General features: G+C 29.2%; 5 protein-coding genes across 8 annotated transcripts; 4 read left to right on the top strand and 1 right to left on the bottom strand.

Annotated features, from left to right (window-relative positions):
• The first annotated feature begins 383 nt into the window (after window positions 1-383).
• Window positions 384-14102, top strand: LOC114126738 (dnaJ homolog subfamily B member 6-like). Of its 2 annotated transcripts, XM_027990745.2 has the most exons (7): window positions 384-587; window positions 11785-11885; window positions 11970-12079; window positions 12392-12496; window positions 12732-12953; window positions 13028-13244; window positions 13329-14102. In XM_027990745.2, the coding sequence occupies exons 2-7, from the start codon at window positions 11818-11820 to the stop codon at window positions 13429-13431; spliced, it is 825 nt and encodes a 274-aa protein (XP_027846546.1). In that variant the 5' UTR covers window positions 384-587; window positions 11785-11817; the 3' UTR covers window positions 13432-14102. The 2 variants fall into 2 exon arrangements, with proteins under 2 accessions (XP_027846546.1, XP_027846547.1); XM_027990746.2 differs by lacking the exon at window positions 12392-12496 and having other exon boundaries at window positions 390-587.
• Window positions 14103-14666: 564 nt separating this feature from the next.
• LOC114126740 (uncharacterized) lies at window positions 14667-40292 on the top strand. The gene is made up of 21 exons (XM_027990748.2): window positions 14667-15348; window positions 25570-25853; window positions 28263-28418; window positions 29093-29481; window positions 30343-30444; window positions 30544-30693; window positions 30808-30921; window positions 31420-31553; window positions 31928-32165; window positions 32237-32329; window positions 33214-33348; window positions 33481-33714; window positions 34068-34161; window positions 34622-34815; window positions 35360-35509; window positions 35797-36155; window positions 36244-36386; window positions 36978-37155; window positions 37233-37395; window positions 37977-38298; window positions 38776-40292. Exons 1-21 carry the CDS (start codon window positions 15296-15298, stop codon window positions 39066-39068), a joined length of 3978 nt encoding a protein of 1325 aa, XP_027846549.2. The 5' UTR covers window positions 14667-15295; the 3' UTR covers window positions 39069-40292.
• On the bottom strand, window positions 40226-47714 carry LOC114126742 (ubiquitin carboxyl-terminal hydrolase 20-like). Of its 3 annotated transcripts, none has more exons than XM_050204585.1 (17): window positions 47511-47714; window positions 47184-47344; window positions 46980-47108; window positions 46671-46905; window positions 46320-46558; window positions 46127-46259; window positions 45680-46047; window positions 44572-44706; window positions 43893-44014; window positions 43655-43833; window positions 43381-43576; window positions 43006-43266; window positions 42806-42950; window positions 42059-42194; window positions 41896-41995; window positions 41736-41833; window positions 40226-40410 (listed from the first exon to the last, which is right to left on the bottom strand). In XM_050204585.1, the coding sequence occupies exons 2-17, from the start codon at window positions 47253-47255 to the stop codon at window positions 40295-40297; spliced, it is 2664 nt and encodes an 887-aa protein (XP_050060542.1). In that variant the 5' UTR covers window positions 47256-47344; window positions 47511-47714; the 3' UTR covers window positions 40226-40294. The 3 variants fall into 3 exon arrangements, with proteins under 3 accessions (XP_050060542.1, XP_027846552.2, XP_027846553.2); XM_027990751.2 differs by having other exon boundaries at window positions 47184-47314; XM_027990752.2 differs by having other exon boundaries at window positions 41896-41992; window positions 47184-47314.
• A 4598-nt stretch (window positions 47715-52312) lies between these two features.
• Window positions 52313-53838, top strand: LOC114126752 (death-associated protein 1). Its single transcript, XM_027990759.2, has 3 exons — window positions 52313-52712; window positions 52806-52911; window positions 53270-53838. The coding sequence occupies exons 1-3, from the start codon at window positions 52670-52672 to the stop codon at window positions 53415-53417; spliced, it is 297 nt and encodes a 98-aa protein (XP_027846560.1). The 5' UTR covers window positions 52313-52669; the 3' UTR covers window positions 53418-53838.
• A 2318-nt stretch (window positions 53839-56156) lies between these two features.
• On the top strand, window positions 56157-58166 carry LOC114126753 (derlin-1). The gene is made up of 7 exons (XM_027990760.2): window positions 56157-56354; window positions 56494-56646; window positions 56756-56867; window positions 56958-57049; window positions 57115-57263; window positions 57378-57488; window positions 57926-58166. Exons 2-7 carry the CDS (start codon window positions 56494-56496, stop codon window positions 58092-58094), a joined length of 786 nt encoding a protein of 261 aa, XP_027846561.2. The 5' UTR covers window positions 56157-56354; the 3' UTR covers window positions 58095-58166.
• The last annotated feature ends 846 nt before the right edge of the window (window positions 58167-59012 follow it).

Genomic DNA, 59012 nt, shown 5'->3' with positions numbered 1-59012 from the left:
TAAAAATTTAACTGTGAAATTTGAATACATTAATATATAATATACCTATTGATTATTGAATAATTGTATATTAAATGAACTATTTGTGATTTTATAGATATATTTGTATTTTATTCACAACGACTTTTTAGGATATTTATTACCTAGTCCTCGCTGTAATAATATTATTATTTAATATTTGCTTAGATCATATATGATCTAAGATTATTTGTCATGTTATTTTTAAACGATGGATAAGAGCGAGGGAAAATATTTAGAACGTCTTTGAAATAAAATCACTTGATATAAACCGTAACGTACTTCAATTATACTATTGTTCAGTATTCAGTTGTGTAGCTTGGCGCTGTATGGTGTGAGTAAAGAGTGGTAATGAACATGAACATATGTTTTATTGTGCTTGCTATCTGAGAGGTGTTCATTATCTCGGTACTCGGGGCAACAAGAAGTGAATCAAACAGTCGAGTTTAACATTAATTACAAAATTATTTTTTTAATAAATAGTTTTTGTTAAGTAATTGTTTTTTACCGTAAAATAAATTCGATTTATTCGCTTGTATTTAATTCGTGAAATTTTGGGCTTCAAATAGGTGAGTTTTATTTAATTTGTTTCTTTTGTTTAAGCGTGGATTAATGCTTTTTATATATATAATACAAACACACACAAGACAATTAGCATACGGTTTGAATTGTTAGTTTGCGCTCGTTTGGTCAATATATTTGAGGGTTGCTCAGTGCATTGTGGGTCTTCTTTGACACCGTCCTACGAACAGTTAGTGTAATGGTTGCTATAGTTTAGTGTTAGTGACACTATATTGATGTTTTGCTGTTGACCCACAAGGGCATCTAAAATTGGATTTCAGTTAGGTACTTAAATTAAATTAATTTATTTTGTCATGATTTTGTACAATTTATCAATTTACAAAATTGCTTGTGAGTAATATTGTACAAATATATAATTTATATCATTAACACATATTAAATTGACATTTTATTTTTACTAATTGTTTGATTTGTTATATTTTAATACCTATTATTAAATTTAAGAAAACATGTATATATTTGTTCAACTAGTTCATTTTTATATAAATATTTAGTGTAGGTAACATTGTTTCTCAATTAACTCATTTGTAATATAGATATCATAAAATTTAAACATTTGTTAACCAAGATCCAATAAAAACTATTTCTATATTAATGTTTCTAATTCATATTTTTTAATTTTTACTATGAATTGCATACTAATTTTCATTAAATATGACAGATAAAGGTATCATATAATACTTTTTAAGTTTAAAATAAATTAATAACTCATGGTTAAAATTAAAAAATATATATCCATACAAATAATATTTAATTGGGTCTTGTTTAATAAATGTCTATATTTCACATTAAAATAAAATGTATACATTTGAACACTTAGAAAGTATTATTTATTGTTTGGTGATCAAGATAGGTATGGCAATATTTATTAATATATATTATAAAGGTAATGGAATATAAATTATTTTGATTAGTTATGTTCAAAAATAATTTTTCAATTCATCATTATATACCTAATGATATCATCAAAAACAAGTATTTTATTTTTTTTATGATTGAATTATTTAGTACAAAACAAAGTATTTTTTCTATTATATTTATAAAATTCAAATACAAATTGTACTTAGGTAGTTTAAAAAAATACATTGCTTAAATATTGTATCTATATTATTGTAGCCTACACATGATAGACAAATGTTTAATAACATAAAATGAAATATTAATAAATTATGGCTAACAAAGTAATAAATGACTCCAGTTGTTACTAAAATATTCATATTGTTAATAAAAATAGTGTAGTGTTATTATTTTAATTTTTCAAATATATAAATGGTTAAGTTAACAAAAAAAAAATGTATATTTAACTCATCTATGTGCATGAACCTATGTGTTGTGTAGACGTGCAGTTCTTTTTATTGGCATATGTCCCATTTATAGTAATAATTTTATTAGGTTCTGAATTAAATAATTAATATTTATAGATAAAACACAAAAAAAATATAATTAGTAGAACACTTCTTCAAAAAAAAGATACTCTCATTTGATTTTTTTTTTAAATTTTCTCTATTAAATACTAACTAGTTTTATCAAAATAATTATGTAAATTTCAATGTAGATTAATTATTCAATATAAAAAAACAATTTCCCATATTTTTATAGATTTTATTTAATTTGACTTTTATGTAAAATGAGTATTATTATTGATTTTTCTCTTAGTAATTTTATAAAATTATAATACCACACAATGAAATAATGTATGCAATTAAAAATTGATAATAACTTTTTTCTTTTAATTTTTTTATCTTTATCTTTTTATAATTAATTATGTAATATTTAAATATCTCATAATTTTTTGTGTTAATAATGAACTTAATTTTATACTTGTTTTATGTTAATGAACTTGTTATATGGTTAATATAAATAAAACAAAAATAATAATACAATTAGTGATATGTTTGAAATTTTATTATTTTTTCTATTAAAACAAAATATAAGTTAATTTATCTTTAAATGATTGTAATATAAGTTTGAAAATCACTTTATATATTATGTTAATTTTATTGTTTCTATTTTTATTTAACAATATAGCTCTGCCAAATCATGTCTACTACCTACAAGGAAATAATAAATAAATTGTCATGTAGTTTTTTTTTAACAATTGAAAACATTATTTAAATACCTTACACATGTTGCCCATAAGTAGCAAGTTGAAGGCTAAATTTCCATTTTTGTATGTGCAGGAAAGATGTTTTTAAGTAAATATATTATTAATCTACTGTCAAAATTACTTTATATATTGTATCATACATGTATTTTGGACTTTGGTAGGTCATACTATAACTTTACTTAATAGGCAAGAGTAGAAAAAAAAATTAATTCACTTATTGACCTTAGTTAATGAAATAGTAATCATCCTTTCACTATTATTCTATAAGTTTTAATCCATGAGAAACAATATTATGTCATATTGTAAGGAAGTCACTATTAAAGTATTGCCTATATTGTTTAAATATTTTAATTGATAATATTTTATTATTTTGAATACAATACATTGAATATGATATCATAAAAAAATATTAAATAAAGAATATATTAGCTTAAAAAAGTTTTTAGTTACGTCCTTGATATGATCATAATTTTTATTGAAATATTGTATGTATTGAATATATTCTATATTCTTTGTGTGTTTACCAACAGTGATATTTATATAATTACACATTTATTAGTCATCTCATTTTTTGTTTGTTATTATTAAGTAGGACTGGATCGACAATTACACTATAATTTTTAAATTTCCATGTCTTGAGTTTTAGTAGTTTATATAATGTGTATATCATAGAATCTATTATTTATAAAATAAATATTGAGTATTTTGTTATGAATTGTTTTTTAAAAATTAAAAGGAGACTTGAATTTTTTTAGTAAAATATTAATATTCTATTTCACTATTCATAATATCAATAAAAAAAAAATCGTATTCATTAATTTTCAGCTAACCAGAGGCAATATTTACATTTTATAAACTTATAACGTTGGTAATGCTTATCGCTTTTGTTTTGCACTTTAGATAGAATAAACGTGTTGCTTTACTATATTATTCTATTACCATTATATATATTATTATTATTTTATTACTACGTACATGGAATAATGGCAATAACGTATGTATTTAATATCGATTATCGGATATCTAAACAGTCATAAAACTGATAGTTTACTCGTGGGTATTTGAGAATACTGTACCAAAAACTAACAATATATTTATATATACGTAACTATGTACGTAGTACGTACTACCTACTACTTCGTATAATATATTATTGGTTTGCTGATGGATATTTTGGCAAATAAAACTAGAGAGTAGACTGGACCATTCAACTGAAAATCTATTTTAAATGCCGAAGACGTGCGTGACGTTCTAGTAATGGTGTATTATATTTATTTATATATATATTTATTTACGTTAGACCCCATGTACAGTTTTCTCAGATTTTGATGATTTTTTTAGTTTTCGCCATATTTTTACCATCCCGAAGCATATATAAATATATTTATGTATATTATGTTGTATAATATTGCGCATGCAACGTCTAGACATAATTATTATTTATGTAATTTAATTGAAATGCTCGAAATATTAAAAAGAAGTTGTAATTTACAAAGAAAAGTATGTATTGTCTTATTATAATATCACGTGTATTATTTAACAATATGAGAAAAGTTTGGTGTGGTACCTACGCGGGCTTGACCTATTGTGTGTAATGTGTATATTATAATTCTTCTTTCTATTCCAACCTGTACGTCTGCAGTATCAGTCGATTAAGTATCTCATGAATCATGGTTTTCATGTGTTATCAGTTATCAGCTATAAGTCAATAATAACCAATCATAATAAAATGCAGTAGGTACTCCATAATAGTAAAACTACCATGTGTCGAGTATAATGTCGTTCGAAGTCAGGGACAAGAAACAAAACATAATAATAATACAACAAGAATATAAAACGCGTTTGTGATATTCAATAATTACGGCATTGAGGCTCGTTTAAGGTGTCGTCGTGTGCCAAAGACCACCGGTGTACGGCATTCGCGTGTGTGCGCGGTCGAGTGGATTTTTATAATATTGTACACCCGTGTAGGTGGTTGTCCTTATAGTCGGTGGCAAGTGTCTCTTGCAGTCTGGCGGTGTATTGTTCGTCACGGGGCCGTTTCGCCGGTCGAGCGCACGCAAAACGGTTCAGCTCGAGTTAACCGATTGCTTCTTTTACCCATCGAAAAAATCGAGCTACAACTACAATAACCCACTGTGAACAATCTACAAGTTTTTTTTTTTTTGGTCCAATAGTATATCCAAAAAAAAAAAAAAAAAAATTGTAACTCAAGGAGAGTTGTATTAAGATCAAATTCAGATAATTCTCCTTATAGTTTAAATTATTCTAAATTATTATCTATAAATACCGCGGGTTCCAGGTGCCTAGTTTAAATAGAGGAAGTAAGTGCAAATGGGATTTAGGTTCTTAGCTTTTATTCTCTGAGAAATATGGTGTTTAGAATTCAATTTTATATTTGTAAAAAAGAGATAGTTGGTTAATATACTGTAATCAATTTTGATCATTTAGAAGAGTTCATTATTCTGAAAAGTGTTTTTTTTGTTTTATTAAAATTCAGTTGGTTGTATATAGTTAATGTATGTGGTAGTAATTTTAGTTGGAAACTTATTTTCTTGTAATTGTGTTGGTAATAATTGGAAGGAGACAGAAAAAAAAATGCGCAACAGATCGATTGTTTAGGAACTGCAAGTTCTTCTGAGGTTTCACGACGAACGACAAGAATTTCATTTGCCAGTGATTATTTATTTTCACATGCGCCTCGGGGGGACGCGAAAACTATGTATTTATAATATTGAGACCGTATACGGCCGGCGATTGATGTGGTGAAAGCGAACGTCCGTTTTATATCGTTTTATATACAGACACACTAACGTGTAAAATATAAGATACCTATAAGTATGCAGTAAATTCGTGTGTGATGTGCGTACGACAGACATGATTACGATTTTCTTTGACGCTATGAAGATCACGGCTACGGGTAGCGGGGTAGATAATAATGAACTACTCGTATAATAACGATGTCTACCGGTTTCTCATGCAATCGTCTAGAATTTCGTATTTTCGAATTTCTTTTCAACCCGAATACGTTCAACAACGTCTATCGCTGTCAATCTCTCTTCCGACAAAACCAAACGGGTCACGCGCAATTCAGGAATTTATCCCATTCAATGAAATATCTTTTCAAACAAATGTGCATAAAAAGTATGAAATATACAAAATTACTTAAGAAGCATTTTAAAGGTCGAATAATGATTAGATTTTGGTGGACGTATAAAAATAGTATGATGGTCAATATATTGATTTAATATTATGTGCACATCACAGAATGAGATTACTTTAGATAATAATACTTATTATAACCCATGTATAGGTTAGGTTTATGTATATAAATATATAATATAGATATAAGTAATATAATAGTAGGATAAACTGTAAACCTAAGCTTTACACGCGATAAACATCAGATTGATAGAAACCTAATGGATTTCCGCCCGCGTTGTAATTTTATTTTCGGACCTTGTATGTTGACTATATTTTTTAAAATTTTTTTTACCAAACAATAATATTTGTACATCGTTAATAAAGGTATATAAGGAATAATAACGGTATACGATATTGTGTTGTAAGAAAGTCAAAACATATATTTTAACTATCTAAAAAAATAGCAATAATAATAATCTCGCGAATCGAATGACATCGACATGACACGTGTGTATTTTCGGACTTTTTGTGTTTGGCTTCTAATGTGCTCGGATTCTCGTCCTCGGTTTTCAAATAATTGCTGGTCTTTTTGATGACCGATCATCGTCCGCAGTGCGGGGCGGTGGGCCGCTCGCCTTACGTCCGCGCGGACACCGGCGGCCGACACCTGCACCCGCGGTAGGGGGCTGCTCTCGGGGTCGACGCACCGCCGCCTTCGTATATTATGTATATCGATTTGCGGTTTTTTGTTGTTTTCTCGTCTCGCGCGACGGTCTTACGAAACGTCGACGACAAACGATTGCACCGCAAACACGACAATAATATTATATATTATCATCGTCATCGTCATCGGTTGAATCACAACGATGATGTGCACAATAATATGGATTACGTTTACAACAATCGTATATAATATACGGATCTGTACGAATCTCGGGTGACGGCCGGGTTACCCGGTGTCGCGTACAGGTGGGTTAATGTGCCGTTCGCGGCCGGTGCAAGGCAACGTACCTACACCGCATGATTCATCGGCTGTGATGAGCGAGCGGGCGCGCGTGGCGTGTGCGTTACACACGGGAAAGCGATCGCCGCTGCAAGGTCATTGTCCAACGCCGTCGACACCTACCTACCTACCGTTTGGTGTATTTGTGCATGTACGCGCGTTTACGTTGTTTTTTTTTTCCCCGTGCGTGTGCGTTTGGCGACTGGAAAAACTCGCGTGTTCGCTGTTTATATTCCTACACGACGACCGCGCTCGCAGAATTTAATAATAATATCGTAGCCCGCGTGTAGGTACTTGTACGATGTGTATCATACGTATCATATTATTATTATTACGATTATTATATCGTGATGATATGTCATATAACGTCGTTGCGTGTTTGGCGAGCGACGACACGCGACACGACAACATCGTTTTCGTTGTCGTTGTCAATATTCTCGATATGCCGACGACGACGAGGATACCGCTCGGAAGCGGTACCTCCGATTTTATTTTTCCGCCACCGATTTCCGCGAATACGCTCGCGTACCCCACGGGTCGAGCTTTCGCGGTAGAAACGATGAACCCGCACGTTTCACCGAGAAAAACTGAGAAGAACAATATTAATAATGACCGTGTATTAAATATTATGTATGACTCAGAGAGCGTAATAATTACTCATAAAATGAGTTCGGATCACGAACGAGGGCTAGACAATAATTTATACATAATCATAAACGAATATTGTATGTCCATAAAAAAAGTGCTGCCCGAGGCGATCGCCGCCCCCCTAAATACGTCTACACGTTTGTGTCTTCGTCGTGTTACCGAAGCAAATTAGCCGGCATCTGGTGCGCGCGGCCTGTCTGCCTACACCGTCAAGAATCGCACAATGAGAACGAAGGTGACAAATGTTACTTGACCTAAAAACCATTTGTTAGATTTTTCGAAAACGTTCAGCTTGCCGTGCTTATATTTTAATATATTATGTATAATATTATGTACATATTATTATAATATGTATAGGAGCTGCAGCGGTAATACGTATCCTGCAACTTGTCCCAAGCGTGTATCGCACTTAATATTAAAATTAAGTACTTACTTATTGTCTATCAACCATCATAGGGCAATTTTTATATGCGTTAATTTCCCAAATGTTATGCTTAAAATAATATTATTTATTTTATTAACGCGTGCGTGGGTTCGACGAGTAGTATTTGATAGTATTATAATTTGTTGAATATTCCGAATCGCCCGAAACTATTCAAATATATTTTCTCGTATGGTTTGGAATCCATTTATATAATTTCTGTATTTAATCTGTATTCATATTTAACTATATTATCATGACTCACGAGTGTTCTATTGAGAGGATCGTTATATTCCACATTAAACACTTAATTTTTATTTGTTAATGATATTTCTGTCGTCGCGTTTTATTATATATAATAATATTTGTACTATGTAGTTTTTATGCGTGTATTAACGTAATAATCGAGTTAATCAATAAAGCGTAAAACTTATTAAGGTGTTAAATTTTATGTAATACCCAAACGGCGCCCGCCAGAGCAATGTTGCAGTATAAAAAATTATGTTCCTAACTGGGATGTTATTTTAATGAATTTTTGACCCTATTACCAAGGTTACCTAGGTTAATTTTTGTTTAATTTCAAAATACTTTTAAGGTTTTTTCATTACATATGTTGCTGTAAATATTCATAATTCACGACATAATCGTAAATTCCTTACATACACATGTTTACCAAGAATAACATTAATTTTTGAAATCTAAATGATTTTATAATCATCAATAAGCTTTAGTTTTTACATTTTCAATTATAAATCAATATTTGTAACATAAAAGAAAAGCTGTCGTACACTATTATAATATAATGTGCTATCTTGCTATTATCTAAGTAGTATATTGTTTATGTTTACTATAATGTTATTATGTACTGCGTTTTAAAATTTTAATTGAGTGTAAATTTATTCTTGTACCATATTATTAAACAACATTCAGATATAGTAAACTATTAATGGCATCTCGCATGCGTATTATGAATTTACTATTGAAAGTAAATAATATGATGTGTTAATCACGTCTTAATATTCATATTATTGTAGTTCATAGAAATTATCATTTTTTATAATACTTACACATATGTTAAATTTATGATTTATCTTCACTCTTCAGAAAAAAATTCATCTTACACACGTAGATATTGTAAATGTCTCTAACCTAAGGTATCATGACCTGTTATAATCATTGTGAATAATATTTTCTGTAAATTTTCGAAGCATTTTTAATTTTTAAGAATGATATAGATATTTAGTTTTTTAATTTTATTTAATAATATTTTACTTTATAATATTATTAGTATAAGTAATTATAATAACTTTATAATATCTTAATTTCAACAATGTAATCAGTATCTATAATGTCTGAATCACAATATCACGTTAATATTCAAGTAGCATCAACAAATATTTTAAAGAAGTTTAAACGAAGAACAAAATTATAGTGAAGAAATTTAAAGTTGTGATTTCGTGTCTAACATAGAAATTAAGACGTGTTATATTTCTAACGAACCGATTGATTTAGTGAAGACATACGAATTCTGAAAACAGAATTGTCGTAATAAGTCTTTTTATTGAGGTAAACTTTTCTATGTTTATTTATTTTATTTCTAATCCAAAGAAGTAAAAATTTATATTATATTTATCATTTGATACGAAATACATTATGGTATTTAATTTTTTTTGGCAAAAATAAAAAAATGTGAAAATATTGTACAACACTTTTAATGACAAACAATACTTTATATGGTATAAATATTATTTAAAGTAATTTTAAAATTAAAGAATAATTTGTAAGTGAGTTATTATGAAGTAATGTGTACTTATATACACCAATGTGTCTATTTAAACAGGGGCAAGGACAGTTTTTCCATTGTCGGGGCCCACAACTAAGTATTGGCCCCGGACCCCTTGAGGTCTTAATCTGTATTTGCGTAATCTTGTTTGTGTTGTAATAGTTAATCAATTTCCCAGATACGATTATTAGTCGCTAGCAGATGGTTACTACGTCTTACCTTACTTCGTACTTATACGTTTAATAAGTGTCACATCGTGAACATTAGCATCAGAATGTCAGACATTTGGACTCTAATTCATAGAATTTATTAACTTTTTGAATTTTTCTATAATTTAGTTTATGTTTAAATAACTTAAATGATTAAATGATTTACAGTAATTTTTATGAACATATGTTCAATAATTCTATTGCAGAAGCAGAATGTCTCAATGCCAGTACTTAGCGTAGGTGTAATTTATTTTTTCTAGTCATGTAGCGTATTTTTGCGTGAAGATAGTTTTGTATAATAATATTATAATGTTATATCATTATAGTTTTAGAAATCGATACCCCGATGTGTATAATAAATTACCGTGAAACACGAAATAGTTTTGAATTTTGAATATTGTGATCCATTTTAGTTGAATTTTCTTAAAATAAGAGAGACTATTCAGTATTCATGTATGAATAATGCATAGAAGCAAAACATTGTATAACAAATTCAAACTGATAATAATGTGGTATAATGTTAAATGATAACTATATTCATATAAATTTGATATAATCATATTAGGGTTGGTATTGTTAAAAATATTTTGTTTAAAAATGATTTCTTCTGCTAATTACAATAATATTTTAATATTTTGATTTCTTGTATTGCCGTTTTTAAACGTTAAAAATGTGTGCTATACTGATAATTATACCATATGTAGGTAAATATTTTTGAAGTTTGTTTTTCGTGTTTGTAATAATAATATTTGATTGGTACAGTATGTACAGTTACTATAAGTCTATAAACATATTTAATCAATATACTACTGTTAAAAATTCATGACATACTTTTTATTTCCTGTAAATGTAAGTCTTGAGATTTTAAGTTGTTTAAATCTATACAAAATTAATTAATTCGTTTTTTTCTAAATTAGGCAAATAAGTACATTATGAAGACTGAATATACTCCAAAATCCACTTTTATATTTTAATATTAAACTATTTACAAAGTAAATTATAAATGGCACAATTAATAGTTGAATTATAAACAAAAAATTCTCATTATTACATACATTTATTAGAACCATGTTTAAAAGAGATCACGTACGACGTACGTTGTATAATATTACTTGTATTATATTTTAATATTTGTAATTATTCTAAGATTATGTTTAGATTTGTAAGTTGGAGTAATAAAAAAAAATCCGTCAACATTCCACCAGGAAGTATTAATTAAAAAAAAAAAAATCTATTTTGTATTTACTAAGCTCGTTATATGAACTTACTAGAATCTAGATATATTTGTTTTAAATTTATATCGGTCTCATATAATAATGCCGTTTCATCAGTTGGCAAATTTTTTCATCCAAATGGTTCTCGTTAATCATAATTAACTATCCCAGTTGTACGTCTTTGTATACTATTAATACATCGTGATGACCAGGAAAAGGAAAAGATCTCTATAAATAATCTAATGTGGCTTTGAAAATTTTCACTTCTAATATTTTCAAGGTTAATTTTGTTGTGCTATATTGTGCTTACTAATCCTCTGTAGTAATTATTTAGTTAATTCAAAATGTATCCCTATTCCCTACTAATGTAATAAAACCGTTATAGTTCAGTAGTTGTATATTATAATAAATAATTTACAAACCGTTATCGTGGATACAATTTATTTATTAACGAGTATGATTACTTTTATTGTGTATCGGACCGTATCGCTATAAAATCACTTCACAACAATAAAATGGTCAATTGTGTGTGTGTGCGTGTGGTACTACTTATCGCTAATCTATATTGTCACATCAGTAGTGCACTACTGTACTTACTAATAATTTATGTATTTTAGATAAAATAAACTAAATAATATTTTTATTTTTTTTTTAGGACACATAAGTTCCAGAAAATACATTTCACAGTATGTCTGGAGATTATTATTCTATATTGGAAGTCACTCCGAACGCTTCGATAAACGATATAAAAAAATCGTATGCACAATATAGTTCATTTCTATGTCTAAAGCATTAATTATATATAGTATGAAATTAAATTTTTCCATTTTTGTTTTTCAGTTACAGAAAGTTAGCATTAAAATGGCATCCCGACAAAAATCCAGAAAATCAAGAACAAGCAAACCGAATGTTTAAACAAATTTCAGAAGCCTATGAAGTCTTATCTGATGGTATATAACAAGAAATATATTGTTGTGATATATTTATTTAATTTAATATGTATATTTATTCTGTAATATATATGATGAGGTCATTAGCTTTTAAAGAAACATTAAAAAAATTGAACATATCTTTAACTTATGAAATTTTTTTCAACCACTAATAATTAAAAGCTAATTGTTTCACAAAGAAGAACCATAATGATAAATAAAATTAAATATTGTAAATCACAAAAGATTTAAAAAAATGATGTATATATAATATTCGTTAAAGTAAATAGGTTTTGCCTTTAAATATAAATATATTGTGTATATGTCTAACAGAGGCAAAGCGAAAGTTGTACGATGAACAGCGTAAAAGAAAAGTGTCCGCATCGTCCAGACCATTCTTCTACAACTTCTTTGAAAGCCCGTTCCATCGTTATTTCGGTAGAATCCCTAAATTATAATTTAGTTGTGTTGATCTAATATGTCATTCAAAATATAACCCGTACCAGTTTTAAACCTTACTAAACCTCAAAAAATATTGGAGCTGGAGCATGTAATCCATAAGAAGTGGCGCTTTTTTAACGCGAATAATAATTTTTTACATAATATTTTGTCATTACCACTAATATTTTCATGATTTTTATGGTTATTACATTTTACTAATTTGTTTTGTTAGATAAAAAACGCAAGGCTTACAATCAGTATGGCAAAGATGGTTTGATAAACGGTGGTTCTGGAAATGGTGCACGTCGCAGAAGTAATCAACGACATCCAGGACACTTTGATCCATTTAACCAAGATTTTGGACCTGGTTTCTTTAGCTTTTCCTTCAGAGACCCCGAAGATGTGTTTAAAGAATTTTTCAATACGTCAGATGTTACAGATCTTCTATTCCCTGGTAAACTCATAATGTTTGATTATGATATAAAGTTTCTAAAAATGTGATATTAATAATAATGATTGTTTGTTCAGGTCAAAGATTTAATAATGGACATCAAGAAATATCTTCAATGATGAATCCATTTGGATTTGGAGGTTTTGGAGGTGGTTTCGGTTCTGGATTTGATGATATGTTTTCAATGGCAAGCCATGGATATCCTGGTCAACCAACTGCCAATGGCGGTGGTAATATGAAAAGAACGTCAATATCTACCCGGTTTTCAAATGGGAAAAAAATTACCACCAAAAGGTATGTACAAGGATTAATATATAAGCTCTATGTTGAATTCATCTAAATAGTTAAGAATAATTTTTTTAAAAATGTTTGTTGTAGGATTTTTGAACATGATACAGAAATAGTGGAAACGTACGAAAACGATATGCTCAAATCGAAGACTATCAACGGTGTGGCGCAAGCGATCACATACGGCCATTAGCTTGATCTCCTCTCCTCCCACCTCATTATCTACCACAAAACCATAAATAAGCGAATGCATAAAATTATGTGTTAATTTATAAATATGAAGGGAAAATAAATATAAAATAAATTTTTTTTATAATAAAATGTGTTAGAAATTAGAAATTAAATTTTATATTCTGAAGTAATACTAGTTGGTATTTTAATTTGATTATTTTGTTTTTTTTTTTTTAATAGTCCGAAATATATTGTATTGAGAAAATACAAATTATTAATTTGTTTAAAGCACGTAATATTTACAGACTCCACTGATTAATAAGACTTACACTATTTTTATGCGCTTTGGTAATTTTATTATTATTATTATTATTATTACTATTATTATTATTATTATTATTATTATTATTTAACTTAGTTGTCGGTTGGTGTCAAATATTTAAAACTAAATCACCCGATGACTATTATTATATAAAATAATTGTGAAATGTAATTTTTAAAGATAAAAATAATTTTCTTTTTATTCTAGAGTAATATTAGAGTGTTTCACCATCCTATATTATTGTGTTTTCTGAATGAATTAAATAGGAGAACATACATTGTTTTATGGTGTATCACCAATATTGTACTTATATTATTAATATTAATATAATTAAATAAATGAATAATAAAAAGTGTTTATTATTAATATGATTTATTGACATTTATTTCGAGTTTGTCGCCAAAGGGCGATGGTGGTACAAACGGCGCCGCGACGAATTCTGGGGAAAACCGCCGGTCGCGTGTATAATATTATTATATACAAGCTCTTTGGGCGGGTGGCGCTCGGGGTCGTGCGGCGAAACACACTTGGCAACGTCGTCGCCGTTCGTGGTAAAATAATCGATGGCTTCCCGCCGGGGGGGCGCGACACTTTACGGGACGCGGGCCGTCCCTGACGGGGAAAACCGCGGGATGACAATTTTTCGAACTCGATCGTTGGCGTTATCGCAACGAAATTTCGTCGTCGTTCATCGGGCGGCCCGCACCCGACTTTATGCGTTTTTACCGCCGCCACGCGCACAGTCTGTAGTCTCGAAGACGCCTGTCCGTCGACGAAACTTTCCCATGGCTCCCGGAAGCGTTTTGGCAACGTAAACAGTCCGAGCGAGCGGTCTATTTCGAGCGCGGTCGCGCACACCGTTTTTATCTTTTTTTTTTTTATTTTTTCCCCGTCCGTGTGGGGTCGCGCGCGCATTCCAACGGCGGCGGCGGCGGCGGCGATAGTATGAGGACAGCTGAGAGCGCGCGCGCCGCGTCGTCGACTGACGGAGTACGGTCTAAAGCGCGCGCGCCCGCGTCGTCGGCCGTACGAGTACGGCGTAAAGCGCGCGCGCGCCCAATCCCGTGGAAAAACCCGTGCGCGCGTATTCGGTTGCATTATTGTTTTGTACACAACAACAACGTACAGTAATAATAACACCACGGTACCCGCACTGTACGCCGCCGCGCGCCACGGTATACCGCGGTAGTCGTACGGCGACCACGGCAATAATAGTATTATTGTTGTCGCGGTGCGTTTGTAAAACAAATAAAAATTTTATTTCAATACACAGTCGTGTCGATACTGCTGTGTAGTATGTTGTAAAACGTCGGCGTGCGACCATCGTAGACGTTTTGCGAACAATATCTGATTTGGCGACGACCGCCGCCACCGTCTCGGGGCACAGCCGCGCGTTTATCTAGTGACGGCGGCGCCGATGACGGTGACGATTTCGTCGCGGTGCCGGTCGCGTCGTTGTTGTCGTCGTTAACACCAGTGTTAACAGTCGGCGGTCCGGGCTCGACGAGCGCGGCGTTTTCGGCGGTCGGAAACCGACGGCGGCGGCGACAAAGACGACGACGACATGGGAAACTATTGTTCGTCGAAACAAAAGGACGGCGGAGGCGGTTCCGACGAGTGAGTTATTACGTTATGTATTATGTTAATAATAATGTAGGAAAAATGAAATAATAAATCGCTCTTCTTGTCGTAAAGAAACGACATAAAAACAGTATGAGTGGTGTACGACGTGGTATGCTCCGCTTGTTGTGGTCAAGTCGAGTATACAACGGTTAGGTTAGGTAAGTGTTCTCGAACAGACAAAAGTGTAGCCGTTTTCACCGTCGTCGTACATATTATATTGTATTTTTGTAGTCGCGATTTTGGAGGAGCTTCTCAGCGAGCGACAATCCGCGGTCGTTTTGACACCCTCGAATATAATAATTTATGTCGTTCTGAGATGGTCAATTAGTTTGTATTATTTTATACCGCGATAAATCAATATCGGACGGTATATACTACATTGCAAAGCTGTTATTAAATATTATAAGTATGTTACTATATATTCAATAATGAAGGGGTGTGTGTTTGGGGGTGAAGTCTCTCATCGCGTGTAATCCGTGACTACAAAACTCTATAACAGAACAATAAATTATGAACTTTAGCAGTTCTATATATTATTTTATCGTTGAAATTGTGCCCCTGAATGTTATGTTATTCTTAACTAGGTAGTACCTTCTATATTGAAATAATATTGTACTATGTATTGGTATGCTGTGTATGCTGCCATCGTCGTACCTACTTATAAACAATAATAGTAATGAATAACGAGAGGTAACTAGTTTTAATAATAATTATTATTATTATGGTACGAGAGCCGAACCTCCCTCCCTCCGGGGCGAGGGCACTGCAGAGAGGAAGAGTATTGTTTGGACAGCTGCTGCTGCTGCTGGTGCTGTTAACTATAAAAATATGATATATATTGTACGCTTTAACGCTAGTGTCAAATTTGTTTTTTTTTTATCAAAATATTACACTCAAATGTTATAGGTAACTTTAAGTATCGTTTTAACTTGTGAAGTTTGTGACGCTCGTCGTCATTCGTCGATGGTAAGGAGAAAATTAGAAAAATCGATCACCATAGATCCCTCCTCCCAATTTGAAAAATAATAATGTTCTCATGAATCACGATTTTTTATTTCATATAAATTCTAGTCTCAATAAAAATGCATGTATCAATCTCTTCTTCGACTCTTCAATACAATATAATATGATCAAAAACCTTTCGTGCAAAATATAGGACTAATTTTACCGACACTATTAGTTATCTTGATAAATTTGTAATCAATAGCACTTGAAAACTAATGGCCTATTATATATAGGTACCATCGATCTGTGATGGTATGTCGGTATATTTTTATTATATAGAAACTACGCTCCGCTTATATCGACGATGTTTTCAATTTTTATCAGTGTGATAGACAGGGGGAAAAGTTTAGTGGACCATGAAATATTTTATGTATTTTATGCATTTATAAATTGTAGGTGTAATACTTAAAAAAATGACTTTAAAAATTAGTAATTCTATAGCTCATTATGTCTAAATAATATTACTGTCGAATTTTTCGACCTTTAATAAAATCAATTAATTAATAGCATAACAAAAACATTCTTATAACGTTGTACCTATGTAATTTATGTAGCTACCTATGCTAGGAAATAACTAAATATAAAAAAAGTTAAATGATTAAATTATCTCAAGTCCCGTTGAAACTTTAAACTATGACATCGTAAAAGAAAAAGTAATTAATTATATAGTCTCATGATGATCTTCAGTTATGGATAAGTGCTAAGAAAACTAATTTAAAAATGTTTTTTGAAATAATTCCTTCTTAATTAACTAAATATTCTACTCCATTTGTTGTTTAAAATCAGATGCTTTATAAAGACTTCAGAATAATGGCAGTGCATGAATAGAAGTTAAATGCTTTTATATGAGATTCCACGATATACTACTTAACTATTCTAATCTACTTATTAAAAATTTATCGTCCTTAACCATTCTAGGTAATCCACCAAGACTCGCTAATGGTGTTGCAATCTTTTAAATGAATAAAAACATTTTTTTTTTCAACAACAATGGTAATAATTAAGACTTGGATTTTAATTTATTTGCATTTTTTTTTTTTGCAATGGCTTAACACGATGCTTTTCAAATTACTAATTTATTTTAAGTGCATATCATTATTTTAGATAATTTTTTTCAGAATACTAAATTTCAAGTTTTATAGGTAATTATATATACCTATATAATTGATAATTAATTAAAGATCAGATAGTGCCTTCAATGAGTAGATTTCTTCAACAAAATTATTATAACACATTAACACTTATTTTCTTATTATCGATTTTTACATTTTCTGATTGTGCTTTTTTTCCCGTATAAATGATAAATATTGTATAGAAAAATAAATATACTAAACTCAAATTCATACTATATTATAATTTATCGTTAACTAAAGTTGTAAAGTTAGACTGATTAATTTTGATAATGGTACTGGAAGCCCGAAAAAAAAGTATCTTTCGCATTGAACTAGTTTTTAATCTATATAAAATATAATAGAGTATATTATGCTCTGTTTTGTATCGTTTTTCGAAAACAGTGATTAATATCTGCATTATTTATAATAACTTTCAATTATAAATTATACTAAATATATTATTTATTATCCCTGATAATAAAAGAAATTAAGCCCATCATAAATATATTTAATATTTAGTTAAAAAAAAATCCATTTTAGGGTCAAATACACAACTTAAAAGTTTCAACTATTTGACATTTTGACTGTTTTTTTAAATTCGATTTGTTCTTACTACGCAATATTGCTATAATTTTTATTTTTAAATTTAACTATTTTAAAGTTTCAAACAAAATTAGGTACCTAATAATAAAAAATATAATGAAATTGGAATTGTTTTATAAACATTTATTTATGAAAAATTTAATTACGAGTACATAATACCTAGTTGTTAGTTTTTAAGTTGAACAATTTATTTTCTGTATTTGAGCTTTAAATTTTTGTTTTCGAGTTTCATTACTTTAAAAATTAAATTAGGTAAAGATAAAAATAATATTGAAGGTTTCAAAAATGTTGAACTTTAATTAAAACCAATTTGATGCTTTTAAAGGTTTAACTATTGTGATGACGAACAACTGAATATTTGTGAATGTTTTTTTCATATTTGTTTGTTACTATTTTATACCTGCATGATCATCGTAAAAATGTATATAATTGGACGGGAGGTGATTATTTGTCATTATAGTGTAGTGTACATTAGAAAGTGAAAGTAGCACTTGATTGTAGTTGGTGAACAAATAGTCATACAAAATAGTCGTACACATAAAATATGTAATTTTGTCAATTTAAATCGCAGCAATCACTGTATGCTCATATTATACTGTATATCGTATTCATATGTATCCAGTATACATTTATTGCATCTATATCATAACTAGATAGACGAGACGTCGTCTTGTCGCCAATATCGAAGTCGAGAACATGGCTTTCGTTATCAACGTGATTCGTTGATCGTTCATCTGACAAGCGACGATATATCCCACACGGACTAAGATTAATATAGAAGAACGAAAATGAATTGTCTGACGGCGTGACACGGGACCGGTCACGAACTGTCAGTGAAATCCCATAAAACAATAAATACATATATAATATAATATATGTAGGTAATCCCATATATTTTGTTGAATTCTGATTTAAACGGCGTAGGTATTGTAAAGACGAACATCGACGCAATATATATGTTACTGACCTTAGACAGATATTGGGATTTACACTAATATATTATATGTAATATAATATAATGTATTTTAATATAAAATGATCTTATTTCCTACAATATTTTTTGATCATTATTATTTTTCTAACAGTTAAAATAAATGTAAATTGTTGTTCATGCGTTAATTAATTAAAAACACGTCATTGAAAATATAGATATAAACTTAAAACATCCCACGTTATCATTTAACGTCGCGCCTTATATTCAAAAAATATATGTGGCTTCCCACTTACTTGACTTGCTGTTTATAGAATTTTCCACTAACCACGCTCGTATCAATTTTTTGCTTTGAATAATATAATACTCGTATTAATTAGAATTTTGAGTTTTTAAATATTAAGTTTGCTTAAAAGGTATATTATTAATTATACCTATTGATCTTGTGGCGATAAAAACTCCTTTTTTCATTCTTTTTTACTAAACATTTTCAAGCGGATGATTTTTTTTTAAAAAAAACCTACTCTCTGTATTATAAATCAAAATTCAAACTAGTAGTTTCTGAAAAATGAACATAGTAATCCAGAGCGGTATAAAAATTGATAAATTTAATCGTTCACTGAAATGTAATTAACAATCATGCGTCAATATAAGCACTAAATCACACTTAAGTGACAATTAACTCACTATGGATTCATTAAATGTTTATTAATTGCTTATGATTAAGAATAACGTGCAAAATAGTCATGATAATAGATTTAATATGATAATTTTAAATTATAATAATAAATATTAATACAGTCACCATTAGATATTTCGTAAAGAGGATAGAAAAATATCAGAAATTGAATAAATCCATTACTAAAGGAGAAAATGGGATTGAGCACACTTGATGAATCTCCCTGTATAATCACTAATCAGACATACAGACAATAATAATTATTACATAAGGTTACGTTCACTTTGTTTTCATAAAGAAAAAATATTCTTGTCAGATTTTCATTATACCTAAATAGATCAAATTTAATATAATTAATACTAATAAAACATTTACAATTTTTACTTTTGTCCTATGAAGTTATTTTATACATAATTTTTATAAAACATGTTTAATGTTTATATCGCAATAGTAAATATATTATTATCTGTTTAATTTAAAGTATAATTATAACAATAATAATGGTAAGATCTTACAAATGTTTACTGATTATAGTTAAATTATAATGTTATTCATCGCAGAAGTTTAAAAATTATAATGATGGGTAACTCCATTTATTTATTTATTTAGTTACAAATGAAATTCAAATACAAGATGCTAATTCAATAAATAGAAATTAAAAAATAACTAAAATAATATCGAATCGAACAAAAGAAAAAGAAATATAATAATAATAATTAGACTGAAAACAATGTGCATCAAAGAAAAAAATCAAAGTCGATTCTGAAATACTTATCATTATTTAATTGAATATTAGTCGGAGAGAATATATATTTGAGGGGAGCATGAAGAGTATAAAATAAAAAAAGATTTATAATATAATGACGATTTATTTTGAAGTTAATATATCTTAATAGATTTGATTGGTGAATCATCTATTCTATTATTTAATATATTAAAAAACAAAGGAACATAAGATTATAAGAATACCTTTATTGATGATCTGATTCGGATTTAAGATTTTAAAAGTTACTAAGTTGTAAAATTTTAAATTAGTAAATTTTTTAGGACAGGATAAAAAAAGGAAGAGAGACAAAAAGGATTTTGATGCACTTTACATTGTTTTATAAAGCTAGTTACATAATGCTCATCTCATACAATTTATGTTTCATGTATTTATGAATTAGAATATTTAGGTATTTATCAAGTTTGTTGACAATTTTTAATTTTAAGGTAATTTTTCAAAAATGTTTAGAGTATTTTATAGTGTTATCAGGCATTCAATATTAAAATCTGGACTTTTAAAATTTGTATTCTACAAATAACTTATATTAGTGTGCAAACAAGGTTTTCACTTAATCAAATGTTATCACTTATAACGGATTCTTATGACTTATAATCAAAATTAGGATTCAATAAAAATAGTTTACTTTTCAAATTAAAAATCCATGTAGAAAATTTAGAATTATTCTGTAGTTCTGTAAAACTTATTTAAATTAAGTAAAAAATATTTTTTTGGCTAAAAATTTGTTCAAGATTAATAAAAGAGAAAAATAACTGCATTTTATAGGAGCATTATTTTGAATTTTTAAGTCATTAAATCATACTTTTAGTGTATTAAATACATCTTCAACTCTACTTATGTATATTTATTGTATATAATTTATATTTCAAAATTTGAAAAAAACCTGAACACATAATTTCTAAATCCAGACTTGATAGATATCATGGTACGGCTGTTATAGTCTGTACTTTACACTGACATTATTTATACACATGCATTTTCCTCAAGAACATCCGACAAATGAAATATAATATTGTTATGTATTGTCTTTTACTACAACAATAATAGACGACTAATTTCGGTTATGCGACTTGAAAACAATAACATAGTCCGTCACTTAATTGCCCGTTGACGGTAAAATGTATATACATAATGTAAATAGGACGCTCGGTATGATTTGATACACCAGCTGTCTTTCAGGATTGTTATTTTGGGTTTAGTTGAATATATTTGGTAATTTTTAGTAGATGTAAGTACAATGCCTGTTTTAACAAACAATTATTTACATACGTACATGTACAGACTTTCATCTATGTATATAGTCATAGGGTATTTATTAAATATACCTAACCTGCTCACAAAGATAAAACATGTAATAACTTAATATTTAGGGTCGAGGATATTGTCCCAAAATTTACAATTTTAAAATAATAACTAATTTTATTTGTACCTACTTTCTTCGGTATTGTCATTTATTAGGTATATAATAAAGTAAACTTACTTTCAAATAATAATTAAAACTGATCTTTTTATTTTTATATAGCAGTGAAATCGATTAATTTGATTAATCAATAATACTTAGATGCCTATAATATATAATATATATTTATAAGATAGATATAGACATTAAAAACGGCTGTATGCCAGTACAAAATAGTATATACATGATATACATAAAATAGGATTTCTGACTGTTGGTCCTTTATGCATTCCTAAACAGCTGGACCGATTGCGACGAAATTTGGTACAGAGATATATTATTAAACCGTTGTATAATCAATGATTATGGGCAGAAGATTAAGGGCTAGGTTAAAAAGTGATAGATCGAATCCTGGGAGGTGCTCAAACAGACATTTTGAGATTTGCGATAGAAATTTTTGTTTATAGATGGTTGTTATTATTTTTTATTATTTGTTTTTATGGCACGTGCGTCTGTGATATTAAAATTTAAAAAAAATAAACAAATACTGTTGTAAAATTATTACTTAGTATATTTTAACCGTTATCTTTCTATATGTATAAAAATATACTGCTAGCAATATTAGCATAATCACAGGTAACGAATTTAACACACAGTTTGAGACATAGGTATAAGAGGTAGTATTCTTAATAGGCTACGAAGTGCACGGATTCAGCTAGTATATGATATAATTCAGCAAGCATACTTTCAACCATGTTTTCTTTTATTAATGAATTTATTCAAATTTTGATTTTTAAATTTTTAAGTATATGATAAAAACTTATTTTTTTCAAATAAGGACCGATTTTCCTCCGATTTCCTAGACCGATTTTACTGAATTTGTTAAAAAGGCGATTTTAAAAAGTTTTAATGTATTAAAAACAAAATTTGAACAAATAGTTTCTGAAATATTAAAATGTTTGTACTAAAGATAATAGTCCTTAAAAATAATGGCTTTAAAAAAATATAAAAAATGAAATATTTAATCTAGTTTTAATGATAATCAAAAATGTTTTACAAATGATATGTTAATAGATTATAGCCTATAGGTGACATAATTCCCATAATTTTTAAATCATCACAGACCACAGTCCCCGTATAATCTAAATCTATTACCATAGACCATATTATCTTTAATCCTGGATGTAAAATGACTCATTCAAATTTTGATTTCGATACATTTAAACTTAAAAAAAAAAAAAAATCATATAAGTAAGTACTTAAAAAGGAAAAAATATTAATTCTCATTTGAAAAAAAAGTTCGTATTGCTTCATCATAAATTATTAAAGGAAGATATAAGATCATAATTGTCAATAAGTAAACCCTGTATACATGACAATGACAAAACCTTTTTTACTCACAATACTCAGCTAATATGCTCGGTTTAAATTGTGTTTTATATAAGTACCTATATCGACTATATCATACCTAAATACCTAATAAACGTATAGGAAAGTTCAGAAAACAAGATCATTAATTATTAAATATCATATTTGCGGTACGAATGTGTGTTACGATTATAATATGAGAGTGTGTGCTTGTAATGAATAGTAACAACAACTCTAATATGATGAAACATGAATTTTAGATTTATACGAGTATTAGCTATTTGAAATAATACCATAATATTGTAGTTATCTATGCTGCTATAGAAAATATTACAGTCCCGTGGGTATATTCTCGCGATTTAAATGATTATAATAATTTATTGATTAATAATGATAATTACTATTAGGGTAATCGACGTTCGAACATTATATTATGTTTAATTCTGTCTTGTCATTTTCTATTTCTCTCTCTCTCTCTCCTTTTCTCTGTTTATATATATATATATATATGTATGTAGGTATGCATCTAATCTACATAAGTACATATCTACTTATATTTAAATTATATAATGATCAATATTCAACGTAGAAGCTAATGTGATGTACCTACAATCTCAGTAGGAAAATTCAATCATGATCATAATTCACAAATGGATTCGGGTTTAAATGCCTTAGAAGCTATTCAAAAATGCTTTAAAAAATTAACCAACCCAATTAATATCTTGATCAATATTTTTTTCATATACACGCAACTAAGTAAAAAGTATAAAAACGATAATTTAACTTTCAATATTTTTAACACGTGTTTATTAAAGATAGACTAAATACAAAACAAAATACTTAGGCACGCAAAATAAATTAACAGTATAATGGAAATAAATGTGATCGCGATGTATCTCCAACTGACTATTTTTATTTATTTACCCATAATAATTTTATTTATTATTATTTATTGTATTATAATTTTTTTTATAGTTAAAATTTAAGTGAAAATTAATTAATTAATTTAATAATAGTTTTAATAATCATTGAAACGATATAAACGCTAAACAATTATAAAATCAGTAAATAGGTATGCAGTTAAAACTTTTTTAAATTTATTTTAACTAATTTATAATTTAATTATTAATTATTAATAGTAATAAGGCATCTATAAATTTTTAGTTTTTAAATAAATAACTGCATATTTTATATTTAATACAGTTTTATAGCATTAAAGTTCAAGCTTAAACTACTCATAACTCATTACATTAGACTGTAATAGTGTAATGGAATAAACATACCATGTACCTAATTTATATAAGTATTTTAGTATTTATATATTTATTAATATATAATATATATATATAAATTATATAGTATTTATGTATTTTGAAAATAGTTTCACACATTTATCTACATGGTGCTAATAACACGCGGAAAATGCTTTGAAATTTTAAAAATATTACAAGGAAAATTTTTTTTGTTCATCATTTTTTTTCGTAGTATTTGATGCGACAAGCCGCACGGTCGTGTGTGTATTTATATTATCATGTTTATATTTATAAGTCATAGCAGTAAAGAGTAAAGCAGAGGCGCGCCCGCGATCTCAAAAGTGTAGAGTAAAAAAGTAACAAAAATAAGACGCATACTTACGATATAATTAGGTGTAATATTGTGGCATGCGTATGAATAACGTAAATAAAATTATGATTTTCCATCCCACCCCCCCAAAAAATCCACACATACAACGGCTATTCGTATACGCTTTCTTCTCAGTGCCAAATTCGACACAAAACCTAATGTCGCGGTGCGATGATGGCGTGATACGTTATATTTGGAACTTGCGCGTGTTTGGCGCGCTCTCTTATATTAAAATATATAATAATATTATCGTGTCGTCACGTGCGTGGGACGCGTTCCAAAAATGCATACATATACGTGAACTATCACTAGTGTATTCTAGAGTTCATCTAAACAATAATTAATTAGTAAAAAACAATAAAAAAAAAAACTTTACTTACAAAACAATAGATTCTAGGTTCACAATTTCGAATTTATCCTTTGTTCATAGATCGTATATTATTGTTTTCATATCAAAAATCTAATTTTTGTGGAATTTATCATTAATATTTTATCCATGAAATGCCCAATAAAATACAATTATTAACGTAAATAAAACGGTAAATAATAAATTAATATAGCTCTCGAAAGGAGGGATCTTATAAAATATAGAAATGTTGTCTGTGGCTCTATGGCCGTTATGTTCTCACGTGGGTTTATGTTTTTAGTTTACCAATAGAAATAAGTAGTTATAATGAAAAACGAAATTGATTTTTACTTATATTTTTATAGATACTTGCAAAAAACTCGTTATAAAAAAAATCAAAAGAAAGCCGACAAAGCAACTAACGTGATATCCGTACCCAAAAAAGGCAAAAGCCCTGTCGCGGCATCTGCGGTGTCAACGACAACGGTGACCAACAGCAGCAAAACAGCACAAGCGTCTAATTGCAACGTCGGTGGAGTACCTTTTATAATTCCTAAAATTGAACAACCCGACGAAGATCTGTCATTGAATACATTGTCAACCCCATCAACAGTCGAACACAAAAAAACAAAAATACCTCCTTCCATAGGTAATGTATGTGTATAGTGTTAACTATACGCCGTATAGTATATAGTATACCCTATATAAGTATAATGTATTTTTACACGAGTCGTAAGTAAATACAATTAGTACAAACTATACTATAAGCTATCATATGACTATAAATATTATTAAATTCTGCTTACTAGGTATATACAGTTAGACCCTAGGTTTTTGGATTTTGGCGCTGTTTTTAAGCTATTTATAATAATTGTATCATTAGAATTAGAACTTATTATAGGTAATTAAAATAAAAAAATAAATATTACTGTTAATAAAAATAAATTATCTAATTTATTAATAGTAAGTTTATGTGTGTATAGATGGGAGGGAGAGTTATCGAGAAATAGCTCCTCGTATCAAATATCATTAAAAAAAAAAATTAATCTTACCGATCGAGCTTTAAATATATCACTATAGTTGAATCCTGCAATATTCAAATGAATCGAAATGAATGCTATACCTACATTAAAAATGTAGCCATGTGTAGTTATAACTTATAACTAGCCACACTTTTATTTATATTTTAATTTTAAAATAAAATATTATATTACACAATATATCAACATTAATACAAGACCTATTTTTTTTTTTTTTATACCTATTTGTTTTAATCGTGAATTATATAAATCATATGTATAGGTCGACATTATTCTATAATTTTTTGTCTATACATTTTTTTTAAATAAATATATTATAGTATGTAATAAAATAATTATAAAAAATATTCTAATTATTTTTTAATTGTAGTTATTCGTGCAATGTAGGCTTAATACAAAAGCGATTTTATAAATTTTATAAGAATGTCTCATTTTATTTGTAATTTTTTCTTCAATACCTACTAATTACCTAGTATAGTTTTCTTTAAAATTTAAGTACAATTTAATTGTTTTTCACTAGACTTTTCGTATGAATGCATTTACTTACATATTATCTATTATAGTTTCGAACTATTCTGTAAATTATATACTTTATAGTTTATACGGTATAAAACAGATTTATGTAATTGAGAATGAAATGACTGACAAGTACGAATGTATATGAGGTATTTTAGTGTCTTTTCGTGGTTGATGTCTTAAATTTTGTGGAACAAATATTTTTTTCGTATTAATATGGTTAAAGATATATAAATATAATTTATATATGAAACGTTCTACTCAAGATAGATAATGACCATGAAAATATGGAATAATTATTATGGTTCTACATGTGCAATAATGTGTATATTAATGATTCAAATATAGAATATATTAAATAAAATATTACTGACCTAAATTTAGGGTTGACATTTCTCGTAAAATACGAGATCGGTTTATATCCATATATGCCAGTAGCGCAACCAGGGAAGGGGTTAAGTGGTTGTAACCCCCCCCCCCTCCCCCTCCGAAATTTTTTTCTAGTTGCGCCACTTGAAATATCTAAACAATTTTAATTTTAATCTCGGAAGTCAATCCGAAGGCGACTTGGGTGTACGTAAACTGCACCCAAATGACCTATTTTTTTGTAAAATGCGCCAGAAATTTCATCTATGTTAAAAAGATATAGTGTAAACTGCGCCTGATTTATCAACTTATTAAAGTCTCTATGTTTAACAATTGTGTACTTTTTCAAATATATTACAGAAATTGTATTTTCGTCAAGAAATACCAACACGTTATCCAAATATTTTTATGTTCATAGAAAAGTTAAAAGAAATTCAAATAGAAGTATACATCAAACTAAATAATATTAATGAACCCTTTAAATACCAAATTGCTAAAACAAAAAAAAAAAACGCGAAAAGTTACAAAATGTAATTAATAAATATATAATAGTAGTCAAACTCCAATTGATGAACATATGATATATTTACATATATGTTGATGTCTCCACAATATTTTATTATTTGTAATATTTGTAATTATTTTACATTTTAAAATTATATTTTTTTTAATCCCTAATTATATTTTAATTTTAATTATTCATATTATATGGCTGTAACGAATTAAGTATACACTAAAAATAATTTTGCAATAATTGATTTTTTAAATTTTACCCGGGCTCAGTTTACGTTTCACCCTTTTACACTTGATAAAAACTCAGTTGTAGTTTATATGTGTGATTTTGTGTTTACCTGTATTTTGGGCGCAGTTTATAATTGCCGGGCGACTTAAATAGATATAATATTTCAATCTTATTCGATGGTTTTAGATATTTCTAGTCGCTATATTGTTGTATAAATTGTCAATGCTTTAAACTTCAGTAGCAAGTGAGTAACTTATTGAATAAAATGTATAATATTATCACAGATTTTGGCGTCTTGAATTACGTAATTATACTATATTACACAGTGAAATACAAAAAAAGTTTTTATTTAACAGTTTGTTAATATCAAAAATGTTTTATATTTTCCCGGTAGCAAGAAAATGTTTTGAGTTTTTACTGCCGGACGAATTGAAAAGTGTATCGTTTGAGACGAAGAAATTGCTGATTGGTTATTTTGATCCAATTCAACAAGACATAACTGAACAAATCAACAAAATTGTCGTCTACATCAGTTTACCGGACAATAAAGGTAAGTGACCGAAAAAATGTTTATCGTTTCATTTCAGGTTGCAGGCTTAATTTTATATTAGTACTATTATGATTAACTGCCAGTTTAAATAGGTATATAATACAAATAAATATTGATTACAAAAATATTATAATCAATGACATTATGACAATTGTCAACATATATACAACTTCTAACCAGTAATATATACTTACTATATACGATATGGACAGGGCCGGATAAGGTTTTTGCGCCCATCATAGACTGAAATCCTCACATCATAAAAAATTTACTATTTCGTTTCAACCGTTAAAATTTGCAGCCCTTTAATATTGCCGCCTTAGGCTTTAGCCTAAACAATCAAATCGATAGTACGGCTCTAGATAATATGCAAGTATATGCTTTATATACATACATATATATATATAAATATGTATATTTTTTTTAACTTTTAAGTTCAGTGTGGCTATTTACTTATCATCAGTCTATAGTTTACTTATGGGGTATAAAAACTAAAAATTATTAAAGTAAAACGTTTTTCGTGTTTACTTCGCAAATTAATGAAAATGTAAATCGATTTTTATATTTTAACAAAGTAATGCGTATATTTAAGCACCCACTGCATAAAAAAATGTATTTTAAAATACGTAATGCGTGCTTATTAGACAATTTTTGAAACGTAATATAACTTATAGGATTTCTGGACGAAAGACAAAGTCTGTACAAAAGTGTGTTACCGGCAATTCGGTCGAAATGCGCGGAAATTGGTTACGAACTGCATGTGGTAGACCTATATTGCGACCACCAGCAACAACAAGAATTCGGACAAATAGACAACACTGTCCGGCTGGCAGAATTGCTCCGGCAGAATCGTATCGGTCACGTCGTGCCTATTGTCTTTGTGGATGACTCACTAGGTCCAGCAGTTCTGCCCCTCGAGTTGACCAGGAAACACTTCGATTATGCCAGGCTCCGTACGCCGGACGCCAGCAGTTTGATCGAAAAATGGTACACTCTAGATGCGCAGAAAAATAACTACGAGCTCCGTAACGAGATGATGTTTGAAACGACTTTCGAGACTCAAGTAATACATGTAATCATTTATAGGTAATAGATATATAGGGATAAAGTACACCTAAAGTCATTGTCTTCATTTTTTTTCCTGTAGTAGAGCGATCTAAAATTCAACTGGCAAGTATATTTTCTTGAAACTCAAATCAAATTATTAAAGCTACATTTCTATAACCTGTATTAAAATATATAATATACATAAATAGTTAGGTTAATTGAATATATTTCACAATCCATATTTTAAATCAAGTGTATAAGGTTATAAATCAAGGTACATGGTTTAATTTTCAAAATATTTTTACTCTTTTTGAGCTATTTATAAACATTTGAAATGTATATTTTATAGACACAATAATGTTATTTTAAAATAAAATGTTTTGGGAAAAAATTAATTCCACCTATTAATAAATCATAATAAAATTAATTACTAATAGATACTACATAAATATTATGTCATAAAATATATTCAGCAACATACTCTGACAAAGCAGTCTACCTTTGCTCAAAATCATTTTTCGCATGCAATGATTTATTATAATTGAATTCAAATATAACATACGTGTGTTACTCCATAATAATGTACACACATTTATACGCTACACACGATGTACAATAAATCGGTTGCTTATCTTTTCATTTTAATTCTTATTTTCTTATTTTTTTAAAATATTTCTCTACATTCTTAAATTTTTATTTCGTTTAATATTTTTTGTATCTATGTAATGTATTTTAATCATATCATTACAATATATTATACAATGCACATCATGTAAATGGATGTTCTGCTAGTTAGGTATTTAAATAAATATATTTATGTATTGTGTATCGGTATTTTTATCAAAATTGAATTACAATATTTATAATTTATTTTCAGGAAGCCGACGAAAAATTGTGGCATGATGAGAAAGTACAGTTGCAATTCGCACTCTTGCATATATTTCGTACGAAGGGCGAATATGAACAAATTTTTCAACAGGTAAACTAGCGATAAAATATTGGTGAAATATTATTGATTCATGTAGATCGAATAATAAACACAATAATTTGAAAACTGAACGTTTCGTTATGTACTCAGGAAGTTTATAATGAGATCATGTCGAATGCCGAGTTGGCTAAAAATTCTGTGTGGTTTATCAAAAATTACGATGCGGTTTCCGGTCACAAGTGCAAAACTACTGCAGTGGAATCCAAAAAGAGACTAGAACAACTTAGCTATCTGTTGACGGTATGACATTTAGTTATTTCTAACTAAATAAAATATTATTTTTTATAGTTTTCTCAGTTTTTGTCAAGTTTTCTATATTTTCTATTCATTAATTTTTATATGTGTTTGTTACAGAACAATTTGCCTGAAAACAATATAATATGTTATGAAGTTGCAAACGCGGCGGAATCTATAAAGAAAATAGGAACTGTATTAATGTCTATTATCGAATCTGTAGACAAAGAAAGGGTGAGTATAGCATATTTTTTATATACGTGTCTAGTAGATATAGGTACACAATATAAGTATAAAAATTGTAATAAATACAGTAATATAATATAATACCTAACTATTTGAATTTGAAAAAAAATATATTAAAGGGATACAAAAATTTAATGTAATATATGGACCTGATACTTTAAATTTTTTATTGGTTGTGATATAGTTTAAAGAGTTACGCTAATTTTTTTAAAAAAAAGTATGAGGTGTCCATCCCCTCGCGCTCTCCAGAATTCAATAGTTAACTATATACCGATATACTGTATATCGAATTATCTGTTTACAATAAATACTATTAAATTTTTTTTTATAATAAGCGTTTGTATTTCAAATTTTGACAAAATTTGCTAAAATCGTAAACATTTTCAAACAATTTTATAAAAATATATAATAAAATACATAACAATTTTAATTGTTATACTTGGGACATTTAATGCTGTTGTTGTTCATATCGATATGTATGTATAGGAAAAACAAGAAGCTATGTATACAGGCATAAGCGAGGTACTGTTGAAAGAGCTGAAGATACAATCGTGGTTTGGACAAAACATGATGAAATTGCAGGATGTTGGCCCGGATGATGTTATGGAACGTGCCATAAAGTATGTATTATTATAATATTATAATGTATAATTTAATAGATATACATTAGTTAGTATAGAACATAAGAACTATAGACTATCTAGATCAATACAGAGACTAATAATCAGTCGTGTGTACCGAAAAATTCATCAGTTATAAATATATAACCTTATAGAAAACATTATTTTAGTTATATTCAAGTAATATATTTATTTACTGTCGAGATTATTTTACAAAATCTAAGAGAAAAAAATCAAGATCCAATTGTAAAAACTTTGGGCCGTTGGTTGGCTTAACTAGCTGTTTTTCCAACCATTCTGCGGGTGCAGGCATTAATTTATATGATTAGTGATTACCTGTGGATACAATAATTCACCTGTAACGATGCACGCAGGTATTTTCAGGATGCGGATGCAACATACCCATTGATCCTGTACGGTCCTCCAGGGTCGGGCAAGACCACGACGATGGCGACCATATCGAAATTATGCTTCCCAAGATATAACGAAACAGCGGTAGTAGTGAGATTCGCCAACGTATCCGCTAATAGCTCGTCACTGGAGCAAATTCTCAACTCGATAGTCGTTCAATTGAATCTTTTGGACAGTGGGAAATGTACTTGGTACAAGCACGTGAGTTTTGTTTCTAAAAATACACTTTATTTCCGTTTTATTTCTTTTTTTCATGCCACCGTTGTTTTTAGGACGTACAACTGTACTCTGAACAAATTACACGTCTGTTGGGTTCGATTGGATCGAAACGGCCAGTGACGTTGATCGTTGACGGTTTAGATCAAGTAATTATTGCATTCTAGATAACATTATTTATAACTATATACTGGACTGTATTTTAAGTAAATGAATTTTCATTTAGGGAATTATCGTAAAACATAATTTTATTGTTACAAAGTTCCAAAATTAATTTTAAAATGTTTCATTGCGTATAATATCACATTGAAACGCTTATTTTAATTATTTTTACAATTCCTAAATTTTAAGGTAATTTTATTTTGATTGTATCTAATACTTTCGAGTTTTTTATACTTTCTACACTCCATGTGATACAGAATTCTATTAGTTTAGGTAGAGATTCATTTGTATTTATTATTTACATACACAAATTGTTTAAATTTAAAATGTAAAATACATTTTTTTTCATGCATTTGTTGAGATTTTAAATGTAATTTATTGGGTTTTATAATGTATCATATTCACAGTCATATAAAATTATATCTATACCTACAGGAGCGTATTTAGCTCTTACTCTAGGGGGGGGGGGGTGAAATTTGAACTCAAATCATAGATACTTATAAAAGTATAGAATGTTTTCTTCAATTTTAACAGTTTCTTAACATCGATGTCACAATCACATATAGTCTGTCACAGAGCCTATTTTAGTCCGTTATCGATGTTTTATTAATTGATAACAGGTTTTCGATTACTTTTATCAATTTCCATTTTCCGCCCAAGAAAAAGTATGGATTGTATTTTTCATTTTTGATTTATTATTTAAGATATAATTATTAATTAGAATAAAATAAGAAAGCACCTATACATGAATCACATTCAACAATGTCTAGGGGGGCCCCTATCGCCCCTCCTAAAATATGCCCTTGTATACCTATATAAAGTTATTGCCGTTTATTTTATTTTCATTACGTCATGTTCGTTGTTTGTATAGTTCGAGAATGATTTAGTGGATTGGATACCGCAGTCGCTGCCCAAAAACGTCAAGATCGTAGTGTCAGCCTCGGAGCCTTCAGCATACCTAAATCGATTGCGTCAGACCATAAAAACCATGGATTCTTATATACGGGTTGGTTATAAGTTATAACTTATTAACCTATAAGGATTATTATGATTTATATTATTGATTTCCGCGTACATTTAACATCAATCCCCATGGTCATATTTTAGTAAATTATACTAGATTTTATTATATTTATAGATAGGGGACATAACGGACAAAGAAATCGACTCCTTATTATCGGCAGCGATCATCCGGCCGATCGGTGGCGAAACGATAAAAACCGAACACAAAACGGTGGCTGCCAAAACATGGTTGGAATTTCAAGTCAGCTTGCTGTGTTCTAAGATACGAAACTCAAAACAACCATCTTCGTCGGAAAATTGGGTGGAAGCTATTTTCGACAACATTGAATCTCATCTCGGCAAAAACAAGGTACAATACAACTAAAGTTTATTTTATACCTACATAAAAAATATGTACAATTATTTAACAGAATTTGCGGCTGCGATGTATAAAATATAAATAATAAACAAGATACAAGTATCAGTTGATATTGTTTATTTATATTTTAAATCATTCGACTACTTTTAAACAGTTTCGAAGCAATTAAAACAGCTTGTAATCTTTTACATTTATAACGGCGGTCGGCGACATACGAATAAATAAATAGATTTGTTAACGCTTCAGAATCGAAAGTTTATAAACGGCTTATATGCTTCATAATATAAATGTCGTAAATATATTATTATCAACAAATAATTTTTACTTGTATTATGTTCTTTAAGGTTTCCTCAGTGATTGGCCTCATGTGTGCTACCCGATACGGTTTACTCGATTCGGAGTTGGTTGAATTACTGTCTTCAGACCTTTCCGTTACTGGTATGTTATTAATAATGTAATATTCGTATAATATGTAAGGCTATAATGTGAAACGTTATATTTTATAAAAAAGAAATGTGTCGGTCGAGACTGTTGCGAGGATTGATAAATTGTACATAAGGCCTCATCGTAACTAAACCCATACCATGAATGTTTGTAATAAATAAAAAATAAAAAAATCACACAAATTTTCTCCCGAAAAATAATAATACAGAACAAAATCGCTCTCTTTTTGATAAAACTTAAGAAAAAAATATTATAATATTGCTCTTTTTAAAAATAATTTTAAAAAACAAGATTTATATATCAATATTTATTTAAATATTTTTTAATTGTCATTACTTATTACTTATTAGTTATTACTCATTTATATTTTCCCTATTTTTTAATTTTTCTCGTAATTAGATAATCCAACCATTAAACGAATTACATGTTAATGTATTAATGTATCATATTTTAGCGATTTCGACTTCAGCCGGTCTCTTATGGGCGACGTTTAACGAGCTTATGTCGTCGTTTTTGTACTGGTTCAAAACGGATCTGTACGCGACGACCAGGTGGAAAAACGCCATAGTGGCCGAAGTAGCTAATCGGCGTTATAGTACATCTATACAGCGCATGAAGGAGAAAATACTTTTGTACTACGAAAACCAGGTATACACCGTGCAGTCATGCAGATGCGTGACTTTAGTAAGGGTCCCAAAATTATTTTAAGTTCACTCAAAATAAAGTACTCAACCCGTAACAAAATTTTTATTATTTTTCTTAGAATTTGTTTATTGTTTTATGTAAGTATACTCAACTATAATACACAAATATATATGTATTAAAATTAAATAATTTATATGTTACGATGAGATATATAATATGCTTATATGTAAATAATAAAATTGATTTATTTTTGTTTTTATTTTTACTTATTATTATTTCATAAGTGAAATATTTATCAATGTTTAAAAAATGGTGTATAAAAAATGTGTATTTATGTTGGGAAATTGAGAAATATATTCAATTATTAAATAAATAATAATGCGGTTTAATTCTTCTCGAGAATTGTTCCAATTGTATTAGTATAATTTTGATTATAAAATAAACACATTTAAGTATAATCATTCTGTCTTTTAAAACTACGAATCTAAATAGTTTACCTAATTATTTTGAGTTTTGACGGTATATTATATTCACTGTTCGATGACAGGTGGATGACGAATATGGTAAGAAGAGTTTGCAGAAACGCAGGAAACTGGACGAATGCACTCGCCTGATGGACCGAGCCGAAGCGATCAACAAATTTTTCAACAACCTTGACTGGGTTTTAGAAAAACTAAATCATGGGACGGTGCTCCAAGTAAGTCAAGTATTCGGTTAGGTTTCACTACTATTATCGAAGATAACCGTTTAATATATTATAGAGTAGGTATTGAATTTGCCAATCTATTTAAAGGTTTCAATATATTTAACAGTTTTTAGTGCATTACATTCGCAGTAATATTCAGATTATAAAAGTATAAACTTGACAACAATTGGAACGGGGTTGTTCCGTTTTTAGCATCATGTTTTCTTGTCCCTTAACAAACTATAACATTATATATCAGGGTGTACTTAATACTATCATTCTTATATTCTTCTATACAGTTAATGGATGAACTTTCTGCTCACGCCCAAGAGCCGGAAGTACGTTTTCTCAAAGACTTCCTGTCGTCTGCCCTGCCAGCCGTGATGGACAACGGGAATCAGCTGTTCTCGCAGATGTCACTGTACCAACCGGTGGCCGACCGGTACCGGGCCCTAATAAACGCGCCTCCTTTCCCGACACTGATGCCTCTAGTTCCTGTGGACGCTGAAACGCAGTCGTCCAAATCCATTGCGTTGCTTTCGGAGAGCCCCGGTGCCACGGGGAGGTTCGACTTAGTCAAACGATTCAACGACGACGCGAATTATGTGATCACCGTCAGCACCGAGCAGAAAGAAATAAGCGTGTGGAACATACACACGTGAGTTCCCCCGAATATATTATAAGACCGTCGGGGAAGTCGACTTGACAGGTTTTCTTTTTTTGGGTCCACGTATTTGGGTGTACAGGTGTTCGAGAGTACGGACGCTCAAGGGAATCCTCCATCCGACCGCGCTGAAACTGATCGACAATCAGCGTTGTATAGTGCTGTGCGAACGAAAGCTGATCGTTATCAACTTGGCGACTGGAAAAGTGATCAGTAAACTGAAAGGTATGTTTATAGCATTAAAACAATTAAGACTTATTTGTCATTATAGTTTCCATGCATTGGATTGGAACCTGATGGCTTACCGGAACCCTTATTAATTTTCTTAAAAAGTACCGCGAAATGTTGTGTATTGTGTACTTCTTTAGTTTTTAAGAATTTTATTTTATTAGGTTTTTGAATTAATCAAATATATAATACAATATTCTATATAATTATTTAAAGTACCTAACAACTTTTTTTGTCATTATGGTACATATTACAGCAGCGGTGAATCTTGTAAGAGCTAAACATATTTTTTCATCAATCCTTATTCCTTATTTGCTAATCTAATTTAAACTTTGAAAACCTAATTCGCATCTGCAGTGCAGAATATCGGCATCTCGGGATTTGATATAAAGCAGAACCAAAATCAGAATCGGTATAATCAAATTTGAAAGCCTGGAATCGGAACAAAAATAATTATTCGTATATTAATATATTAATATTGAAAAATTATAATTCTATTATATTGTGCTATCGCGGCTAATGTAATCCCTAATGAAAAAAAACTGCAATTATTATTATTAAATGCGCAGCTTTTCATTTTTTCCACAGGAGTGATGAATCAAAACATGCCTTATTTTGGCTTGCACAGTTCTACAAAACTCGTGGCGTTGGCCAGAAGTCGGATGCACGTGAATCTGATCGACATCGAAACGGGTACGATCGAGGCGTACTTCAAAGCCGGCGAAGATAGATTTTTGAACTCGTTGCTTGTGTCCGGAAACGGAAGGTAAAGTGAAGAATGACAATGATCGTACAACGATTCATTGGTGCTTTATTTTTAATCAATCGTTATTTTTGTTGCAGAGTCATGGTGTGTGGCGACGAAACGCAAAAACCTTTCCCACTGCTCGTGTGGAACTTGACCTCCAGACAGTTGATGTACGACTTGCGCATACCGTACCACGAATTTGTCACGCGACTAGCGGCCATCACTTACGAGGGTCACTACGTGTGCTGTGTCGCTCAAGTAATATTTCTTTCATTTTCTTATTTTGGGTCCCGTCAATAATATTTAAAAATTATTGTTATCATATAATACTAAATACTTTTTATATTTTGTATAACTGTCAATTAACAAACGACTTAGTACCTAACTAATTCTATCCAAATACATCTAAGATAATAATATGTACATTATATACATACAACATACTAGCTAACATAAGTAACTTGCATCAACAATATGTCTCATAATCAATTCAATATTCAGATAATTAATAAAATATTAAGTTAAACACGAGTTATAGTCTATATTAGGTTTATACATTTTTGATTACCTACTTATAGCACTCTTGTAAAGTTGTGAAATGCTGTGATAGTATAACACGAATATAACTTAAATATCAACAAATTAAAACCATTGACATAAATTTATTACCTGAAATTTATTTTTCAAATGTTACTTATTAGTTATGGTCTTGAAAATCGCCGCGAACAACCGTAATAGAATGACACTGACGATCACTTAGTGCACCGAAGTTCATTGCACTGCACCCGTACCTAATTCGTTATGATATTAATAGTTCATCCTTTATTTTCCTCGCATAGGAAATCGACGAGTCCGAGCCCGAGCCCGGGATTAACTTCATAGTGGTGTACGACCTGCAGTCGGGTACGCTGTTCAAAAAGTGGAAACCCGGCATGAACTGCGTGGCGCTAGACATATCGTCCAAGGACGGGTGTGTCCTAAGCGGCCATGATAACGGCCACATATGCATCTGGGACCTGACTACTGGTAACTGCCGGTGGACGCTCAGCGGCCACGTAGCACCAGTCACTAGCCTCCGACTGGATCCAACCGGCGGTTCTTTCGTGTCGCTGGACACGCATGGCCGAGACCGTACGATCAAACTCTGGAACGTCACAACCGGTTAGTATAGTGTTACGATCGTTGTGCTTTATAACTGCTATCGAGTCTCGATACCAAATCTAGATGTTATCATTGTTGTAATACACAAAATGCATCCTCCCGATCCGAGATAAACCCGAATATAACTTAAAATATGAGTTATAATTGATATAAAATGTGTAGAAAGAAAGAGAGAAAGGAAAACTGAATAAAAGACGGTCAGACGCCAGACGGATAGATAAAAATAATAGAGAGTGACACAAAAATAGCTGATGCGAAAAAAATCATAGGTGAAGCACAAAGAGCCCAATGGAGGTAAAAGATAAGGATGGTCGATGCCATATAGTTGAGAGCGAAATGTGAATAATAATAAGAAGATTAAAAATGAAACAATTAACGTAGGTGCCTATTTAAATAGTAAACACGATATTGTTTATTATAATATACTCATAAGTCGTAGGAACTTACGTTTTTATTTTGTTTAAACTGTCTCTACAGGTCAACTCGTCTCGGAGTTCACTCCGACCAACCCAATAACGGCGTTCGAAATACTGCCTGGCGGCGAATTCGTTGTCGTCGCGTCTTCGGGCTCCGCGCACCCGACGGTCCTACAGCTCCGCGGACCACAACTACAGTCCGCTGACAAGCAAACTACGACGATGACGACTACTTACGGCGATGAAACGACGCTCGAAGTGGACTTGTCGTCAGACTTCCTAGACGACGTGGCGGCGGCGGCGGCGGTGGCTGCGGCCTCGGCCACGACTTCCGCGGCCGTTGTTTCTAGATGACAGCCGCCACCGACGGACCACGACGACGATACGACTGCCAGACCGGAACTAGGACGAGGAAACGCATCTGTCACTGTAGGTCCCCGCGAGGGCCGATTTCATAATTTCCGTACCATCCCGCTGAAGATGGCGACGGAAAATATTGTTATTTCATATTAATGTCGTCGATGATAGACATAATCCTGCTCCTCTTACTTCTCCTGTCATACTTGCTTTACTCGTACTATACTTCACACACACACACACATACATATACACGTACACTCACACTGTGTAGTAACCCTTGTTGAATATTGACTGCTGATAATGTGTACATTACATGATCTCTCGGTCGACGAGATATGAACATAATATATAGTTTTCAAAAATAAAAATTCTTTCATCATCATTACTGTTAACCTACTACTACTCCACTGACTACTATTTACTACAACAACAACTACTACTACTACTACTACTATTACTACTACTACTACTACTACTACTACTCATCGCGCTGTATATGCCTCACACATCCAAACTTACTTCTATTTTTTTATCTCCTAAGACTGATCCTAATTGTAAGATAACGCACAACAATGTAGACAAAAAAAAAAAAAAACTATTTTCATTCGAATACATCTACAATACTTAATGATACATACTATTATGTTCTGTTCATCTTTTTAATCGTACCTATATTTCAATCGGTATTACTCTTCTCAAACATCGTCATTTTTAACCAACACAATGTTTTAAGTTTTAACATTTTAATATTATTATGAATGTCTTTTAATCGTTAAGGGTTTTAAATGAAATAAAATAAAAAGTTTAAAGTAACAAAATGTTTTTTTTTTTTTTAATGGGGAAAAAAATACATAACACACACAGTTTTTGAATATAAAACAAATAAACCACAAACGGTATGATAAAATGCCACCAGATGTTTTATAATAATAAAAATAATAATAACAAACAAAATAAAATCACCATAAGAAGAGAAAATGGTAGAAAAACACAAAATAATAACATTATTTTAGGTAACAATTTTTTGTTGTCTAAATGCAAATAAATAGTAATAAATAAACTAATAACATACATTTTTTTAGATTAACCTTATAACTTTACCAGCCTATTAATATAACTATACAAATACCCAAAACTATACAAAACGCACATTTTTATTTATATATTAATTAAGTTATTATTGTATGTGAAATTATTAATAAAAACAATGTCATTATATTTTAATTTATTTTCTTCACCACTGAACACTCTGGTTGTTGTTCATCTGTAATAAGAGTCATTGGTTCATCATCTGGATCTTGACCGGATATTTCTAATTTTTCAGTCTCGAAAGTTACTAAAAATAAAAAAAAACAGCATTTAAAACCAATTAGTTAAAATATTTATTTATGTAAAATTCAACAAAATTATTAAACAATCTAATATTTAATTTTATTAAAAAGGATTTCATTGAAAAAAGATTGGAAGTTAATTGTTTACAATTGTATTAAACATTGTACATCAAAAACCTAATTCATATGTTTCTATCGATATTAAATGTATACACCTTCAATCCATACAAGTGATACATACTAACAGATATTAATAAATTATACTCTGTTTAAGTTAGGAAATGTAGTCAGTAGCTGATTGTGTAGGGGTATGGTCCTCATTATACACAGTAACTTACATATGGTTGACTCAGTAAGGATAAACAAACAAGTATTGCCTGACAAAAACTGGTTGCAGTCGACTACGTTTCATAACTTAAACAGATTATAGATCCATTAAAATCAGTGCATTAAACTATACCAATTATGAGCTTGTACAAAATTTACATTCTCTAAAATAAAATAAAAAAACAGGATAAATGGTTCAGATTTGATACAAAAATTTTGTTCATTTTAGCAAAGAGACTAATCTCATATTGTATAAATGCTCTATTCTAAATTTAAACATGAATATAGATGATGCTCTGATAATTGAATTTACAATTCTGAAAGAAAAACTCGGTTTATTATTAATACTGTTTATACTTGGGGTATAGACATGTGATCAATGGAAGAACTGTATATGGCTCGCAATAAATAAATATATTGTTTAAAATAAGTTTTTTTTTAGTAAAAGAGGTTTATGTTCTCATCAATATTCAATTGAATTTTTAAATTTGCCTTAATTTTAATTGGATTTGAATTTATGGCCTTCAAAAATGTCTTGTATTCCTAAAGAGGCCCTCAAAAAATATTAATTGGTGATACTTGGTTTACACAACAATACACATATTTTAAATAATTTTTTAAAAAACTAAAACTATTATCAATGGTGTTTTAAAACTTGATGGTTATAATATTGAATACGATCACATTACACGATTAAATCTATTACATTTTATAATCCAAAGAAAATAATTCATGCCAAAGTTCAGTATGTAATTTAAAGGTTAATTGATAAAATGTTTGGATCATTTTTTTTTAATTAAATGGTTTTCAATTAAAAAATTTTATCCTAGGTACTCTAGACTAATCATAAATACAATCAAAGCAGATTATATTTAAAAAGAAGTTATTTATAGACCAAATATTCAAATAAAAGTTTCTAACATGATGATTAAAAACTATATCAAATAAACACTGAATTAAAAAAATATATTAAAAAATTAAATTAATGACTAAAAATAATTACTTTTATCTGGTTCTTCTTGTATAGGTTCATCAACTTCACACAGTTTTTCTAGAGAAGTGTTAGTTTGGTTTAAATTAGCATCAGCAATATTTTCAACCCTAATTAGAAATAAACAATTATATACCACATTTTAATTATTAAAAAAATATGTTCAACTTACGGCACTTGGAGTTCTTTAATTTCAACAACAGGACCACCACTGTATATCTTCCACAAGTATTCCCATTGGATTTCAGATACAGTTACATAGTCAGCTTCTTCTCAATAACAATAAACAAATAAAATAAGATAAACATGACTAATATGTTAACTATGTAAAATACCTAAAGTTTGGCCATCTGATTTATCAATCAACTTTGAGTTATCTATTGGCCCGGGTGGTTCACTTATAATACCATTCAAGAATGAATCCCAGCATTTGAACCAACTCATTGATATAGCATACTCGGTTAATCCATCCTAAACATAAAAATTAAGATAAGTTTACATGAATACTGCAGCACATTTAAAAATCATAACAAGTACTAAAATTTAAAAATTTACTTATACAAATCATCAGTTGTAATATATTGTTAGTTAGTCTGATTACAAATTATTGAAATTAATAATTTTTTTGTCATCATTGTTACCAAACAAATAACTTTAAGATGATTTTCCACCTTCGTGTGTTATTATATCTTAAAAACATGCAACTTAGTAAATTTACATTTAGCAGAATCTAATTGTGTATTGCTAGTAAATAACTTTATTTATGTAAATTATTAATAATGAGTTGATTCATATTTAAGTTATAATATTATTTATTTATCTATTATTTTGCATTGCTTAAACAAATGATGAGTATGTAAAGTAAAGTAAATTAAAAATTCTCATAATTTGCTTAAAAATTAAAATATCAAAATCAAAGATCATGAAATTATAATTATATTATAACTAACAACACTAAAATGATTTTTCTGAACATAAATTTTCTAAAATGAATGTTTTTAAGACAAAAAAGTTTTACATTTATTATAAAAAAATATACAGTAATAACTATAAAAAACTGATTTTAAAATATTATACATTACATGTGAACTTGACTCCTCTCTGAGTTTAGCAAAGTTTTTTGTTTCCGTCTCAGCTCTATTCCTGAGCATCATCTCAATATACTCAGCATAACATACTTCACATCTTTGTAGCTGATTATTGGTGCATTTTGGTCCACCATCAAATCTAATTATAAAGTTATTAGTTAATCATTTCAATTTTTTAATGAAATTGTACTTACTTGCTATGTAAATAATCCCAAATTTGTCCAGAAACCATTGTAGCATAATGATTGATTTGTGATTCATGAGTCGGCTTTACTCTATTGTGGTGGCACATGAAATCATAATTATCTATAGGGCCTGGTTCAGCAAATGTATTAAACTTGGATAACCATCTAGTCGAAATAAAACATGCTTCCTGAGAACAATTGGGCAGACTCTTGTTCACTTGAACTTGTCGCATTTGAGTTCTAATTCTATTAGTTATTGGACTATTTTTTCTAAAAATATATAAATGAACATTGTAATCAATTATAATTATGAAAAATATGTAACAACATTTTTTCACTATTGTTAGCAAAATTAATAAAATACATTTACAATTATGTACATACTTGTAGAAAAGAACATATGCTTCTGAACCCCGAACAGTTTCAGCTGATACTAAAGTGACACACTGATCGTCAAATTCATACCATTGTTCGTTTATTGGATTTAATGAATAGCATGTGTAATGACCACCACTACCAATTGTACCATGATGACAAATAGCTGATACTAGTTTGTATGTTGTCACTTGAGATGTACAATCTATATATACCAAGAGAATTGTATTTATTATAAGTTAAACAGAATTTTAACAATAATATAATATTGATCTAAACATACCTTTATGAACATATGGTCGCAAGTCTACACCATCGATAGGAAATGTTACATATGAAGTTATTTTTGATGAAAACATCAATTCATGCCTGAATCTCTTTAGATGTATGCACAAGACTTCAGGTAATTCGAGAAGTTTAGAAAACTTTATACCGTTACGCAGCTTTTTGCATTTTTCGCAGCTAAAAGATAAGATTATATTAAAATAAAAGAATTTATAGTTTAATTTACTTTTTCGTACCTATACATGTTATCACCTTTAAGTTCGTCAGCACTAAAGAATGCTGCTAAACAATCATGTAAACCAACTGTTGGGCCCCAAATCCATTTAGACATCATATCCCAAAACCAAAAGATCCAATTCTGAAAGAACAAAAATAAATTAATAACAACACAAATACATCATTATAAAATATTGAAATAACAAAATGTTGTGATATGTTTTTCAATTGATTTTGAAAATAATATTAATCAAAATTTAAAAATAAAACATTTTTGAGCAATACTCCTATTACTAAAGACTACTAGAAATGCAGATATTCAAAAAAAATATATTTAAAAAATTCAACATTGAATATATTCTACGCCAGAAATGAGCAAAATGTTATAACAAACCAAAAAGTTAAAATAAAAATGTTGAATGGTCAAAATATAGCATAACGTTTACATTTATTCTACAACATAAGATTATGAGTTATAAGTGTGGTTACAGATTAATTATGAATTACAGATCATGACTGTAATTTGCATATTCTTTTTTATACACTACATTGATTATACTAGAAAAACTATTAGGGAAAAATTAAAATCACATTGTTAAACCAATATATTGTTTGATCTGCTCAGAATCTATAACCAATACAGTATATTATTATCAATATATTATAATGTCTCTAATTAGTAAAATAAATCTTAATTACTTGTTGATTTGTGTATATGTCTGACAATTTGTGTACTGAACACAAATTGGTTGAACTTTGGTGTAAAACAGTAACATGGTCACGAGTAGGTATAGGAAGAGATAAATCTTGGAAGGCTTCAACCCTTGAAGATACCTATAATGCAAGAGATAATTATTAGTTTATTAACTAAAAAATGTAAATTAAATATAAATACAACAAAAAACAAAATTATTACATAAGGAATCAAAGGATCATAAAGCTAAATTGCACATTTTTTTATGTTATAAAAAAATAAATATATGATGTATAAAATTGTTATAAAATTTAATTTGTTAAATCTAAAAAAAAAACTGTTAAATATTATAAATATTTATTCAATAATAATAATACATAATCAGTAATTATTCAAATTTTTAGAATCATATTAATTATCAAATATTATAATTAATTATTCCAAAATTATACAATGAGAAATTACAATTCTCTATAAAATATTAAGAATCAAGCTCATCAAAAAGAAAAATCAAATTTTAGTATTTTTAGTTTAATTTTTGGAAAAATACATAAATTAAGAAAAACAATGCACATTTATATACTACATAATATGCAATTATTACATAATATTTAGTCAAATGTAACTAAGTAATCATGGTCAAGGTGCACATCTCATTTGGTTTTTTGTATGCGTAGTTTTTAATTTCATATTTTTAAAACAATTCATAACACTCAATCAAAAGTAATGCCTAACAAACAAATATACTTGAAAATATACAATTTAACTTTTTCTAAATTTGTTTATGTTATATAGAGTATTAATACATCATTAGCATTAATGAGTAGTAATTACAGACCAAGGATAATTTTATTTTAGTTATATTAATGGAATAAAGAATTTAAAATATTTTAAGTATTAAGCACCATTAACAACCATTAATCTTAAACGCAGTGACAAGATAAAATACATTAAGAACATGGAGGTCATTTGATGAGTTTGGTTAAATTTATTTAATGTATTAAGTAGGCATTTTGTAATTTATATAAATAAATTGCTTTGCTTTTAATAGGAATACAATTCATATTAATATTTGATAATATTAGAAGGTAAAATTACTTATAAAGAACTTACCCGGTTGCACGTTAAACATTGAACTGAACTTAAAAGCTTTCCATCAAATATTTCCGAAATTATACTGTTGTATTTAACATGATACTTTTTATTTTTTTGACACATTGTTATTTTATTTCCATGATTCATTTTAGCAAACAGATGACGTTCTAGTTTTTTGGTCAAATTCATTCGTTCTGATGTCTCTTCAGATAAAGAACTGCGTTCACTTACACCAGAATCACAAGTTTCATATTCGTCCACACCTTCGGAGCTACTATCAGCATTTGTCAAAGACTTGAGTTCATCGTCATTGTCTGAGCATTCATCATTATCTTCTTCTGGAATAGCCAAATGATTTTGTTCTAAACTTTGTTTCCTTGAAGTGCCTAAAAAAAATTTAATAAAAATTATATAATATATCTATGAAATGTTAAAATTTGATTGCTGAATAGTGATCAAAAATACCTTTATATGAATGTCTTCTAGATGGGACAATTTCAAGTTCTGGTTCTTTTAGTTCTTCATGTAACTGATCCATAAAACATCTTAAAAACTCTTGTGTGTCGTGTTGATGAAATCCTCTGAACATTGGGTATGCCTGTAATAGATAATAGATTTTAATTATAAAAAATTACAAATAATATAAAGTATAACTTACACTACGCATTGTATATAGAATTGACGTGGGAGTGACATAGCCAGGACGTTTGGTATGCCATATTTCTTGAATGAGGCGATGATAAGCTCTGGATAGATTTAAAGGTTTTTCTGATTGGTGGCATGGATATTCGGGAAAACATGTTAGAAAGTAATCAGTTAATGGTGGCGTATTTGATAACGCTTGGAGTGCAGCATTCATATAACACGTGTTGCCAATATTTTGTAGACCAGTAAGACCTATAATAGTTGCATCAACATAAATTCCAATGAAATAAAATTACCTTTACAATATTTAGTAAATAAATTAAGTTGCTAATTTAATACATAAACAATAGTTTTAATTAACTACCGGTGGGCTTATGATCTTTGGTCAGTCTATACTCATCATCACTGTCTTCATCAGCAGATTCACCACTGTTATTTGCTACTGCAGTATTACGACAAAATTCTATTGAACAATTAGAACCACGGCGTACTCCATTCAATGATCTTGTATTGTTTTCAATGTTACACTCTTTAACACATAAATAACAGCACAAGCGCATAGAAGGAAGACTGAGATGCAAACAGTGAGTTTTGTTTTCCTACAAATCATAAAAATTCCCATGTTGTATAATTCTTTAACTTTGAGATAATTAACTAAAAAAATGATTGATACTTTGAAATGAAGATAGCTGTGATCGCACCCTCCGTCGTAACAGAACGCCTGCAAACAATCTGGACTTATGCAAAACCATACTTCAGGCTTTTTTGACTTACATACACAGCAAGTCAGAGTACCGGTGTGCTAAAATAAAATGTACATCGGTATAAGCAAAAATGCTAATTTTGAAAATTCTAAGGTAGATAAAAGAATACATACATGTTGTAAGAATTCAGCACATTTTTCAATAGACGATAAATGATGTACAGTGAAATGCGAACAATCCTCCATTGTTGATCACTTAGCAGGCACTATTGAATAATTAAAATCATGTACAATCCCTTCACAATCTGCAGACATAAGAAGCACTGTGTTTTTAACTATGGACATAAGTAATTAAGACTTAGAACTGATGATGTAAAGGGGCGGTGAACACACACATCGGCTTGGGACTTAAGCCGTTTAGTGTACCCGAAAGTGTAGTACCGACAAAAACCGTGTCAATACAACGAAAAACATCAAAAATACGAATACAAAATCACAAACCGGGAAATTTTGTCCAAGCGGTTGACCGTGACACCGAGAGTAGCTATCAGCATCAGCTCAACACTAATATCGTAGCGAATTATCATTGGCTCGACGCTTTATCCGTAAAAATACTAAATTGTTAACAAACTTCATTAGGCAGTACGCCTGCGCCCTGCCGGAGTCGGCAGAACTCGGGATATCGTAGTAAAAAAAATAAGAACAAACCGATCGATAAGAACCAGGGATTCTCGATTGGTAAGTTTTTGAAAAATGTTACGGTAAAAACGCAAGACGAGAGTATAATATCCGTGATAAGTGGTCGCGGCTATACGAGCAATTTCATTAAAATTGTGTTGAGCAATATGCGCTTGCAAAATTGTAAATACTTTTATTTTTTAATGATATTAATTAATTAGTATAATAGGTAGATGTTATTACGATAATACTGTGTGATTAAATGCGAAGTCTTTTTAGTTATTCCCAGTTTCCACCAGAGTACCAGACACCAGTTCACCTTCACAGTACTGCCGTGTGCACAGCGAAAAATTATGTTCTCAATCACGAATCACGATATTGAGTTAGGAAATTTTGTTCGATGTTTGGAAGATACCTTATTAGACCTCAGATACCAGTGATACCACAGTTATAGATAAATCATTAAAATATAATAATATATAAGTAAGTCAATATATAAAATATAATATTCACCTTAGGCCTTAGATTATAATATTAGACTAGGGATGGAACCATAGCCTATTTCGGCTATGCCAACGATTTGAAGACATAAAATTAGAGCATTTAGAAACGAGTCTTTATTTGAGATGCATTTTTTGCACATGCGTGAATTATATACTAGTAGCATAATTATTTTATAAATAAAAATGATTCGAATACAAAATTCCCAGGAAGAATGCAGTTATTGGAATAAACATGCGACTAGGATACACACGCGTGCACGTGCTGAATAAATAGTCCAAGAGACTTATGTGTGCTTCAAATTCACGGTTTAAGATATATTTAAAACACCGATTACACCGATGCCAAATAGTTGTGTTTCATACTTTACTCTTTTAATTCAATTTTCTCATACTATAATACTTACCACTTATTACGGAAAGTCTGAATTGTTTATGCAGTAATTACGGTTCCTACCTATAGCCGAGGCAATAATAATAAATATAAATTACAGTTGTTGATAACAGATAAGAAGAGTAACCCTAATCTTTAACCCTTTAATCTCTTTTTGATGAGCAACCCCCTTCAAGACGCAGATTAAATTATTAAAACAAATAAATCATTGATTGTTCATACACCTTTAGTTATTCGTTTATTCGGTGATCATTGAAGTTTGAAAAATTGATCAAACACGCATATTAAATAATATGTAATAAAAAATTCAGTTCAGTGTGCTCTTATTAATAAATACAATTTAATCATATTCCAAATACAAATTCTGATTCTAATAATTAATATTTATTTAATATTTTTCTATATATTATAAATATCTATGATTTTTTTTTTATTTTTTTTTTTGTTTAATGTTACAACTAGCGGTAGGCTTTTGTTATATGTTTTTTATCAATACAAAGTGACTAATAATACATTATATAAATAATTATTTATGAATAAATATAATATTAAACAAAACAAATATTATTGTAACTATTAAATGCAAAGCGAGAACTATGAATATATCTATGTATGAATAATGGATATATACGACCAGGTACCATATTGATTTAAAAAAATTACTTATCGCAAAATATCACTTCAAGACTCAAATGTTAAGTCGGAATCAGTGACCTTAATCACTAAACAGGTGTACTTGTTCCAATGGGTAACTGGCTAAATAGAAAACAAAATAATTATCATATGTATATCAGATAATTAACGTGAAACGTATTGGTACCCACACTCTACAGGAGATATAACATAATGAATTACACGTTCTCAAATGTCTATTAATTAAAACATACTATGTCATGGTTTTATTATACAACAATAATATTATGCCCATTGTTTTATTTCATCAGAAATAATTGGCCGTTTTTGAGGTGGGGCGCCATTTCATTTACATAACAACGAATTTTCCAAGGTGTTAGCTAAAGAAAGCGAATACTATTAATAATTACATCGAAGAAAATCAAATCATTTTTAGATCTGCTTGATTGTTTTGTTTGAACTTCTATTTTAATATAGCTAACTAAAATCATTAAATTATACATAAAAAAGTTGTAAAAAAATAACTATTATACACTGTAGTGTAAAAGATTCTGATATTCAATAATATATGATACTACTACTCGTTTTAAAGATACATATACTTTTAATCAAGAGGTTTGTGTTTAAAATATTAAACATTTTTTTAGGTAACAAAATTAATTTTATAGTAAGTATAACTGCAGTTTTAGTGTAAGTACACACGATAATTTTCCATTTTTTTTTCAAAATGTGTATTACATTAGAAATCGAATGCAAAAATGTTTGAAAAAATTGTCAATCTTTTGGACAGTGGAAGTTATACCAAACAGTTTTTTACTTGTACTTACTGCATAATAAATTACTAAAACATCATTGGTAGATAATATTATAATAAATATACTAGATAAAAAAATAAAAAATATATAATTTTAAATATATACAAAAATAATAATATAAATAATCTTGATTAAAGTATAGATAGTAATAAGTACAATTTAGTAAATATAAAAACATTGTGCTGTTTTCTTTTTTTCATATTAATGTATTATAATGTTCAGTAGTTATACCTAATTAGTAATTAGTTAATTGTTTCAATTTCAAAATTGATTTATTGAAGGGTGAAGTTTAATACATACCATGGTGCAAAACTTATCATATATGGAACTTTTATGGCTTGTAGCTTTTTTAAACTTACAATAATAATACAAATATAGTAATTATAAAATATTATTATCAATATTATCTTTTAAAGTGGTATAAAATATTAAAAATAAATTCTGAAAGATACCACCTAGAAATTTAAATTATACAAACAAATTAGTCTCTACTAAGTAAAAATAAATAGATTAATTCATTTTATGGAGTTAAAATGTATCATCGTTCCTGGTTTTTTATACTACCTTACTAGTTACTATGTTCTATTAGTAAATTAGTTCAACAGTTATAATAATTAAATAATTATATTGTGTTTCTGTAAAACAAACATACAGACGGCGCTTTGAATAGGCAATTTATGGCCACTTATTATTTAATGTAATATTATAATATTCATAATAATATAATAATAGCATTAATAATTATAATCGATTAAAAAACAATATCGGTTTTGTCAAAAATTAGATTTGCGTTACAAATTCCCGTTTTTACTTAATATTTTTGTTTTTCACAAAAAAAGTACTGAGAATTTGTTGTTTTAACTTTTTCAAAATTTGACCAAAATACAAACTAGATTTAATTTTCTATCCAAATCCGCCCTCAAAGTTGAAAATCGAAGTAGTTTATTCGATTACTCATTTATTATCATACATACACATAATTTTAAAATTAATACATTCATCACTCGGCTTATTAGAATTTAAAAATGATAATTAATAAAAAAAAAAAAAAATAGAAATAGATAGAAATTTGTTTTTTATTAAATTTAGTAGGTAGTATTGATTTTTTTATTGGTGGTTTCTTTGTACATTAGTACTTATGATTAATACTTGGTAAGGTGTCTCTAAAAAAAAAGAAAAAATACCTTAAAATGTTATCTATACAACTAGTCATAGAAGACTATTCGTAGTTTTATTGGTTAAACCAATGTAATTCATGATGCATCAAAAGACTAAAGTACAGTGAAATTAATCAAATAATATTTATTTTTGGTTTGATTAGAAATTTCCCATTTAGTGTTCACATTTAACGAATTCTATATTATAAAACTGTTCTCTTATCTTTTAAATAATTTATTCAGGTATGATCACGTCATCGCGGTCATGTTACATATTATATTTTTACATAACTGTTATACTTCGAACGTTTGTAATTTGTATACTAAATAAGTGGCTTGGACGCTTGGTATGCAATCATATTATGTTAGCATAAAACAATTATACATTTATTTAAAATCATAAAATGAAAACTATTTGCAGACTAGGTATAATTTTAATTAATATACAAACATTACAAATCTATTTCATGACTTAATTTGAATTTAATTTTAGTGTAATAAATAGAAACATTATTAAATATTAGTAATCGTTTTTAATCCAGACCGTACATCATTAAACACGAGTAATATTAGTACACCGTATGCAATATTCCGAAACGATAAATGGTCCTGGTCGGTCCGAATGGTTTGTATTATGTATTTTCACTACGTCTGGCCGTCTGGGGGATAGCTTTCGCGTCGATTTAAATTTTTCTTTACCGCTTAAGAGTTACCTACAGTTTATCAGCTAATACCGTGAACTGAGAAATCTTCTTAGTTCACGTCTAATACCTACTCATACCTATTACTAGTGAAGTAGTGTAATCTATTCTGCGGTGAAACCGCGAACTAAGATATATATATATCGTGCAAGGGTGTAACCACAGACTATATGAAAATATAATGAAAATAGTCATATAGTCTGTGGTGTAACCGACTGGGTCAGTATGACTTATATAACATATTAATATTATTCTACTGTCGCTATTAACCAGCAGCTGCTAATCTTCGCGAACGCGAGCGGGTGCGACATTTCGTCGGAACGACTGTTCGTCCCCGGTCCAGCGGCGTAATCAGCTGACGGCCACAGCAGCTGTAGGCTCTAGCAGCTGGCTGCAGCTGCAGTCGCAGGCATGCCCCAAAATGTAAACATTAAACACAACGCTACGCGACACAACTGCGTTCAACAACACCAACACGACCTCGATCACGTCTACCCGGCACATAACAAATTATTGTACTATTATTGTTGGCAGGTCGTTTGTTATTGTTGTTGTTACTGCGTTGTTGCTATACCGTCGACCACCACTGCATCATAAACGTCCGGGTTCCCGTCGCCCCGTCAGTCCTTTACTCCGATTCCGTCAGTAACGACACTAACCGCACAGTACATTGCCACGCACCACCACACTGTTCAGTAAAAATCGCTTTGGTCCACGTTGTACGTTCGCCGACAATAATTGCCCCTAATAGTCACTGCTGCGCATAATAATTTGCCATCGCCATGGAAGACGAATCCAAACTTAAAGCCGGACATGCCCAAGCAGGTAATTGTTATAGGACGTCCACGTGTCTCTTCGCTTCGTGCATTTATACGTTTTACATACATTATCCATCGCCTTTTTCGTTGTTTTTCACAGTAAAAGCCGGTGGCATGCGCATCGTGCAGCACAAGAACGTCAACTCGACCGCCGACAAGAACTCGGCAGCCGATGAAGCCAACTCGGTATTGAAAGTCTCGACTAGGTAAATATCGTTATGATAAGTTTTTGGACGGAAATAGTTGAGAAAATTAACCAAGAATTTTGTAATAATATCTACCTATGTTTAATTGCGTCTTTTACAATATTAGGTATTGTAATATGATATAATATTGTCTTCGAGCGGTTAGGTAGCGTGTATCGACGCGTTTTAGATATTTTCTCTCGAATAAATTTACCTACGTATAAAAAGTCCATTTACAACGAATACGTTGACAGACGCGATTGCTGCTTTACCCTATGATATTCTTGCGCGATGTTTGTCAGATCGTAATAAATTTTTTTTCGATGTCCACGTTAACCTCGCTTTCACTTTCGTTATTTTTTTCCATGCTCGCCTGCAGTCCTCCCAAGCAATCGGTGGTACCGGTCCACGCTCACAACGATTATCCAACTCAGGCCGTCCAAAAGACTCACGAAAAGCCGATGCCCACTCACGAGATGAGACAACACACGTGCACGAAGCCGACCATCCATCAACCACGCAAATGAACGCCATCGCTGCAACGTTGACGCGCACACAAGACTGGGTTCGGGGATGCACGTCGTTCGACGTGTTCCCGGATTATTCTTATTCTTTATTAAATATTATTACGATTCTATTACATTCAAAACTAAAATGATTTTTAGCCACAAGGCTTAAGTTTTTGCATTTACTTTATGATATATAATTTTTCATCGTTTTTTCCTCCTACCTATAACATTTCTCGTGTTTTCATTCCATTACTATATATTATTTTATATCTATTTCTATATATGTATAGCCGTTATTGTATTTTGGGATGTTAATTTGGCGTCATTTTCGGGAATAAATGGGTTATGGATTGCGATTACATTTCACATAATCAAATCCAGATAAATCTATTGATTTTATTTATATAATTCTATTTTAAATAAAGTTTTTTTTTTCCAATTCGTTTTATTTTATTTCATAGTTGATTCGCTAATTGGTTTTTATTTTGTCAGTTGTTGGAAAAGGAAAATTATTATTATATAATAAAGTTTTTCGACAAAATTTAAAATAGTAAAAATGTGCGACCGCCGCCATGCTACAAAATGGCGTTCAACAGGTAACGAGCTAAATGCATGAACGTCGTTTATGGTTAACCCCTCTACTGTATCGATCTCTGATTGTAAATTGTAATGGAGCTACGGTAAGTACCTATTAAACTTAAATTTAAGAGTACCGAATGATTCGAACTAATTAAAAATACGAAAGTAGTACTTTCAAAGTACGTTAATTATTAATCTTCGTGTACAACATTATTACGGATGTATTATATAATAATAATAATGGTACCTAGTATATTAAATTATACTAATACTAAAGTGTAACAACGCAACGTTGTAGTTCTGTTGTAGCGACTATGCCGAGAGCATTATTATTACGTCAAATATAAACGTTCTTATGAAAACAAAAATTCATTATTATTAATTGCAATCGACTAGCAGAGGATTATTCATAGATTCATAATATTTGTACAAACAAAACAACATAATGAGATCCAGAAATCGGTTACGGAAAATACTATCGGACCGGGTTTAAATAATTATTTTAAAATCTGTAAATTCGATGTGTAAAAGATTTTAAACGTAGGTAGTAGGTAACCCTATAAGTGAGTAGGTAAATCTGATTTTGGAAGCGTTAATATTTTATATCAGTGATAAATCATTGTTCTAAAACTTATTCTGAGCACCGAACGGTGACGATGTATCAGTCTCTATTCCTAAGAATATTTTATAATCTAATTAAATTACATAATATGTATTATATTATAATTAAAGTAGCTAATTTTTCTTTTAATAGTATTACTATAATATGGTTTGAACCTTTAATTATTTTTTTTAAATTCATTGTATGTAATAAAGTTAAACATTTTTAATCATTTTAATCGAAAACAAAAGAAAAGTTTCCCCATCCAAAATCATGGCAACACTATAACTCAATAACTGTGCAAGGTGCGACTTAAAATGTAAATGCAACTACTGTGCAAATGTGAAATGATTTTTGGAAACTTGTGTGCGTTCACTATACTACTATAGTAACTGGTTTATAGTTGCATGATTTATGATTATTATTATTTTAGTAGGAACACCAATGTGTACAACTTACGTGTTTGAAGTCAAATCTTATCCTTGAGACTGCGTAGTACGTGTCTGACACTCTGACGTCTATTTATTTCGTGTTCCATATAAGCAGAAATTTTTCTAGCTATGTATGACTAATTACATAAATATAATATTATAATTTATACAACTACTATAATCACCGCAATCATAGTATACCTAAACTTATACACTTTAAAATGAAAATAAAATTATTAAAATTTTAAAAATAATTTAAATGTTAACAGGAACTATTATACATATTATGTATATATTATTTTTTAGATTCTGAACGGAGTGATGAATGTATTGATTTTACAATGGAGTGTGTTTGTTTTGTGTATAGCATAACTTGTCGAAAAATGGTTCAATTTTAAACATCAGGCTTCAGGGGTGGTTTCCGAGAATCAAAGTATTATGTGAATATTATAGAGGTCAAAAGTAAGAATTTTCCATTTTTTTTTTCAAAAAAATAGGGAAAAACAAAAAAAAGTCACTTATTTAATAAAAATCCAAATTATTTCATTTGGTCGAATATAATAATTAATAATATAGTATTGTACGCAAAAATCAAGATTGACTTTGATAAATATAATTTAGGTATACCTAATATCTATATTTTTGTATCAATCATTTTAATGAATAGGTAACAATAATATTATTTTATAATTGTACTATACTCCTTGTAGTATTATTGTAAGACGGGACTACGGGAGACTTATATTTTATATTCCCAATTGCTTTTCAATGTACGAGACCATGAGCCACAAAGGACAAAAATTAGATATTTGATTACTGATGTAGTGAAAAACGTGTCGGAGAATTTCGAATTTTCGGCTATGAATTCAGAATTAATTGAATTAAGATATACCTACCTAATTTTATAGTACAGGACCCAGTCTTTCAATAATAATTATAATCCTAAATATAAATTCCAAAATTGGGACAATTGTACATTAGATCAAAAAATATTTTGGGACAACTTTTCTACTACCGTATTTACTAACCAGAATTACTTGCAAGTTTGTGCAAAACGTGATTACACGAGCAACAACTCTATTACCTATTGTACATACGTGTTCTTTTTACGTTATCACTTTTACTTATCAACGAATAATATTCTTTATAGTTAATTTCCATTAATCATTAATAAGTGTTTTTATTTGAAATAGTAATTTAGTATTGAGACTATTGAGTATTGTGGTTCCAGCCGTCAATAATTATTTCTTCTGAAATCCTATGTCCGATAGAGTATAATGTTAAATACTTTTTAGTGGATCAATTTTTCTAAAAGATACATTCACTGCCGCTCACGATAAAGTGGTAAGAAACGATTTTAACTGACAGTATAATTTCAGTGTGTTCGGTCAATGAAATGGGTTTATGGGTAGCATTCACAATATTATTGTTACGGTCGCCAAAAATATTAACAATTTGATATGGATATTTTATTTGCTTACAGATGGCCGAACTTCCGGATTGGTTTAAATCCATACCTTATTTCACCAAACGATGGCTTTCCCTAACTGCTATCTTAACAGTGGCAGGACGGTTTGGTGTTCTGAATCCTTTTAACTATATGCTATTTTATGAACCATTTATCAAAAAATTTGAGGTGAGTTACTAAAGATAAATGTTAATTGTCTTTACATAGTTTTTATACCACAACATAGTGAACATCTACATTTTGTTTTGTACTAATATTTATTATTCTTATGAAATAGATTTGGAGAGCAGCCACTGCTTTGTTAATGTATCCATTATCTCCTGGAAATGGATTTCATTTCTTAGTCAATTGTTATTTTCTATATAGTTATTCAGTAAGATTGGAAACAGGTTAGTAATTTATATTTTATATTTCTATTAGTATGATATTATATTGACCAATTTTAGTGATTCTAATTATGTACTTTCATATTAATATAGATTCATTTGGTGGAAGACCTGCTGATTACTTTTTCTTACTTATATTTAATTGGATATGTTGTGTCATTATTGGACTCCTGGCAAATATACCGGTAAATCATTTATTTTGCATTATATTGAAAATAATAAATTTAGTTTTATCATGATAATTTTTCAGGTTCTTATGGATCCTATGGTATTAAGTATATTATATGTGTGGTGCCAACTAAACAAAGATGTAATTGTTAGTTTTTGGTTTGGAACTCGTTTCAAAGCTATGTATTTACCATGGGTATTATTTGGGTTCAACTTGATCATTTCTGGAGGGTAAATATAATTTAACCTACTAATTAATTAGTAATATAATCTAATATATTTTATTACTTTTTTTTTAGACATTAAAATAATAAATACCTAATATTATTTAATTTTATCTTTCAGAGGACTTCAGGAATTAGTTGGAATTATTGTGGGCCATATATATTTTTTCCTTATGTTCAAGTATCCACAAGAAATGGGTGGACCACAGCTTATACAAACACCTCAGATATTGTAAGTGGTCTTCATCATCATCACTTTAATAGTTAACCTTTAGTGCATGTTAAACAAAATTGTGTACTGCATTTTCACAATATTTTAGTTTATATTATAGTAAATTGATCACATGTTACCTCTATAATTCCACTCTATTCTTTTATCTTATCAATACACTAAATGATTATGCCAGTGTTATATGCAAAGATTTAATTTTTTTGTTCTTTTTGAGCTAATATAAAATATTCATATTATTATGTATTTTGAATAAATTTGTTATATTAATTGGTCCTGAATAAATATGTCATGTAAGTTGTTTCTTAAAAAATTAAGGCATAGAGTGCTGCAAATATGAATTAATGCAATAATTAAAAATGCTTACACATTAGGGTTAATAGGACACATTTTGAGAAGCAACCATTTATTTTTTAATCTCATGTTTATAATTTTTCTAGTTACAAGTTTTTTCCTAACCAAAGGACAGGCCATAGTTTTGGTCAACCTCCAATTAGAGCAACACCAACTGCAGCCCCAGCAGCAGGAAACCAGCAACAAGGTGAGGGTGGATTCAACTTTCGTCGTCACGATTGGGGCAGAGGTTATGTTCTTGGGCAACAACAATAAACTAAGTCTGATTAATAATATTTTGTACTTTAAATATTTATATTATTCATTACAAATATTTAAGTAAAGGAATATTGTTTTTTTATTTAAGTAGATGGTTGTCGTGACCTAAGTAAAATTTAACAGAAATAATTTATTGTTAAATATACGTTAAAAAAATTAATGTTTTTAAAAAAAACTATTTAACTATTAAGTATGATTTACAAGTATTTAAATAAAAACATTAAATTGATAACTATCAATCTTGAATCTAAATTAACCAAAATACAAACAAAAAAATTAAATAGTGCTTAATTAAGGTTAACTTTGGTCTATATGTGTTAGTGTTTTATATTTATCTGAAGAATGGGAATAAGGAATTTATAATCATGAATGGAATGAATTATTAATAATTACATTTATAAAGTAATTTTTAAATTATCTAATAATCAATAAAATTATAACCATACATTAGTTATTTAATTATATCCAACAAAATGTGTACTAAACTACAATTCATATATGAATTATCTGAGTATATCTAATATATTTTTAACAAAATGTTCATCCAAAAAATTAACAACATAAACTGGGTTTTAGTATAAATTAATGTTAATATATTCTCTAAATTAACTATAAATATTTTCTGATTATTGTAATTATTTAATATTAATGGTTGTATGATTAAATACTAATTAATTTTGAAATTTAATTATCATCTATAATATCTCAATATATTATCACATTCAAAAAACTTCTATTATGTAGGCTTGAGTAAAATAAGTTTGTTTTTATCTACAAATTACAATTTTTCATACTATATTCTGCATTATAATGTTATTACTTTATTAGTTATTAGTTATTACTGTTTTATTACTATTTTTGTCAAATTAATAAAATAAAATTTAAGTTAAATAATATTGTAATGTTCACAATACA

Source organism: Aphis gossypii, chromosome 3, assembly GCF_020184175.1.
Source record: "Aphis gossypii isolate Hap1 chromosome 3, ASM2018417v2, whole genome shotgun sequence".
Taxonomy (NCBI): domain Eukaryota; kingdom Metazoa; phylum Arthropoda; class Insecta; order Hemiptera; family Aphididae; genus Aphis; species Aphis gossypii.
This window is presented reverse-complemented; position numbering and strand designations above follow the sequence as displayed.

Bases quoted from the DNA above. Each gene is read 5' to 3' on its own strand.
- LOC114126738 (XM_027990745.2), top strand. From the start codon at position 11,818: ATGTCTGGAGATTATTATTCTATATTGGAAGTCACTCCGAACGCTTCG. The intron at 12,497-12,731 runs GTAGAATCCCTA...TTGTTTTGTTAG, and splicing joins CCCGTTCCATCGTTATTTCG to ATAAAAAACGCAAGGCTTAC. The intron at 13,245-13,328 runs GTATGTACAAGG...TGTTTGTTGTAG, and splicing joins AAAAAAATTACCACCAAAAG to GATTTTTGAACATGATACAG.
- LOC114126740 (XM_027990748.2), top strand. From the start codon at position 15,296: ATGGGAAACTATTGTTCGTCGAAACAAAAGGACGGCGGAGGCGGTTCC. The intron at 15,349-25,569 runs GTGAGTTATTAC...ATATTTTTATAG, and splicing joins GGCGGAGGCGGTTCCGACGA to ATACTTGCAAAAAACTCGTT. The intron at 32,166-32,236 runs GTGAGTTTTGTT...CGTTGTTTTTAG, and splicing joins AATGTACTTGGTACAAGCAC to GACGTACAACTGTACTCTGA.
- LOC114126742 (XM_050204585.1), bottom strand. From the start codon at position 47,255: ATGGAGGATTGTTCGCATTTCACTGTACATCATTTATCGTCTATTGAA. The intron at 44,707-45,679 runs GTAAGTTCTTTA...CTTGCATTATAG, and splicing joins AATGTTTAACGTGCAACCGG to GTATCTTCAAGGGTTGAAGC. The intron at 41,834-41,895 runs GTAAGTTGAACA...ATTTCTAATTAG, and splicing joins ATTAAAGAACTCCAAGTGCC to GGTTGAAAATATTGCTGATG.
- LOC114126752 (XM_027990759.2), top strand. From the start codon at position 52,670: ATGGAAGACGAATCCAAACTTAAAGCCGGACATGCCCAAGCAG. The intron at 52,713-52,805 runs GTAATTGTTATA...TGTTTTTCACAG, and splicing joins AGCCGGACATGCCCAAGCAG to TAAAAGCCGGTGGCATGCGC. The intron at 52,912-53,269 runs GTAAATATCGTT...GCTCGCCTGCAG, and splicing joins GTATTGAAAGTCTCGACTAG to TCCTCCCAAGCAATCGGTGG.
- LOC114126753 (XM_027990760.2), top strand. From the start codon at position 56,494: ATGGCCGAACTTCCGGATTGGTTTAAATCCATACCTTATTTCACCAAA. The intron at 56,647-56,755 runs GTGAGTTACTAA...CTTATGAAATAG, and splicing joins CATTTATCAAAAAATTTGAG to ATTTGGAGAGCAGCCACTGC. The intron at 57,050-57,114 runs GTAAATCATTTA...ATAATTTTTCAG, and splicing joins GACTCCTGGCAAATATACCG to GTTCTTATGGATCCTATGGT.